At 37.6% G+C, this 72,089-nt stretch overlaps 1 protein-coding gene and 2 long non-coding RNA genes across 5 annotated transcripts; 2 read left to right on the top strand and 1 right to left on the bottom strand.

Annotated features, from left to right (window-relative positions):
- Nucleotides 1-33,072: 33,072 nt before the first annotated feature.
- LOC131225215 (uncharacterized) lies at nt 33,073-37,207 on the top strand. Of its 2 annotated transcripts, none has more exons than XR_009161252.1 (6): nt 33,073-33,314; nt 33,519-33,615; nt 33,726-33,793; nt 33,878-33,986; nt 34,511-34,777; nt 36,773-37,207. It is a non-coding gene; the product is annotated as an uncharacterized LOC131225215 (long non-coding RNA). The 2 variants fall into 2 exon arrangements; XR_009161253.1 differs by having other exon boundaries at nt 33,878-34,244; nt 34,507-34,777.
- A 598-nt stretch (nt 37,208-37,805) lies between these two features.
- Nucleotides 37,806-40,328, top strand: LOC131225284 (uncharacterized). Of its 2 annotated transcripts, XR_009161291.1 has the most exons (3): nt 37,806-39,097; nt 39,384-39,509; nt 39,948-40,328. It is a non-coding gene; the product is annotated as an uncharacterized LOC131225284 (long non-coding RNA). The 2 variants fall into 2 exon arrangements; XR_009161290.1 differs by having other exon boundaries at nt 37,806-39,509.
- An 8,851-nt stretch (nt 40,329-49,179) lies between these two features.
- Nucleotides 49,180-51,468, bottom strand: LOC131225877 (heat stress transcription factor B-3). Its single transcript, XM_058221475.1, has 2 exons — nt 50,942-51,468; nt 49,180-49,788 (listed from the first exon to the last, which is right to left on the bottom strand). The coding sequence occupies exons 1-2, from the start codon at nt 51,194-51,196 to the stop codon at nt 49,342-49,344; spliced, it is 702 nt and encodes a 233-aa protein (XP_058077458.1). The 5' UTR covers nt 51,197-51,468; the 3' UTR covers nt 49,180-49,341.
- Nucleotides 51,469-72,089: the final 20,621 nt, after the last annotated feature.

Here is a 72,089-nt window from a genome sequence, read left to right as displayed (position 1 = left end):
TGGTAAGAGTTTATGACCCAAATTTGACTAGGTTCTTGTGTAGGACCTTGGCTCTTGTGTAGGGCTTAAATAAAGTCATTGTATAGGCCATCAGACATAGGTGCATATGTGTTAGTCTCATTGAGACTTTCCGACAGGAGTAAATGTAAGTCTTTGGAATAAGACTGTGGTTGTTGATCAGCCTATAGAAACGAAGTAAAGTCTCTTATGGGAGCCTCCGACGGGAGTTTACGTCAGTAACATTTTGTGTAAGACCAAAGTTTGTGGTGAGCCTATGAAAAGTCACATAAAGTCTCTTGAGGAGCCCTTCCTTGTGTAGGATTGTAAAGGTTAGAGGTTAACTTGATTTAAAACTTTCGATAGTGAAATCACATATACTCATGGGTTAAGTACGTCTGTCCACTACCAAAAAAAGGGGCAAAGAATACAGACCACGTTAGTTTTCTGCTATGAATATAAACCTTAGCTATAGTTACTATGGTTTTAATCCGTAGTTAAAAAGTTGAGACACCATTAATAATTAATGGTGTTGTAAGGGGCTCAATGAGGCCTAAAAAAACTATATGTTATATCTATGCCGTCTATACATTTTTAAATATTACCTTAGAGGATAAAAAAAAATCAGGTAGATCGAAGGCTCAAGTGGACCACACGGTAGGAAACATGGATATTAAATTACAGTTGCTTCTTATGGTGTGGTCCACTTGGGCCTTCAATATACCTAAAATTTTGTGTCATAAACTAAAATTATTTATTGGAATGGATTAATCAAATACATCATGGTGGGCCCCACGGAGCCCCTGTCCAGATCGTCGCGTCCATCCAGCCCAAATTTGGGCGCGGGCTTAAAACAGAGCCACGCCTAAAAGAGGATATTTCACACACACACACACACACTCTCTCTCTCTCTCTCTCTCTCTCTCTCTCTCTCTCTCTCTACGTTCCCTAATCCCCTCTCCCTCCCGATCTCTGCTCCTTCTCTCTCAATCTCCCTGATTTCCCTCCCTCTCTATCGACGTCTCTCTCCTAGCTCATTCTCTTCGAAGCAGTCTTTTCATCGATCTCTCTCCAACATTTGAAGAGAATAGAAGAAATCAGATGAGGAAGTCGAAGGTACTTTCTCTTTCTCTCTCATTTCCTTTTTTGATGGCTAGAAATTGGGCAGTAGCCATGGCAGCGGTAGCCATATCCGCCATTATCCATGGTCGCCTACATGTTTGAAGAAATGCTTCAACAAAGAATCTGGATTGTGTTACTCTTGTAGAATGTGGATTAATTCCACAGTTGGAACCACTAGGTAGATCGTGGATGATACTCGTGGACGGATGAGGAGATCCCTTTGAATATAATATTCCCTTTTTTATGAAATTTATGTTGTTGAAATTTATACGCTTTCTATTTTTCCTGCAAGTGTTTTCATTTTCTTATTGGAATTGACTCTTACTGAATCAATGCCTGAGCGGTTAATGGGGATGGATTACAAATTCATTGGCAATATGTCTACATTGCCTCGAATCTAGCTAAGTGCCATTGTTGTGAAGAGAAAACTTTGATACTCAGGAAGAATGTGATGTTTCATACACATGCACACAGAAATTGTGATGTGGTCAAGAGGTAACCTGAACTGAACTGTGCAAATCAGGGCTCACTTTACATGGGTTGTGAACAAAAATTTGATGGAACTGATATGTTACCTGGCCAGTTGGTTACTTCTAAATAGAAGGTTGAAAGCCAAATAGTCAACTTTCCAAATTTGGCAAACAAATGTGTATCAATACAAGGATGTAGTTGTGTTCCTACAAAGTGTTAGGCAACTAGTCGTTGCCACTTTCAGAACCTGTTTTCTTTCAGCAAACCGGCATGCCCATAACCATGATGTGAATGTTCTTTTGTTCAGACTGTCGTTTTGTTTTGTTCCCTTGTGCAGTAGTATAGATGGTTGCAGATAGGGGTGGGCTGCTGTGGACTGGTGCGTTGCTCTGATCTGCTGATGTTCATGGGGATGGCTATGCTATGGTAATTGAATTATATATATATATATATATATATGTGTGTGTGTGTGTGTGTGTGTGTGTGTGTGTGTGTGTGTGTGTGCGCCTTTGCTGAATTTTATATATAGATCTATCAACCAATTCTCATCAAGAGAAGATACAATTTGACTTGATGGTGGCCGTAGTTTAAGTCGCCTATAACTTGATCAAGTACTCATGTAAGTTACTAAGGTTTAAAGGGCTTAGATTGTGTCAGTTTTCATGATTCTTGCAGATACCCAATCAATCTCTCTTTCCTTTTTTTTTTTCTTTTTTTTTTTTATTTGAGCCTAGACCAGATTATGGTTGTACTTCTTCAGGTGCTTGTATTTTTCAACCACCACTTCTCTAAATTCTCACCTTATGAAATTTATTTGTTTGACTCGGCAGGAAAGACAAGAACTGAAGATTCAATAAGTTCGATATATTCCTTTGTTTAGTTTTTTGTGGAATTTTGGAGAACTTGGTCTTTTTCTAATTCTTTGTTTCTGAGTTGTCTTGCTTGGGAAGATTTGCTAACCAAAATAACTTTTTAATAGATTGAGGATCTCTCCCCGACATTATGTAAAATGTATAGACCATCATCGTTATTCTCATGCATGTCATAAGAGCACTTCTCTTTCAACATTGTCCATGATAATGACATTGTGCTCTGTGTACAGGAACTTGGTGGCTAATCATATCAGATTCGATAGTTCTAACAATAAAAGAGTGTTAGATGAGATACAACATTGGTTCACATTCAATCGAATTCAAATGTTTTTTGTTAGATGAGAGATTGATGTGAAGACCATTACATCAATGGTTTCAACTACTAAATTATGAGCCTCACTTGTACAAACTGAAAAGTGGAATGTTAAGGTTCAACATTTTAGCCTAAGCACCATATGATTCCTCCTGCCCTTATGATTAAGCTTGTATGCATATGTTATTTAGTTGTTCATAATTTATTTTGTAAGTGCACAATGATAGTTTGATATGTGGATGCAGTTGGTCCTTTGCTTTAAGGTGCATTTGGATTGGTCGATGAGAGACATATTCATGATTTTTGGGATTTCTACCCTTGGTAGAATTTTCAACAATCATGTACTCGGGTGCTTTAAGGTGCATGTGTGTGATTGTGTGATGGTATTGAGCTCCTTTCCTTCTATGCAAACTGTCTTATATATGCTAATGGACTTTGTTCAAATGAATATATGTGATGTATTTTACAAGGAATTGTTGATGCTGTGATGTAGTACTTATTACAATTTAAGGAACACAATGTCATGGAGTTCCTGGTTCTTGCTGGAGATCATTTATATCGTATGGATTATGAGAGGTTCATTCAAGCACATAAAGAAACTGACACAAATATCACTGTGGTTACATTGCCAATGGATGAAAAACATGCAACTGCATTTGTTCTGATGAAAGAAATGTTAATTCAAATGGTGCAGGACTGGTTTTTCTTCTGAAGGGTCTACTTACATATATATTTTTTTATAGATTTGGGAGAACTACGTTGAAGGACAGGAAGTTGCAAATGGTTCATCTGTTGTTGAAAGTAAACAAAAGGAAGTACTTTAGGTGCTTTTTAACATTTGCTTTGTCTGTCATCTTTCTTGTTTGTTTTCTTAAATCATATAATTTATGTATCTTCCTGGCCTTTGCTTTTAGGTGGTGGTAGCTGAAGTACTTGGAGATGGCAAGTTCTACATCCAAACAGTCGGCAACCAGGAAGTGGCTGCTATTCAAAAGCAGCTAGCTTTGTTGAACTTTCAAGAAGCCCTTGTTGTGGGTGCTTTTAATCCTAAGTGAGCGTTTATCTGCTATCTGTCCCAGTAACTTGGCATTTTGAACATGTCACATATGTATGAGATCCAAACTGTTCATCCATTGTACCCTACTATGCATTTTCATTTTGTTTGAATCTAAGTTCTTCATGAATGATTTTCAAACTGATATGTACGGCGTCTGATAGAGCTTTGAATTAGGTTCGGATCAGAATCTGGTTTCTTTTTTTGTCTTTTTTTTTTTCCTTGCTTTTTACCCTTTGTTTCAGGTTAAGAAGTTTTTAGAGATTTTAGAGGATAATGCTTGTTGATGCTTCAACTGATGAGAGTTCACCTCAAAGAGGAACATGCTGTTTTTTTTTTTCACTTAAAAAATAAAATAAAATAATTAACCAACCAGCTTTTATAAGCAACAGATATGCTATATTTTCTACTTTGAACTACTATGACTAGGTAATCAACAGATAAGCTATACAATCTGCATTCATTTTTTTATCAATCCTTCCTAGATTTGTTTCTATTGTTGATGTTTCAATGAAGGTGTTTATTTTTAAGTGAAATCCTCCTTGCTTTGATCCTTAGTTATCCCAAAAACATTCTAATGGAAAATAAGTAAATTAGTTAACTAAATCAAGCATTAGAGAACTTATCTTTAGTTATTAGTTTTTTCCCCTTCACATTTTGTGGTTACCCACAAGTGAAAAAAGGCCTTGTTTGGAAGTGATGGAAAAAATTCCTCATTGAATGGGTTGCTTGTTTTCTGTCAAACCGGCATGAGATATAGATTCCGCTCAAATCAAGCTGCCATTTAGTTTTATGTGGTCTTTTTACGGCAATCAGTTCTACCCAACTGTTAGTTTAGAACTCCAAAATGTGGTCCAAAGTGGATTTTGTGAAACGACGTCTAGATTTTGTTCAACAACAAGGCTTGAAGAATGTGTGAGTGCTCTTCTTTTAAGCATGGTTAATCTGGATCTTTTTACTAGATGTAACATAGACTTCTCTATTACTTCTCTATGTTTCCTTTCTAGTCCGATACATTGTACTTTCATAAAAGATGCATGTTGAGACTGAACTCTAATCCAGCCTAATGATAAAAAAAGATTGCTAGATTGGTAAGCATTTTCTGGCATTGGGATTCTTAAAGCAATTGTTGATTTGCTTTGACTGAGGTGACCTTCTAGAAAATCTCTTTCTGAGCTTTGACTGAGGTGACCTTCTCTAACTCCACTCAAAATCCACCAACATCTTTAACATATACTTCTCGTTAGTGTATATACATGTTCATTTCTTTGATACCGATGCACGCAGGGGCTATCGATCTTCTATTCATCTAAAGACTAAATATCTCTAGTGGATTGGAATCCTTACCATAATAAATGACGCTAACATAATTGTAATTTCAGCATTAATTCTGTCATTTGTTATAAAAGAATCATTTGAACTCTAGTCAAAGCTCATATGTATTAAAAAAAATTGAGTAACATGGTATATTATCATTATTTAGTTTATTTGAGTAAATTAAGCTTAAAATAGGATCCTTGGGCAGTTTTGAAGTTATTTTAGCATGTTGTCCTTGTTGATAGATATCAACTTATGTGCGAGCCACATATCTGGTTGTAGGACCAAATTGATTGTTGGACAAGGGATCTCACAGTGGAAGAAAATCTCTACAGAAGAAAATCTTCCTCTTCTTCTTTCCTTTCTTTCTTTGTTGATTGTAACCTTGTCATTGTTCTACTGTGGAGTAGGGTGCTATTAATGCAGCTTTTGTGGAGGCCATCAGGCCCCATGTTCTAGCACTCAGGAGCATCTCTTATGGGAAGAAAGTCCTTTCAAGCAACAGCCTGAAGAAGTAATTTATGTTGTTTCAAGAAGTTCTGCAAGTGGGTAATCACTTTTCCATTTTTTTCCCAAATGATCGTTTAGGTGTTCACCATTTTCTTGGTAAGTGCAGATAAAAGATCCATAACATATTGAATTTTTACAGCCATCTGAAAAGTTCGATCCGAATTTTGACAACCCCTCTTATTTCTATGATAGTTTCCAATAACAAAAGGTGAATGATTTGTTTTACATGGTGATTTAAGTGATTTATTTCCAATGAATTGTATTTTAATTATGAAATATTGTACTTGGTTGCCATGGTGATTTAAGTGATTTGTTTGACATGATGATCAGGCTTCAAGGGAATCCTGTAATGCAAATGAATTCAACATAATCAAGTTCTGTGGGTCTCAGAATGGAAATGGAGTGACACCTGGAGGCTCAACAAACGCCACACCCATTTGTCCCACTCTAGCATGCCGTGCAGATTTCAATTTTGAATGTTTCAGAATCTTGTCTTTTTTTTTTTTAGTGAATTAAAAGTCTCTCATGGTGCTTGTGAAGAAGAACCTATAGGAAATCTATCAAATTTTCAGAAACCTTTTGGGCATGATCCAAGCCCTGCATGCTAAACTTTTAGAAGAAAGGCATTGTGCGACATTTAAATGACATGGGTGATTCAAAAACTCTCATCCATGAGCCATAGGTGTGCTTTTTCCTAACTTTTCAAACTGACAATTTGCTTGCCAAATTTTTCCATATTTGGGTTTTGTTGGTTTGAATTGCAATTTGGTTTGGACCCATGTGTGCAGGAGTCCTCTTTGTTGGTAGAAAATGATGAAAAGAACTTGGTTGGTAATTTCAAGAGCCCCATGGATGCTAACAAAAAGTGTGAAAGATGAAGTATTGCCAGATTGGCAAAGGTAACTTCTTTTGTTGATCTCAATTCAACTTCACCTCCCAGCAATAGTAGATTATGACTTTTAAGAAAGATTCTAGGGAACTTCTACTAGATTTCTATATGAGTTCAGGGGAAAAGAAGCCTGACCAGATAATCATTTTCCGGTATGTTCTTGTTATTATTTTTGGAAAAGTTTTTTTTTGGAGGCCCATTTCTGGATTATATTTCCATAGGTCTACATTTGGTTGGTGTTGTAGAATGATACCATCTGACACTCAGCATTTGGTAAACTATATGTGTGTGTGTGTGTGTGTGTATAATTGTTTGCTAGACCAATCATTGCTCTCTCTACATGCACTCTTAAATGCAGCTATAGGATATTTGAGTTGTGTCCTGGCTCGAATCCTCTTGTGTGTATTAGTTTTGATGTTGTTTGCATCCTGCTAAATGGAGGGTGAAAAAGGTTTTAAAAAAAAAAACATCAAAGTTGTGCATCAGTTTGGATCTACCGTGTAGATGACCTAGACCCTAGATTGGACTGTTAACAATCCGGTTCTTGATGCATTTATGGTAATAATTGCTATTTTAAACCACCTGCTCATTTTAATCAGGTGTGGTGTTATCAGGGATGGATTCACTTATTGCTTTGGACCTGATTATCTATATAATAAGTCCAACTTTATATATAGCTAAGATGTCCTAACGCAGGTCATGTAGATCACATGTGAAGCTCATGTTTGAATGTTGAGGCTGAATGGTTATATGCATGTCTAGCTACCCTACTCATCTGCATCAGAGCTCTTTTTAAGTTTAATGGCATCGAGGATTGGGTTTCTAGGTCTGTTGACTTTGAGTTTTAACAGATATTGCCTTAACCTTCAAAGGGGAAAATAGAGAATTTTTTAGTCTTAAGATCTTACCTTCTGTTTTGCTTTACCATTCTTCCTCATTTTAACTAAAAGAAACTATTTGAAGTATTGCTCTGATCGACATGTTTATACATTTGATCTCTGGTTTGGCTACATAGTTACATCTTATTCTATTATTTAGATTTTATTGGGGATAGGAGAACACATTTCAATCAGATATGGTTCATTTTTTGTTCTTTAATAGCAGCATGTCTCTTGTTTTATGAGAAACAAGATCTGCATAAATGGTCCCAAATGTCACTGACTTCACAAACCATAGTTTAAAAAAGGATCTTATCCAATGTGTATCTTTGCTATCTAGATATCTCTCATGTTACAAGAGCTGAGGCTGTGTGTGTCGATTTGTGTAGGGGCCAATACTACAAAGTATGCCTTTATGCTGGAATTAACATTAGTTGGATCAATGGTGAAGTTATGTCTAGCCAGGTAGTAATCACTTGCTTGTATTCTCTCTTTTAGTTTAGCTTAAATTTTGATGCAGTCCATGTGAGCCCCACTTATCTTGAGGACAAAGATTGGGAGGAAGTGCCAAGCATTGTCATCTCTATTCTGGTTTAGCTTAAAATCTTTATTTGTAAATCTGTGCCCATATGCATTGTCGGAGAAACTAAAAAACTTACTCATTCTCAGATTGCATTGTGGAATATGCGTCTATTATTCAAAGAAAGGGTGACATTCCAAGCACTCACACTTTCTCTCCTTGCTAGCTAAATTGGTGAGTCTTCTTTCCTTTATACTATATGATTCATTGATGAAATAGATCCGGATGTTCGTCGGATCTATCCGGATGTTGAGCGGGAGTCTCTGGAAGGTGAGAACCGCTGTTATGACCATGATGAAACTGTCCATTTCCCATGGATAGTAATATGGGTGGCATGGCCTTTTGAACAGGCCCATGTTTATATATTATCTTGAAATTGATGAAGCAGATTCAGATGTGAGTCGGAGCTATCCGGATGTTGAGCGGGGGTCCCTAGAAGGTGGGAACTGCTGTTATGACCATGATGAAGCTGTCCATTTCCTATGGACATCATTGGAGGGGCCTGGCCATTTGGACAGGCCGTGTTTATATATGTATTTGTAGGGACCACACCCTTAACCTAAACCACACCCTAAACCTATAACCTATAACCTAAACCTAAATCTTAACCTATAACCTAAACCTAAACCTTAACCTATAACCTAAACTTTAACCTATAACCTATAACCTATAACCTAAACCTAAACCTATAACATAACATAACCTAAACCTAAATCTAAACCTAAACCTATAACCTATAACCTATAACCTAAACATAAACCTATAACTTAAACCTGATCTTAAACCCGATCTCAAACCCGAACCCAGTTTCTTAAACCTATAACCTATTCTCAATTCCCTAAAGCTATAACCTATAACCTATAACCTATAACCTAAACCTAAACCCAACCTAAACCTAAAACCTAAACCTAGACCAAAACCAAAACCTATAACCTTAACCTAAACCAAAACCTATAACCTATAACCTATAACCTAAACTTATAACCTATAACCTAAACTTATAACCTATAACCTAACCTTAACCTAAACCTAAAACCTAAACCTAAACCTATAAACTAAAACCTAAACCTAAACCTAAAACCTAAATGTATTCTTAAATCCCTAAACCTAAACCTACACCTAATCCTAATCTCAACTCCCTAACCTAAACCTAAACCTAAACTTGAAAACCCAAACCTAAACCCGATCCCAAACCCGAACCCGATTTCCTAAACCTAAACCTTAACCTATTCTATATTCCTTAAAGCTATAACCTATAACCTATAATATATAACCTAAACCTAAACCTTAACCTAAACCTTAACCTAAACCTATAACCTAAACATAAACCTTAACCTAAACCTAAACCTATAACCTTAACCTAAACCAAAACCTATAAATTAAACCTTAACCCATAACCTATAACCTATAACCTAAACTTATAACCGATAACCTAACCTTAACCTAAACTTAACACCTAAATATATTCTCAAATCCCTAAACCTAAACCTACACCTAATCCTAATCTCAACTCTCTAACCTAAACCTAAACCTAAACTTGAAAACCCAAACCTAAACCCGATCCTGAACCCGAACCTGATTTCGTAAACCTAAACCTTAACCTATTCTCAATTCCCTAAAGCTATAACCTATAACCTACACCTAAACCTAACCTAAACCTATAACCTTAACCTAAACCTAAACCTAAAACCTAAATATATTCTCAAATCCTTAAACCTAAACCTACACCTAATCCGAATCTCAACTCCTTAACTTAAACCTAAACTTGAAAACCCAAACTAAACCCGATCTCAAACCCGAACCCGATTTCCTAAACCTAAACCTTAACCTATTCTCAATTCTCTAAAACTTTAACCTATAACCTATAACCTATAACCTTAACCTAAACTTATAACATAAACCTTAACCTAAACCTAAACATATAACCTTAAGCTAAACCAAAACTTGTAACCTAAACCTTGACCTATAACCTATAACCTATAACCTAACCTTAACATAAACCTAAAACCTAAACCTAAACCTAAAACCTAAAACCTAAACCTAAACCTAAAACCTAAATGTATTCTCAAATCCCTAAACCTAAACCTACACCTAATCCTAATCTCAACTCCCTAACCTAAACCTAAACCTACACCTAATCCTAATCTCAACTCCCTAACCTAAACCTAAACCTAAACTTGAAAACCCAAACCTAAACCCGATCCCGAACCCGAACCCAATTTCGTAAACCTAAACCTTAACCTATTCTCAATTCCCTAAAGCTATAACCTAAACCTAACCTAAACCTATAACCTTAACCTAAACCTAAAACCTAAACCTAAACCTAAACCTATAACCTTTACCTAAACCTAGGTTTTGAGTTTAAAAGTCCATCCTAGGTTTGAACACATTACTCATGTTGGATTTTGCCATAGTTTAGAAGATTTGTAGGTACATTTTTTATTTCTTCATATATAAGTATTTTTTTTTTATCTTTCTTCCTTTTGAGATGTGTGCAAAGGCATGCTTGTTTGATTGTGTCTACAAATGTTGTTTTATATAAGCTAACAAGCTAAAGAAGTCAGTGAAGTCAGTGGAGGATGAAATTTATTTTCTCAAGGGAAGGGTTTTAAAACTTGAACGTGATCTTGTATCGAAGTCCATAGAAGTTACATCTGCAGTTTCAAGGAAAGAAGAAGCTCTATCTTCTGCATTTGTTGAAATTGACCATTTGAAGGAAGAAAATTCTGTGAAAACGTGAGCATTATTGAATGCATATGGAGGGTGTTTACTGTGTTGGAGTGTATTTGTTTCTTGCACATGAGGGCACGCCTTAATTGTAATTCTTATGATAGGTTGAGCAAAGTGAAGTATTGTTTGTTTAGAAATGTGAATGTAGGATGCATTGTTTGATTTGATTGCTATTTGTAATAAATGCATCATTTTTTTCTGATTGCATTTTATGTACTATTTCTATCAGCATTAAGCTTAGATGAGTTATCAATCATAGTAGGTTCTTGCAATGTAAACAGGTTATATTATTACAATTTTTTAAAAAATAGCTACAAATATAATCCGTAACTATAGCTACGGATTTTGTCCGTAGCTATTCGTATCTATTGCTACGGATATTATTGGTGCTATTGGTATCTATTTCTATGGATAAAATCCATTTTGCTACGGATATGATCTGTAGTACGTCCGTCGCTATTGGTGGGGTAGCTAAAGGTAGTGCTACGGATATAATCCGTAGCTATTGGTATCTATTACTACAGATATAATCCGTAGCTATTAATATCTATTGCTGCGGATATAATCCGTAGCTATACCTTTAGCTACCCCACCAATAGCGACAGACGTGCTACGGATTATATCCATAGCAAAAAGGATTTTGCTATGGTTTTTGGCCGTAGCCTTTGCCCGTTTTTCTTGTAGTGGTCGAGAGTGGAGTAGGAAAACCAAACCACTATATATGCTTGTGTTTAGTATTGTAATTATGCACTTGTTTAATTATGCTTATGTAATTAAATGTTAATTATATGTACACATGATTAGATGAATGCTAGGAATCAATAGTTAGCTTATCCCACACATACAAATGCACTATCATATTTATATACTAGTTGCTTTGCTGGCATATCATTTGTAGTCTATGTGATTGAACCCTCCATTGACTTGCAAGCCTTAGAGTTGATTGTCTTGCTTATCTTAATTATATGTTAGCTTAAGTAGGCAATTATGGTTTTAAAAGAAAAAAAAATTAATTGGCCATAATCATTCCCCTCTCTAGGATATAACCTTCATTCCTTAGCTCCAATAAGCTTCCGCGCACACAACCATGGTGATCCCATTACACAATAGGTGAATTTTTAGAATGCTTACCATTTAAAGCTTCTTGGAGACCCACCACAACGTTTATTTGCCATATAACTTGTTTTTAAATACACATAACCCTAGATAAAGGGAAAACACAAATATTAACTTGATTTAAAACTTCTCGGCCTCCTTTGAAGTTTTCAATGGTAAGTGTTCAATCTCCATTGTTTCCTTTGGTGTGGTCCACTTAAGCTTTGGATTTACCTCATTTTAGGCTCAAGCACAAAATGAGTTTACAAAATGGATGGACGACATGGATAAAACACATACATCACGGTGGGGTCCATAAAGCTTTAACACTAGCTAGTTGACTGGTGTTAGGTTTACCAACCAAATTGTGTCACTATCAGAGGCATTGAGTTGACTAGACTAGGGCTAAGTAGGTCTTTTTAATCATTGAGTACCTCAAATTATAATTGGTGAACTTCCGGCTCAAGTAGTAAATTGTATGCTGTTTTCTTCTAATATTGTTGATGTTGACTGTTTTCTTTTAATATTATTGATGTTGACAGAAGACACACTTAATCTGTTTGTCAAGATCGATCTGTATAGTAGTAATGGTCTTTTAGAGATGGGTTATAGTAGCATTGATAGATTTGATGGGTACTTCTTAACTTTATCGAAAGGTTCCTAATGATTGTCGTTCCATTTATTTAATGAATCCTTTTAAAGCACTTTATAGATAAGCTTATAGACGGGCAAAATTTAGGCGATGAAGAGATTAATGTCTTAGACTCTGCCTAGGAAGCCACAAATTTCTTTCTTAGTCTTCAGAGATAGCATCTCGATGATTGTTTTAAGCCTTTGCCAGGCGTTCACCCCAATGTTTCTTACTTTTATTTACTATTTTCTTTAGCAACTTGACAAATGTTTGTCGAGGGCTTTGACTAACCTATTTGCTGTTGGATAATAAGGTGTTGGGAAACAATGTTGAATCTTAAACTTCTAACATACCTTATGCATGATGGTATTCTTGAAAGGTATACCATTATCCATGATAATCATTTGTAGTGTTCTGTGTTGATATATAATCTTGTGGCAAATGAAATTGGTTACATCTTCTTTTGTGACATGTTTCAGAGGGATAACTTATGTCCATTTGAAGAAGTAAGACATGTTAGTGCCTCAGTTTGTCAATAATGTGAGTTTGGAAGTCTTAAGTCAGTTGAGCCCCCATTGGAAGATATTGGAAGATCAAAGATTCGAAGACTTGAAGAATCAAGTCCTGAAGACAATAGGTAAATTGAGGTGCTTTGGTAATCCTAGCCCTAGACCTCTTAAGTTCCAAAACAACCTACCTTTAAATGATATACTCAAAATAGGAAAACCTTTTATCTACCTTCCTAAGCCTCAGCCTTAAAATGATAAGCTAGGCTCATAGAGGTTCAAAGCTGCTGAAAAACAGAAATCCAAACAATAGCTTTCTGCGAACTATTAATCGATTCTTGATCGAATCGATAGGTCATCGATCGATTGAAGGTTCGATTGGTCGATTGATAAAAAATGTCCAAAACTGTCCAATAAGCTTTACTGGTAAATCATAAATTAGTTTGATCGATCAATTGGACTAGCCGTTATAGGTTCATTGGAGCTTTTTCTTTATATAATTTACAACTGGATCTTTGTGTAAATGATGAATTTTGGTGAATTAGAAGCCTTAATGTATTGCACTCTTTCCTAACACTCTTAGGCTCTATCTCAAAGAGTTTCATGTCTCTCTTTTTTTTATTAATCATTCTAATGAGCATTCCAAAATCCATTATGAAGATATGCATGAACTCCTTCATTTTCTAGAGATTAGACACCAACCTAATAGGTAAATCCATATTTACAATCTTTAGAATATCCATATAGGTAAATCCTTTTATTGAAACAAATTATTCATTAGTTGTAGGAGATTTCACCATCCTTCCATTACCTTGGTAGCCTCATAGGTACATCATATGCAAGCTAGCTGATCATAAGAGTTGAAGCAGCCACATTAAAAATCGGGAGAGCCAAGAGAAGCGAATTCAAGAAGAGAAGACACATCTCAAGAAGTTGCATCAACGAGGCTCAATTCAATAAATAGGTTGTTATTTTAGATCCCACATACTCTTTTCTTGTGCAAGATTGAGTATAGAGTTTGTAACCCAAACTCGCGTAGGTCCTTATGTAATACCATTCGCCACCAGATAATTAATGCGGGTATAAACCTATAGGTCCTTATGTAGGACTGTCTTTGGCAGGGGTGTATGTAGGCTCTTCAATTAGGACCAAGGTTACACTACGCCAAAACAGCGAAAAAAGGATGGTCCAAAACTGTCTCAAATGACCAAAAAGGACGGTCATGGACCGTCGCATGGGCCGTCAAAATTTGAGGCATCGTATTACTTAAAGGACGGTTGAAAACCGTCATGTTTATTGACGAAAAAAGGACGGTTGTGGACCATCCTTAAAAAGGACAATCATGGACCGTCCGTAAAAAGGACTGTCATGGACCGTCTCTTATGAGCCTTCAAAGGATGGCCATGCGTCCTTAAAAAGGACTGTCATGGACCGTCTCTTATGAGCCCTCAAAGGACGGTCCACGGTCATGGACCATCTCTTATGACATATTCTTCCTGATATACACCTGTTATACAATGTATTTCATCATATTCTTGATATACACCTGTTACAATATATTTCATTGTATTCTTCCTGATATACACCTGTTATACAATATATTTCATCATATTCTTATTCACATCCATCTAAACCCAAACTACGTAAATCCATCCAAACATAAACTACATCCATCGAAACACAAACAATCTTATCCACATTACATTCATCCACGCATAATACATATATTTCATCGTATTCTTCCTGATATACACCTGTTATACAATATATTTCATCATATTCACATTCACATCCATCTAAACCGAAACTACGTAAATCCATCCAAACATAAACTACATTCAGCCAAACATAAACTACATCCATCCAAACACAAACAATCTTATCCACATTACATTCATCCACACATAATACATATAAGTTTAACATCATAAATAAAAAAAGGAAAAAAATCAGCAACAATTTTCTTTTTGCGTCTTTCATCTAATAAAAAAATATTCAACCAACAAAACATTATAATTCAGAATCATGAAGAATTGCAGAAACTTCTTCCAAAAAAGTGGGCACTTTTTTAAAATAAAACTGATCATTAAAATAAAACTAATATAAGCAAATAATGCAAAAGTGTTTCAATTAATAGAAACAACAATAAAAATTAAAGCTTTGTAAAAAGGGGCATGTGTTAAAAGGGATACATTCTTGTTTGTTGCCAGGTGATTGGGCTACATTATTACAGCAATCGGGTTCGGGTTCAGGTTCCGGATCGGGTCTAGGTTTGGGTTTTCAAGTTTAGGTTTAGGTTTAGGTTAGGAAGTTAAGATTAGGATTAGGTGTAGGCCTAAGTTTAGAGATTTAAGAATACATTTAGGTTTTAGGTTTAGGTTTAGGTTTTAGGTTTAGGTTTAGGTTTAGGTTAGGTAATAGGTTATAAGTTTAGGTTATAGGTTATAGGTTAAGGTTTAGGTTATAAGTTTTGGTTTAGGTTCAGGTTAAGGTTTAGGTTTAGGTTATAGGTTATAGGTTATAGTATATAGGTTTAGGTTATAGGTTATAGTATATAGGTTATAACTTTAGAGAATTGAGAATAGGTTAAGATTAAGGTTTAGGTTTAGGAAATCGGGTTCGGGTTCAGGATCAGGTTTAGGTTTAAGTTTAGGTTAGGGAGTTGAGATTATGATTAGGTTTAGGTTTAAGGATTTGAGAATACATTTCGATTTTAGGTTTAAGTTTTAGGCTTAGGTTTAGGTTATAAGTGCAGGTTATAGGTTTAGGTTTAGGTTAGGTTATATGTTAAGGTTTAGGGAATTGAGAAAAGGTTAAGGTTTAGGTTTAGGAAATCGGGTTCGGGTTCGGGATCGGGTTTAGGTTTGGGTTTTCAAGTTTAGATTTAGGTTTAGGTTAGAGAGTTGAGATTAGGATTAGATGTAGGTTTTGGTTTAGGGATTTGAGAATACGTTAAGGTTTAGGTTTAGGAAATCGGGTTCGGGTTTGAGATCGAGTTTACGTTTGGGTTTTAGGTTTAGGTTTAGGTTATAGGTTATAAGTGTTGGTTTAGGTTTAGGTTTTAGGTTTAGGTTATAAGTTTAGGTTTAAGTTTAGGTTATAGGTTTTGGGATTTGAGAATAGGTTTAGGTTATAAGAATAGGTTTAGGTTTAGGTTTTATGTTTAGGTTTAGGTTATAGGTTTAGGTTTAGGTTTAGGTTAGGTTATAGGTTAAGGTTTAGAGAATTGAGTTTAGGTTAAGGTTTAGGTTAGAGGTTAAGGTTTAAGTATAGGTTTAGGTTTAGGTTATAGGTTTTGGGATTTGAGAATAGGTTTAGGTTAGGTTATAAGTTTAGGTTTAGGTTGTAGGTTTAGGTTAAGGTTTAGGGATTTGAGTTTAGGTTTAAGTTATAGGTTTAGGTTTAGCTTTAGGTTTTAGGTTTGGGTATAGGCTTAGGTTATAGGTTATAGGTTATATGTTTAGGTTAAGGTTTAAGAATTCAGGTTCAGGTTCGGGTTTGGATTCGAGTTTAGGTTATAGGTTTTGGGATTTGAGAATAGTTTTAGGTTATAAGTATAAGTTTAGGTTGGGTTATAGGTTAAGGTTTACGGATTTGAGTTAAGGTTTAGGGATTTGAGTTTAGGTTATAGGTTATATGTTTAGGTCAAGGTTTAAGAATTCGGGTTCGGATTCGGGTTTGGATTCGGGTTTAGGTTATAGGTTTTAGGATTTGAGAATAGTTTTACGTTATAAGTATAGGTTTAGGTTGGGTTATAGGTTAAGGTTTACGGATTTGAGTTAAGGTTATATGTTTAGGTTTACGTTTAGGGAATTGAGTTTAGGTTAAAGGTTTAGGGAAAGGTTAGGTTTAGGTTATAGGTTTTGGCATTTGGGAATAGTTTTAGGTTATAAGTATAGGTTTAGGTTAGGTTATAGGTTAAGGTTTAAGGATTTGAGAATAGTTTTAGGTTATAAGTAAGGTTTTAGGTTTAGGTATAGGCTTAAGTTATAGGTTATAGGTTATATGTTTAGGTTAAGGTTTAGGAATTCGGGTTTGGGTTTGGGTTTGGGTTCGGGTTTAGGTTATAGGTTTTGGTTTTGGTTTAGGTTATAGGTTATAGGTTATAGGTTAAGGTTTAGGTTTAGGTTTTAGGTTTCGGGATTTGAGAATGGGTTCGGGTTTAGGTTATAGGTTTTGGTTTTGGTTTAGGTTATAGGTTATAGGTTATAGGTTTAGGTTAAGGTTTAGGTTTAGGTTATAGGTTTTGGGATTTGAGAATAAGTTTAGGTTTAGGTTGGGTTTAGGTAATAGATTTAGGTTTAGGATATAAGTGTAGGTTATAGGTTTAGGGAAAGGTTAGGTTTAGGTTATAGATTTTGGGATTTGAGAAAAGTTTTAGGTAATAAGTATAAGTTTGGGTTAGGTTATAGGTTAAGGTTTTAGGTCATAGGTTTTAGTTTAGGTTAAGGTTATAGGTTTAGTTTTAGGTTTAGGTTTAGGTTTAGGTTTAGGTTAAGGTTTAGGTTTAGATTATAAGCTATAGGTTTAGGTTTAGGAAATCGGGTTTGGGTTCGGGATCGGGTTTAGGTTTGGGTTTTCAAGTTTAGGTTTAGGTTTAAGTTAGAGAGTTGAGATTAGGATTAGGTGTAGGTTTAGGTTTAGGGATTTGAGAATACATTTAGGTTTTAGGTTTTAAGTTATAGGTTAAGGTTTTAGGTTTTAGGTTTAGGTTAAGGTTAGGTTATAGGTTATAGGTTAACGTTTAGGTCATAGGTTTTGGTTTAGGTTAAGGTTATAGGTTTAGGTTTAGGCTAAGGTTATAAGCTATAGGTTTAGGGAATTGAGAATAGGTTAAGGTTTAGGTTTAAGAAATCGGGTTCGGGTTTGGGATCGGGTTTAGGTTCAGGTTTTCAAGTTTAGGTTTAGGTTTAGGGATTTGAGAATACATTTAGGTTTTAGGTTTAGGTTTAGGTTATATGTTATAGGTTTAGGTTCAGGTTTAGGTTTAGGTTTAGGTTAGGTTTAGGTTATAAGTATAGCTTTTGGGATTTGAGAATAGGTTTAGGTTATAGGTTTAGGTTTAGGTTATAGGTTATAAGTTTAGGTAATTGAGAATAGGTTTAGGTTATGGGTTTAGGGTGTGGTTTAGGTTAAGGGTGTAGTTCCTGCAAATACAAATATAAACATGGCCTGTCCAAATGGCTAGGCCCTTCCAATGCTGTCCATAGGAAATGGACAACTTCATCATGGTCATCACAGCGGTTCCCACCTTCCAGGGACCCCCGCTCATCCGGATAGCTCCGACGCACATCCGGGTCTGCTCCATTAATTTCGCGCAAATACATAAACACGGCCTGTTCAAATGGTCAGGTTCCTCCAATGTTGTCCATAGGAAATGGACAACTTCATCATGATCATAACAGCAGTTCCCGCCTTCTAGAGACCCCCGCTCAACATCCGGATAGCTCCGACGCACATCCAGATACATAAATGGGTATAGTTTCAAAGAACATTATTAGCAATGTTTCAAATGCATACCTCTCTTAAAAAGTCCTTCAGCTGATCCTCATGAAAGTCCTGATCTGTAAGAACCTTAACAGCAACATCCTGCATTCCATGATTGAATAAATAAGAAGATGCATCACCTTTACTTTCAAGTCAAACAAAAATGGGACAAAGAACCATGCAAGAAACACGAAGAAAACTATGGATTTCTTTGAATATGATAGAGAGATTGGTCCAGGAACTGAACCACAAATTACTCTCATCAGGTTAGTTATCAGAATAACATTTCTAGACAAGTTCCTTACGTTAAACACTTGCTTATGTAATTCAATTGTCTTCAGTAAAATCAAATTACTGTCTTAAAGAAATGCACGCCATGCATGCGAAACGTCATTTTCAAACCAAACTACACGCTCTATTTTCAAATCTCACGCGGCCACTTCATTCCCCCACTATCTCCCTCGATTTCCCCACTCTGACCTCTCCGTCTCTCTCTTGAGCAAAAAAGAAGAAGAAGAAAAATAAATCTCTTTTATGTTTTTTCAATCCATCTTCCATTTTCTTCTTAACAAGAAAATCCATATTTACTAATATTCTCATTTTTCTATTTTTCAAAAGAATGAGTTTGGACTCCGAAAGCGTCGGCTCCAACACTCGTACTTTCAACCCAAACCCTAACCAAGGACTCCAAAATTACCAAGTACTCATAAACATTCATTGCAAGCATTTTCTGTCCATGACGACCATATTGTGAAGATCAATCCTCTTATTTGTGCTCCCCTAGGTGTGGATTTTAATAAGAATTGTGTTCATATGCTACTTCATGGATCATATTCCGAGATAAAAGGTGTCAATTATATAAAAAATTATAATTCAAAAATCGACAATAAAGAGCACAAATTTTTATTATAAAGGTGATATTTAGAGTTAAGCTTACCATCGTTGTCATGTTGAAACCATTCCTTGAATATGGGGACGTCCCTTATTGATCTAAAACAGTCAAAGAAGAATTATAATTAAAAGAAAGAAATGATATTGTGTTGCCTAGTAATCATATGAGGAAGCAGCTCTCAAATTACCATTGCATTTCATTTCTAGTCCATGGTGTTGTGAATTCTGTATAATGGCAAAGAGATGAGAAAATTCATAGCAGTGTTTGACTTTTACCTCAAGTAATGGCCGCACCCATTCCTTGGTTTTGTTAGAGCTATGCAGAAATACAATTGCTGGCTTGTTTTTCTGTTTGCTTTCCTATCATTAAACATAACATCCAGAACAGAACGTAGATAATTCCTATCATCAGACCATCTCTTTGTGTAGGCTCCAATTAGTGAGATTGGTGATCTTGTGTCCTGACATTAGCTAAACAAAATCATTCGTAAATAGGGGAAAAAAAAGATATTCAGATGATAATCGATCAAATCTATTCGGGATTGCAATTGATTTGGTATGTATCAACTGTTTCCCATGCTATTCAACCCCTGTTTACCAAAAAAAAAAAAGCCTTAATGTTTGTATTTAATGTAAAATATGATTTACAAAGACAACCCCAAAAAGCTAGGAAAAGGCTATGATGGTGACAACAACTTATTACATAGAATAAACTTATTTAGCGACTATGTTTCTGAGGATTTAGATGCTTAATGACATCTAGATTCCATAAATCTACTGAAGTTAAATGTAGAATTGGTAGAATCATGATAGTAATGCTTGGTGGCAGGAGCATCTAAATCCCCACTCTATTTTAACTTTATATAAAAGTAAAACCCCACATCATCCATAATGGAAATGGCTTTAGCTCTCATGAAAAGGGTAGCCTTTCCATGTGTAAACAGAATGATGTTACCTAGGGAACTAAATGTCTCAAGGAAAAATGTGAATGTGTCATCGAGAGTCTAGATAGTAACAAGATTGGAATAACAAGATCACCAGACAAAGTTCAAATAACAAATGGTAAATAAAAGTCAGCATCAAATGCTAACTAAATGAGATGGGATCATGAAATACACAATCAAGACTACTGCATGCAATTTGGATCTTACCATTTTCATTAAACCCATCTGTTTAATAGCCACCAATCTGAGGGTAAGGCTCATCTGCTCAAAGTATTTCAGGCCAATTTCCACATCCAGCATGATTTGGATGATCAAGATAGGCAGGTGTTTATGCCACAGTAAGCAAGGACGAGTTGTTCTAATAATTAGAACACAAGGAAAGGGAACAAACTTTAAAGTTCTGTTACACTTAGTCACACATCACTCCTTAGGATCTCAAACATTCCAATGAATCAAGTATTCATTCTAATGATCGCGACTAAATAGTATCAGAAGGAGGAGGAGGAGGAGGAACTTTAAAGTTCTGTTACACTTAGTCACACATCACTCCTTAGGATCTCAAACATTGCAATGAATCAAGTATTCATTCTAATGATCGTGACTAAATAGTATCAGGAGGAGGAGGAGGAGTCAGTGGAGACATTGTACACATTAACAAACTTCTTCCCACAAGAAAGACAAGGATTTTACTCCTCGCAAAAGATTGGATTAGAAAGAAATTTAGTAGACAAAGATCATCAAGTAAGATTTCAGCTAGTTCTTAAGCTGTTACTGGGGCCAACTAAATAAGAGTCAGTTAAATTGTACATCAGTGGAGACATTCTACACGTTAACAAACTCAAGAAAGTACAAGTAAATATAAGGGCACACAAGATGATGAGGGAACATATATAACATTATTATATATGGGTTGCATGTGCAATTCCCACTAGTAAAAGAAATAAAAACAAAATCCAGCACACAACCATAAAACCACCAGCATTCAACTTCAAAACAGTCTTAATTACCCGAAAACAATAATTTTGCTCAAATTTTTGTTTAAAACCGCAATGACTATAAAAATAGCATACATCAACAACTTGATCTTAGAAACAGCACAAAACATCTCAATTTGTATGCTTTAAACTTCAAAAACAATCCCATTAACTAAATATGCAAGAGTCCGCTTTGATTTGCATTCGAAAAATGTAATTCCTAAGAAAATCAAAGATGGGGAACTTAATATTGGCAATATGATCTTAGGAACTGCAGAAAATACCAAAAATAACAAGCATTCAACTTCAAAAACAGTCCCAAATGCATGAAAAATGCACTCTTCTGCTATGATTTGCATTTGATAAATGTAATTTCTATGGAAAGCAAAGATCACAAGATTAAAGCAGCATTCTAAACTCAAAAACCGCACAAAAATACTGAAATCGCATGCATTAACTTGGAACAAGTCTAGACTACCTAAAAACTGTAATTTTCTATTCTAATTAACATCCCAAGCTGTAATTTCTAAGATGTTCCAGAATCACCATCTTAATAACTACTAAGTTCCAGAATCACCATCTTCATAAGCAGAATATGGTCTTGCAAAATCACAAAAACCTTGAAATGGCATGCATTCAACTTTGAAAGTAATCGCAATTACCTGCAAAACTGCAATTTGTGCTCTAATTTGCATCCAAACCCACAATTTCTACGAAAGGCAAAATCTGGAGTCCAAAATCACCAAGTCTGAACTATAATAAAAATAAAAATAAAAAATAAAAAACTTTGAAAAATCCAAAAATTGCATGATTTCAACTTTGAAAGAAATCTCGATTGCCTGTAAAGTTGCAATTTGTGTTCTAATTTGCATCTAAAACCACAATATCTATGGAAAGCCATAATCTGGAGTCCAAAATCAACAATCTGTACTTTTAAAAAAAAAAAAAAAAAAAAAAACACAATTTGTACTCTGATTTGTGTTTTTTTTTTTTAAAAAAAAAAAGTGCAAGAATAAGACATCAGGAGCTCAAAAATACCAATCTGAACTCAAGAACTATGGGAAAACCCTGAAATTGCATTCATTTGACTCCAGAAAAAAGTATAAGTTACATGAAAACCAAAATATCTGCTCTAATATGTCATATACCAACCTGAACTCAGAAAATGAAAAATAAAAGCCAAAAATCGAGTGCATTTGATTTTACAAAAACAGTCAATTACAGACCCATAATTACAAGTCCTTTCAAAGCGTCTCTTGATTTGGTTTTAACTTTCCATCACATTATTCACTAAAAGACTAACTAGTAGCTAAAAGGCACGATGAGACACAACTAGGAGTCAATAGAAGACACAACCAAGAGACAAAATAATTCTTTTATTTTGAAAATTCACAACACCCATATTTAGGTTTAACTCAAAATACCTTATCACATCCAACTGGCCCAGTGGTACAACCCTTTCTTCGATTTTGATATAATGCAAGGCCCTGCATCGTAGCTACTATGTAGGCCTCAATCCCACCATCAGTTTAGATGAGCATTGCCAGTTTACAGTTCTAATAGGCACAGTTTCTGTTTGACACAGATAGATAGTAAATACAAATGATAGAACAAGAAAAGAAACCGACTGTTCCCAAATAGCCCATGTAAAAGGAAGCATACCAGGGAAACCAGCATAAAATGCAGCCATCCTGCATTCACTTGCTCAGATGAGGGTAGCTTTCTTATTCCCATAAACATCATTAGTCCAACCCCCTAAGGCAGCTCCAAAAATTGCACCTAGCAATGCCATGCTAACAATTATTCCCTAAGCATTAATCAACATAATGGAAACATGCCTAATGTGGCTTTTGTTTTCCATGCTGCCAAAGTCAAAGTTATCAACAAATGAATGGCATGATATAAAAGAAAATAAAATTAAAGGCTTGCTCAACGCTAAGATGCATATCAGACGTGACTCCAATGTACCCTGAGAAGTGATAATGGTCATCTTGTGGCTTTAATGTTTTGTTTGGCTGTTCCTTCTATTGGGTAGATGGGTGGTACTAGGCCTAAATTGGTGTTGTGATAAGATCAGCTTCTTACCTCACATGTGATTTGGTGCAGAAAACACAGGAACAGAAGCCTGCCTAATCGTATTTACTATTTTCCATGCTGAACTAAACACAATGGTTCCACAAAAAAACCAAACCACTCCTTTTTTAGTTGTACATTCAACAGGCATCAAGTTTCAGTCTGAAATTGAGCTTTAGCTTGCGTGCTAATATTTCACATTTTTTTCTGCCCCATCTTTAGTTCATAAGATTGTTGTTTCTAATATTCTTGTTTTTTTTTTTGTTTTTTTTTTTCTGACTTCGGCACAGTTGTCTAGCTAATTTGTTAGAACAATGGCATTGTGAAATTAGATGTTTGGTAGCCTCCTCGCGCCTTTACAGAGAGACGCGTGTCAACCTGGCATGTAATGTATGTGAGACATCCAAGCCATGCATCAGGTGTGATACACCATATAGATTCTCTGGACGAGCTTTTTTGGCAATTCAACCATCAGATAGGCTAGACATAGAAAGCTATGTATTATCTAAAAGCACTTTTTACACAGTGCTTTGGTTCTGTATTCGCGTAAACTACTTGATAGTTGATCAACTGCATTCTTTGGCTGGATGATCATGGTGGGTCCTATCTGATACAGGACTCAGATGTCCTACACGTGTACAAGTTCTTATGGGCCTATCAAACTTTGTAAAATAGACGTTCTATTGTTTATTGAAGCTGTGTTGAATTAAAACATTTTAGATCTTATTCTTATCATGTTGTAGGAATCCGTTCAATCAGATAGGGATGACCCTAGTCTACCGTTAGTCACTGCTCCATTTGGACATGCCTCACAAGTACAGAGATCATTTACATTCATGAGTTGATCTATTTCTGGTGGCCTTCTACAGGTGGGAAGGCCTAATAGACGTGGATTTCGGGTCTTGTGGCAGAGATGAGATCGATGGTGAAAGTGCGGGTTTGGACAGATGAGATGCTGGAATTAACAGAGATGACTGTGGATGGTGATGACAGTAGGGGATGTGTTATCTTCTCCCATGATTTAATAAAGAAAAATATGATTACATTCCATGACTCACCTTAGCATGAAATCTGTATACGAGCTTCCAGATGAATGGTCTGAATCATCACGCCATGGCAAGGCAGAAGGGCAATGGAAGGGCGATCGACTGATGATGAAAATGGCGCTTGAAAGAGGGAAAGGAGAGGAAGAAAAGGGCGGTTGAGAGAGGGAAAATGAAAATTCCTCTTCTGAAATGGGATAAGGGTACAAATCCGTAAATTGTGAGTTTTTGATATTTTATATAATAAACTGTATTCACAGCCATACATTTAAGTGTCCATTTGGTGGATGGTTAAGATACTATTACATAATATAATTATAAATATAAACCATCTACAACAAGACCCATTATTTGGATGGTCTGGATAGCCATATAACAAACCCACATTTTCTATGAACGAGTCACCACTATTTAACATCAAATGCAAATCTAACATGCTTTCACCGTACAAATGAAAACGGTGGCTTGATCTTTGGATCTGGTAGGGCTCTATAGGCCCCATCATGATGTTTGTGTTTAATCCACACCGTACATCCATTTATAAACAATTTTTAAAGATTTGTACCAAAAAATCAGCACGAAATAAATCTCTTGTGAACAACACCACAGGAAAACAGTAGCGATTGGGAGGGGCTTAGTATTTAGGAAACAGATTGGCTATTGGCTGGTGGTCAGTCTCTGTGGGCCCACTATGATGTATGTGTTTCATCCATTCCATCCATTTATTTTTATAGATCATTTTATAATATGAAGGAAAAAATGAGTTATATCTCAATCTCAAGTGGAGCACATTACAGGAAACAGTATTTAATGAACGTTGACCATTAAAAACGTTTTGGGGGCCATAGAAGTTTTAGATCAAGCTGATATTTATTTTTTCCCTTCATCTAGGTATTTATGACCTAATCAACATATTGGATGTCAAATAAACAGTACATTAGGCCTTAGGAGGATTTTAATAGTAGATATCCAATCATTATTTTTTTCCTGTGGTGTGGTCCACCTAAGATTTATATCCCTATAATTTTTTCTTATAAATTACTAAACTGATCTGTAAAAATGGATGAATGGAATGGATGAAACACATACATCATGGCGGGCCCCACGGAGCATCGACCACCAGCCACGGGTTGGTGTTAGGGGAGTAGTCAATCTGTCTCCTAGTTTTTAAGTCTTTTAGGATCCACCGTGATGTATGTTATTTATCCACTCCGTCCATTCATTTTAACAGATTATTTTAACAGTTGATCCAAAAAAGGAGTCAGATTTGTGTGCCCGACAATGGTGTATGTATTATATCAACACTGTCCATTCATTTGGAGAGATCATTTTATGATGTATGTGTTTCATCCTTGCCGTACATCTATTTTTCCATTTCATTTTATGGTATGAGACAAAAAATGAGGTATATCCCAATCTCAACTGGACCACATTATAGGAAACAGTGTTGAATGAGCATTGGCCATTAAAAACCTTTTGGGGGCCATATAAAGTTTTGGATCAATCTGATATTTTTTTTCCCTTCATCTGGGCCTGTATGACCTAATCAACATATTGGATGTCAAATTAAAAGTACAGCGGACCTTAGGAAGGTTTTAATGGTGGATATCCAATCACTATTGTTTTCATGTGGTGTGGTCCACCTGAGATTTATATTCCTCTCATTTTTGGCATCAAGCCCTAATATGATTTGTAAGAATGGATGGACGGCATGGATGAAACACATACATCATGGTGGGACCCATAGAGCACCGACCAACATCCACCAAGTTTTGTGGGCCCCACTATGATGTATTTGTTATATCTACACCGTCCTTCCATTTTGAGATATTATTTTACGTCATGAGCTAAAGAATGAGGCAGATAAAAATCTGTAATGGACCCCACCACAGAAATCTTAGGTGCACCACACCACGTGAAATCAATAGTAATTGGATATCCATCATTAAAATCATCTTAAGGCTTACTGTACTTTTTATTTGACATCCAATATGTTGATTAGGAGCCAGATGAAGGGAAAAAACAAAAATCAGCTTGATCCAAAACTTTTATGGCCCCAAAATGGTATGACATCCAATATTGTACTGCTTATATTTTTTTAGATGTCTTCACATAGTTTTAGATGGTAATCAACACTTGAGTTTCGTGTACGGATGATTTTTGAGATATCTCATGAGCTAAAGGGGAGACATCAATTGCACGGTGTTGATGTTTGACACACATCATGATGGGCCCATTTTCCATGTCTAGTCTATTCACTCTATTTTATTCATCATTACCCTCAATTTAACTAGTTACTCGCCTCGATCATACTATATATGAGAAAGATATTGGGCAAACAAGATTGATCAACAATTTGAGTGAATTTTGATTTAAACATCTGAAGTTATTTACTCTTCATGTCCGGAATGATTAGATTATCCAAAAACAGTTAAAGGTTGTTCATAATATCAAAAATATATAAATGAATAGAAAACACAAACATCAGCTTGATCCAAAACTTCTATGGCCTCCAAGAAATTTTAAATGGTAGAGGTTCGATCACACTATTTCCTATGGTGTGGTCCACTTGAGCTTTGGATATGTTTCATTTTTGTTCTTTAGACCTCAAATTATCTGTAATATGGACAAATGGAGTGGATAAAATAGATAAATAACGGTGAACCCCACAGAGTTTACTTTGGTAAAGGTAACGAGTAACTCACTTAAATGTAGTGGAGAAAGGTTTCCTTAAAACATTCATAATCATATATTGGGTCTGCGTAAATGTGATTCACATATCCAACCCACTCATTATGTGTGTCTCACTTGGATGAGGGGTCAGACCAAGTTTTAACCGCATCCAAAACTCATGTGGGCCCCACCAAGTGCTTTTATATTTTTTAGGATGTCTTCACATAGTTTTAAATGGTATGGCCCACTTGAGTTTCGTTTATCGATGATTTTTGAGATATCTCATAACCTAAAGGGGACACATCAAATCCACGGTATTGATGTTCGACACACATCATGATGGGGCCCACAAAACTTACTAACATTAATTCTTAGGTTCTTATGAGGTAAGTTAGTTGGGTCACAATTTTAACCAAAATATTTGGCCCATTTTACATGCCTAGTCCATTCACTCTATTTTACTATCAATACTCTCAATTTGACTAGTTACTCGCCTCAATCAGGCTACATATGAGAAAGATATTGGGCATACAAGATTGATCAACAATTTCAGTGAAATTTGATTTAAACATCTGAATTTATTTACTCTTCAATTTGAACTGATTAAATTGTCCAAAAATGATTAAAGGTTCAATTAGTGGATGTGCCTAATAATTTAGTAATTTTATTTTTCACAAATAAATTTAACATTTTTTTTTCAAAATGTATATTTTTTTCTCTTTTAACTAAATATCATTTTTATTATAAATAAATTTTACTTTTTTTTACAAAATTTAGCTTTCTTTTTTAAAATATATATTTTTTTACAATTTGTCAATTTTTTCACAATTTTGTCTAATTTTATAAATTTTCTTTTTCAACATATCATTGTTTTATCGAATTTTTTTTTTTCAAAATTATCAACATTATTCAAAGTTCTTAATTTTTTTTTTTCAAAATCTAGATTTTTATAAAATTATAGTTTTTTTTTTCAAAATTTAAATTTTTCTTAAACATTGTTAATTATTTTTCTAAGCTTCTCAACTAATTTTTTTTCGAAATTCATAATTTTTTTGAGCTTTTTAATTTTTGACCTGACCATTAGAGACGGTTTAGGACCGTCTCTAATAGAGACGGTCTTGGACAACCTCTAATAGAGACGGTTTTTGCCAGGGATATAAGACAGTTTAGGACCATCTCTATTAGAGACTGTCCTTGACCGTCTCTAATAAAGACGGTCCTTGCCAGTCTCTGATAGAGACGGTCATTGCCAGGGCTATAAGACGGCTAAGGACCGTCTCTAATAGAGGCGGTCTTTGACAGTCTCAAATTATAAGTAAAAGACGGCCAATGACTGTCTCAGATGACCGCATATAAAACGGTCAAGGACCGTCTCTAATGCGGACGACCAATAACCGTCTCAAATGACCGCATATAAAATGGTCAGCGACTGTCCTAAATAATTTGTGGATGTTCAGATTTTTAAGACAATATTAAGGATAGTCAGGGGCCGTCTAAAATGTTAGCAACGGTTTATGGTCATCTCTAAAGTGTCTTTAAACCAAGCAATTTTAGAGACGGTCTAGAACCGTCTCGAAATCCGTCATTTTTTTCCAATTTTCACGTGTGTTATTGGTTGTCCATAGAAAACTAATGAAGTCTCTATGGGATCCATCGACATGGGTTGAAACATGTTCCACTAACACAGGTGAGTATGTGTAGGTCTTTGTGTAGGATTGTCACCAACACGTGTGTACATGTTCCACTAATATGGGTGTGTACGTGTTGGTTTGTGGTAAACTTGTAAAACCATTGTAAATGTTAGAAGTGAACCTATTAAAAACCTTCGAGATAGTGAAATTTAGTATACTCGAGGAGAATACGTCTGCCAGGAGTGGAGTAGGCAATTAGTCGAACCACTATATATACTTGTGTTTGTGATTGTCATTTGTACATCTATTTCTATTTATTCTTGTGGGTTTTGGTTGATGTATATGAATGCATATTTAGATTATATGCATCAACATGTATCAAGTCATGTTGATCTAAAAGTCAAGTGAGCCACACCACCATGAATAAATGAGATGGGGACACTTATCATTAAAAACCTTCCAGATTGTTTGTGGGGCCCACTGTGTTTTTCATAGGGTGTCTAATATATTCAGAAGATACATTCAATCGGGATGATGAACATAAAAAATAAAAAAAAACCTCCCATTTTAAAGCTTAGCTATATAGCCTTTTCTCTCCTTTCGTTCATAAAGAGACAAAATTCAAGTTTATAAAATCAATAAATTATCAAATTATAATGGAATAAGGATATTTATCTTAAATCCTAACTCTAATTAATCTAGACCCTTCATTCAACATCCAAGCATCCAAGCATCTAATCCTAACAATTTATTTCAACAAAACATTGAAAATAATTAAAAAAATATCTCTTATTCTCGTTAAAACTATATACATCCTAAAAAAATTGACCATAACTTGCTCATACGGTATTGGAATTTCATGATCTTAAATTTGTTGAAAAGCTGACTCAATAGTCTTTGAAACTGGATTTTACACAGTTTTGACTTCTTTGATACCCAAAAGTAGATTGTGATAGAAATTGTAAGTTTAACTCTATCTAAATAACTAAATAGAAGGAAATAAGGCCCGAAAATAACTAAAATGAATTGGAAGTTATTCAACTAGGGTTCTATTTATGTAGGGCCTATGATAGTAGCCCACTCTTCACCTAATCGTCGCCACGGTCCTCCAAGGTAAAAAAAATTACCATTGACACATGATTTCTTGAAAATTTGGGTCATTAAATAGTTTGATCGTGGGTTGTAAGAAATTTAACGATGAGCATTGACTTCTCCTGAATGTTGCTTGCATCTAATTCTAGAGAAATCTACTCCACCAAAGTGACAGGTGAGGTGATATCATTTCCATTATTTCTTTTTTCTTCAATGGTAGTTTTTCCCGCATTCCATTTTAAGTAGTCCAAGGTAATTTGAACTCAATAACATGGTGAGGATTTGTTTGAGATAGTGCAATATGTTGAAAATCGAATGTTTAAATCTATATTGAAATAGGGGATATCAATTGATTGACAGTTTAGTTGATAGGTTAAAAGATATAAAAAATATTCAGTTTTTTGGCTAAACTCTTTGGTCCAGCTTATCTTTCTTAACTGACGGTAAGTGAGAGTAAGCATCGTAATCAAATACCCATCGCCCCGAGTAGTCTACTTGCTGACCACTCCATACTTCCTAAGGAATTTTATAATCAATAGTCATAGAAGGAGACTGATTCACTAAGTAACAAGCCGTCTTAATGGCCTCAGTTCACATTTTCTTGGCCTACCCAACATTACTCATCATGCATTAACCCATCTCCAAAATATCTGATTCATCTACTCAGCCACACCATTATGCTCTGATGTGTGTGTATTGTGTTGTGCCTCATGATTTATTCATATTTATAAAACTAAATGAATTTCTCAGAATTGAATTCCCTACCGTTATTCGTCCTTAACACTTTCACTTTTCACCTTGATTGTTTTTTTAGTATCGTCTTTCACTGTTTGAAGGTGGTGAAAACCTTAGATTTATTTTTTAGAAAATAAACCTACACCTTTCTAAAATAGTCATCAATGAATGTAATAAACTATAATGACCCTCCACCAGAAACTGTGGACGACGATCCCCATACATCAAAATGTATATAATTTAGAACCCCCCCTACAAACATGTTTCTCAGACTTAAAAGATAACATTGACTGTTTATCATATATACAATGCTCACATATTTTAAAATCAATGCTTTTAAAAATTGAGATTAAACAACGATCAAAAAGTACTTTCATGCCCTACTCGCTCATGTGGCTTAAGCGCGCATGCCACATACATGCAGATGAGAAATCTGCTATAGACTTTGCAGCTCCACCCGATGAAGTGTTCTTGATCAACCTGTAAAGGTTATCATTCATCTATGCTTTCATGACTACGAGTGACCCTTTCGAAACCTTAAGGCTACGATCGAACTTGGTGAATTTTCACCCTAGTACTTTGAGTGTACTTAGAGATATCAGACTCTTCATCGATTTAGGAACATGTCTCACATCCGTCAAGATATGCTACATGCCATTAAACATCTTGATCCACACCGAGCCAACACCAAGCACACTATAAACATTGTCATTGCCCATAAACACCTAGCCACTATAGAACTCATTATAACTAGTGAACCAACACCTATGACAGGTCATGTGATACAAGATAAGATTAGTAGTGAAGGGATATGCTCAGAGAGAAGGTGTCGACTTTAATGAGATCTTCGTATCTATGATGAAATAAGTATCTATCAGATTCATATTGGTGTTAGTTGCCTAATACAATCTCCAGTTGGAAGAAATGAATGTAAAAACTACTTTCCTGCATGGAGAATTGGAAGAAAAGATTTACATGAAGCAACCGCAAGGATTTGAAATACAAGGGGCATAGAACAAAGTTTGTAGGTTAAAGAGGTCATTGTACGGTTTGAAAAAGTCACTTAGGCAATAGTATAAGAAATTTAATTCTTTCATGATGAGTCATAGTTTACTAGGAGTGAGTATGATCATTGTGTCTATTATAAGATATTGAGTGATGGGAAGTTCATTATCTTGATATTGTATGTTGATGACGTGTTTATCGTTAGTCATAGCATGTCTGAGATTGACATACTAAAGGCTCAACTATCAAGGACATTTGAGATGAAAGATTCGGGGGCTACAAATAAAGTTCTCGGCATTGACATATATAGAGACAGGAAGAAGAGTAGGCTATGGTTATCTCAAATGTAGATTCGAAGACGTGACATAGGCTTGTAGCAGAAGAACTTCTTTCTTTAACGTAGATGACGCAGTGTTCAATTAGATAGAAAGATTCTAAGGTCCTATAGGTTTTATAAATGGAAAACCCAAATGCTACTTGATTCAATTCTCTTATATCTCGAAGAAGAGTATAGATTACTCTATTAGAATAAGACTTAAACGATCTTGAGAAAAAGGGAATTAAGTTATAAATTAAAATTTATAAATACCAATAGATAGCTTGCTGAGGACTTGGGCTTCTCTTTCTTACAAAAGGATTACAGTAATTTTTCGTTGTTGTTTAGAATGAGAGAAAGCCTCAATTTATAGGCAAAGAGGTTGGAACTTTGGCTAGCCTACGATTGGCTTCGGCAGGCCCGAGTTCACCGGATTTGTTCCAACAGCTCTTGGATCACACAAGATAAGATTTATCTAAAATTTGGTTAGCCTGAGGCTAAATTCGGCTGGCCAAATTTTCCACTCGGCTGGAATTTCACCCGAACTTTCTCGGGCTAGTCAAATTTTAAGCTTAGGCTAGCCGAACCAAAACTTACTCTAACTGAATTTTCAACAGAATTTGTTATTTTACTCAAGTTTGAAGTTAGGCTGGCCGAATTCCAAGAAAAAAAACACTTATTAAAACCCAAGTTAATAAAATTTTGAAAGATCCTAACCTAAGTTTTTTACTACCAAAAAAAGGGACAAAGGATACAGACCACGCTAGTTTTTTGCTACGGATTTAAACTGTAGCTATAGTTACTACGGTTTTAATCCATAGCTAAAAGTATGCCACACTATTAATAATTAACGGTGGTGTAATGGGCTCTATAGGGTCTAAAAAAAAAATATGCATTCTATCTAAGCCATCCATATATTTTGAGATATTATTATAGGGCATGAAACCAAAAATTAGTTAGATTGAAGGCTAAAGTGGACCACACGGTAGGAAACATAGAGATTAAATCACATGTGAATCCTATGGTGTGGTCCACTTGGGCCTCCTATCTACTTTATTTTTGGAATCATTTGCTAAAATTATTTACTAAAATTAATGGATGGAATAGATAATGAAAATACATCATGGTGGGCCCCATGGAGCCCCTTCCAGGAGCGTCCATGGGTCCCAACACCCAAAAATGGGCGCGCACTCAAAACGTAGCCGCGCTCAAAACTCCCCCCATTTCTCTCTCTCCCCCCTAACCCCTTCTCTTCCTCCCTCTCTCTCTCCCTTCCCTAATCCTCTCACTCTCTCTTCCCCAATCCTCTCTCTCTCTCTCTCTCTCTCTCTCTCTCTCTCTCTCTCTCCGTGGCCATATCTCCAAATTTGTTTAAAGCGGCGGCAGGGAAGACGAACGGTAGTTCTTCTGTCCTGTCTCCCGCCTGTCGGATCCCTCACTCTCCTCTCCGATTCTTGGGATTTCCACACCAATCGAATCCTCCCTGTAAGCTTCCTTCCGCCAAACCCTATAACCCCCAAAAACTCTAAAAAATAAAACCCCTAAATCTCCTATTTCTCTCTTCCATTTCAATTTTGTAGTTCCTGTCCATCTTGATTTCTGTTTGTAGCTACCATTCACATTTGCCGTCACTTGTACTCTTCATAGTGATATTGGTTTCCATCTTGATTTCTATTTGTATTTATCTAGATATGGTAAGCGCTCAGCTTCAGCTACACCGTTATGCAACCGGCCGTGAATCAAGGGTCATTACTGCTCTTACCTTTTTGAAATCTCATCTTTTTACGTAAACATATCTTTTTCTAGACCTCAAAAATGTTATATTTGTGATATTGGAGCTTTTTGTACACTTCATGATACGTTAGATGAGGCTGACAATGTTTAACTCTTGGCCAGTTACCAAGGTTATGTTAGTGCTGCTTTGGTGCTTGGCGGTGTTAATTTTACTGGACCGCATTTGCACTGTAAGTTTCATTTTGCATATAGGCATATGAAGGATGCAACATTTTTTGCATAAATTTTTGTGATTGAACAATTATCTTATTTAGATATACCCTCACGGTTCAACTGACACACTGCCATTTGCAACCATAGGTTCTGGTTCTCTTGCTACGATGGCCATCTTTGAGTCAAAATATAGAGAGGGCCTGACTATAAGTTTGCTTGCTAGATTTGCATTTTTCTCCTCAGTCAATGTTTTGCATCATCATTGTTATGTTGTCATTGAGAAAGAACATAGAAGGCTGTGCCAAAGAGGTAGGGCTTGCATGGATGCTTTTCCAGAATAGAGCAGCTTGTAGCTGCTGAGATCCTTTTAAGAAAGAGTGACACATCCTCATGAACCAAGCTAGCCTTTCGAGAAGGATAGCAAACAGGAGTCTCAGACTAAATTAGACCATTTAACATGATTTCATGGTAAAAGCTGTTCTGGTCTTTATTTTATTTGATTTCTTGGAAACCATTCCATACATCTCTTACCATAGAAGATTTGACATGACAGTGGAACTGTAGAAGTAGTTTTTTTTTTGGATGTGTTTCTCTTTGCCATCTTTTAGTTAGAATTGCACAATTATGAGTTCTCATGCCTTCACTGATGAAGATAGAAACGTGTGTCCTTAATACTAGATCTCTGGATACTGTTAACATGAAATATAAGGTGATGGGATTTCTTTTGTAGAGAGACGAAGGAATAAAGCTTGTGTCTGAGGCGATTTGCTCTGGAATTTTCAATGACTTGGGAAGTGGTAGCAATGTTGACGTCTGCGTAATAACCAAGGTCTGTACTTGATGAAACATTATATTGTTATTGGTGTTTCCATGGACCTTTAGTTATTCTTGTCAAATCTTGATGTACAAGGCCGCACTGAGTACTTGAGGTAACCACCAGTTGCCAAATCCTTGAAACTATGTCAGTTCAAGGGGCTATTCCTTTACTAAGGGACAGACTGGTTAGTAACCTCATTTACATCTGAATTACATATTATCAATGTGAACATCTCTGAATTACATTTTGCCAATGCAAACATGATAAATGTTATGATGAATTTGTTTTTCCTTTGTCTTTGCTATTATTTATATATCGATGTATAGTCTAATGCAAATTCCATCTTGTAGTTTTTGTGTCTGCTGGTCCCTAGAACCTAGCCCAATTAAGGTGGACGGTTGATGTTAGGTGGTAGCAATGTTGTCAAAATCCTATGATTTACGATTTGAGTACAATCTTGAAAATTGGAAAGAAAATTGTAGTTTGAGATTGACTTGAAGCTTTTAGCATTTCTGAATCCTTGTGTTGGCAAGACCATTCTAACATCATGAAACCACCACAGCCAATAATCATGTGAAACCACCCAGGGGTTTGCTTAAGTCACTTGATTGGATGACTCCCATCCCTATAAAAGCCTGTGATAACCTATAATGCCAATGGACTATTAGAGCCATACAATAATTATGGCAGGCATATGGAACACCTATAAATAAGCTGTAACAAAAACTTGATCATGGTTTTAAGTCATTGCATGGAGTTCATGCAGTAGAATGTGCTAAATGTTACCCCCGCAAAAATCATGGGTAGATTATCTGAAACTAGGTTTATCTATGGCTGATGAGAAGCCTGAAACATCTCTTCTTTTGGTCCCTATTTCGTGTGTATGATGCAACATTTAAACGCTTGTTTGTTTTTTCTAAGATAGCTCTGTGTGATAGTTTTTCTTTTCTTTTCAAGTCATATCCAGTTAAGTTAGCTGATCAAGCATGTATCTGACCAAGAAGCCTTCCTTTGTGCCGGTCTATTTCTTCTACTAAAACATGCATCCTTTACCTGCATTTGTCCCCTTCTCTGTGATCTAGGCTAGCTGCTCTATTGGGCTACTTCGCAGGCCAGTTCCTTACTAATTTAGAATGATGAATTACTAATACATCAGTATGGTTGAGTACAGCTGATGTGCTATTATATCTTGATTGTAGCGTTTCGGCGTGGAGTGCCGATTGGAGGAGTACCCCCCCCCCCCCCTTACTTTGAATTTGTTGCACCTTTGAAACTGATTTCTAGCTAACATTTAAAGATTTGTGCTATACATTCCCTTAGGCTGCTTCTCATTGGCTGCATATCATCCCTTAGGTGTTTTGGCTGACATGCCTTTTTCAGGAGTAGGTTTAATTTAGATTTGTTGCTTGGGAGATCTGTTGATCACCCTTTTATTTTGACAAAACGTTCTTTTTTTTTTTTTAAATGATAATACAATTTATTTTCAAAAAAAATTGTACAAAATGTGGATTAGCAGTCAAGAACATTTCAGGGTCAGCTTGGCTCTATCAGTTTTTTTTTTTTTTTTTTTTTTTTTTAATAAAGAAAGCGAACTTGACTTGGCTAGGGAAACTGTGGTTGAATTGGGGACTTGAAAGTGTCAACCAAGTACATGGAACAAAAAAAAAAAAACCCTGGTCAAGTGTTGAAGTTGTAATTTCATTTCTTAAAATTCAGGTGAGCACCTGAAAGTGTCAACCAAGTACATGGAACAAAAAAAAATAAAATAAACATTTCATTTCCTTTTCCACTAATTTCTGTGTGAATGCATTTCAATGAAATGTTGGTATCTAGGGAACTTCTACTAGATTTCTATATGAGTTCGGGGAAAAAGAAGCCTGACCAGATAATCATTTTCCGGTATGTTCTTATTATTATTTTTGGAAAAGCTTTTTTTTTTAGGCCCATTTCTGGATTATATTTCCATAAGTCTGGATATGGTTGGTCTTGTAGAATGATACCATCTGATACTCAGCATTTGGTAAACTCTGTGTGTGTGTGTACATATATAATTGTTTGCTAGATTAACCATTGCTCTCTACGTGCACTCTTAAATGCAGCTATAGGATATTTGAGCTGTTCCTGGCTCGAATCCTCCTGTATGTATTGCTTTTAGTGAGATCAAATTTTTTGCCTACAGGTTAAAGTTATGAAGGAGAGTGCAGCACCTAGAGCAGTGTATGTACCCACTGCCACTCTCCGAATGGCACCTGCAAGCATAGAGCAGCAATCGCTTGCGCCAGCAGCCCCACATTCAGCACTTGAGACCCCAACTCCTAGTGACAGAAATGCCCCTGAAAGCAGCAATATTCACAAGGAAGGTGACTTTGTTTTTCATTTTGTTACTGACCAATCAGCCCACGAGCAATGCTGAATTCAGCTTAGGTACGATCATATATGTGTGTGTCATGTGGTTTACTTAATATCTACTTCACTCACTTGTCACTATACTAGTCACCTCGCCTCTTCTTCTCCTTCTTTCTAAACTGAACATGGGCAAATTCAGTTTGCAGCAATGGTGAAAGCAATTAGGATTTGAAGCTTGGATTAGTTCATGAAAATCCTCTTCATCAAAATATTTGTCGATATGCAATCAGAACATGTTCCTATATGAATTCATCTAAAATCAGATCAATCTTTGGGCCGATTATTGATATCTAATTGACCCGCTTCTAATTTTTCTTTTCATTTATTGCATTGTTTTGGAATTACCCATATCAATTTTTTCAGCAAAATTGTGGAGATATAGGGTAAAACCCAGTTCTTGGATGATTTATCGAAAACCATTTTCATTGTTTAATGCAGCTGCGTAAAATAGGTGTTGTAGACAATTCTGGTCCTTTATGGACTGGTTTGATTCTTTCATTGTTTGGGTTTCTTGTTATGTTTATTTCTTTATAGGTAGGAATCTGCGATTGAGACCAAATGGGTTATCGATTCAACACCTTTAGTTAGTGAAGTATCTAGGTTATCGTCAATGACTTAGGGTGTTGCTTCCCTTAGTCAGTGAAGTTATCTGGGTTGAATTGGTTTAAGTTACATTCTTGTTTTTAAATGTAAAGATGTCATGTGCAATACTCAAGATCCAAGCACACCTAACATGTTTACCATGTCATAGATGCCCTGCTCCAATAATCAGGCCACACCAGTCATCATGTGGGCCAGAGCACACAAATGGTTATCACTGTCAAAGAAACCTTGTTTTTTAGGCATGCCCCAATGAGGAGCAGACTGTCATGACTTGTGGGCAAGGGAATGTACATAGCAGGGTCCACTTACTGATGGCTTGGACACTCACCGCACATGCCTGCATGTAGATGGGCCGGGTAATGCACAGGTGGGATTAGAAAACCTCAGTCTGCAGTAATCGATCAAATTTTTTTTCGGCAAATGACATAGAGTTGAGCATCAAATACATAAATATATAACACATTAGAATTACAAAGATACAAGCTTTCAGCTAGCTGTTAGTGTGAGGGACACTTCAAGTAGATTATTTATTTATTTATTTCATGAATCACTAAAATATATTTCAAAAAAGAAGAAAGGATAATACATCATCATCTTCTCATTTTTGAATGCACACAGACACTCCACAAACAACTTTTGCTGAAATTTCTTTCCATCCATCATGGATTGCATGGACTCATTTTAATTTTCTTATTCTTTTGGCAAACCAGGTGATGATTGTGGAAATCAGTCCTCTACTTGTCAATGATTTGTATTTTCTGGAAGAATTATATACATGATTGTTGTGGTCACAACATTTCTTCGGTGGTATTTTACTTAAACTTTAATCAGAATTGCAACATGGGTTTGCAAGGAAGCAACCGGCTCCGACAATGCCAAAGACCCAACATTCCTTTTATTGTTTTGTTGTCATAAAAAAAAATTAAATTCAGTTAGTCCAGTTATCTATTTTTATGAATTATTATTGTATTATTTTCTTTCCAAAAATCAGGTCTCCGCCAAAACTTGTGGATGTGACAATGGTTGCAACTGGCATCATTCTGGGTCCATATGCTTTCACTTGCAGAAATTGCTACTAAATGGAAGTGTACTTTAAGCTGAACATCGTTAAATACCTGTTGGAAGGTATATCTTCAAATTATCAGTTCATCTCTTGTAATTGACAAGAATTTTGTTCTTTTAATTGGTTGGTTATTTGTTCCAATGCAAACTAGTAAATATGCAGAATTCCACTTGTCAAATTTTTTTTTTTTTTGTAGAGGCCAAAGTGCTTCATTGTTGTATGAACAAAATAGGAAGTCAAACAAGTGAAGTTCATTGGGATATCTAAAACAGTTTAAATTCATTTTTAAAGAAATGGGTTTGATTGAATTGTTCCATTTCAATCGGCAAATGTCACATTGCCATGCATATCCATCATGTCTTGCAGGTATGCAAGGATGAGTTCTACATTATGAAAGGTTGGCCGACCTATTTTGTACTCTATATGTGAATGGTAAGTGCATGTTCAACTAAAAGTTACACGCTTCGGCAATAAGCCAATAATAGCTCATTCATTGGTTGTATCTCTTTTATGCTTCCTATTTCAATGTATGGAGCACACGTATGTGCTTTTTGTGCTTTCTCAGATTTTGGGGTGAGCGTCCCTATCTTTAGTTAGTCTTCTTTATAAGATTTCTGTTTTTGGGCTATATGGATATTCTCAGTTTTCCATTTTGGTGCCTTAGAAATAGTTGATGATTACTCACAGGTAATATATCAATGTTCTAATCCTTCGGTAGGTACCTCTATTGCTCATACTTTGATGAAGTCCACAGTGGCTGCGTCTAGTAAACAGAGAATTAGATGGACTAGGGAACTGCACGGGCAATTTGTTAAAGCTGTCAACCATCTTGAAGGTGTGGCGAGTTAGTAACACGCTCACAATCATCTTTTTCAAACTCTTTAGTGTTGTACGTTGTATTCTGAAATTTGTTTATTTAGAAATGTGAATGTAGGATGCATTGTATGATTTGATTGCTATTTGTAATATGAATCCATCATTTTCTTTCCCGATTGCATTTTATGTACTATTCCTAGCAACATTAATTGTATTAGCTTAGATGAGTTGATCAATCACAGCAGTTTTCTTTCTCACTGTATTTTGATTTCTTCCTATATAATGTTACACAAACCAATAGTCCATGAAACCACATTACTCATGTTGGATTTTGCCATAGTTTAGAAGATTAGCAGGTACATTTTTGATTTCTTCCTATATAAGTGTTTTATTTGTCTTTCTTTCTTTTGAGATGTGTACTTAGGTATACTTGTTTGATTGTATCTACAAATGTTATTTTATACAGGCAGGCTGACAAGCTAAAGGAGTCATTGGAGGATGAAATTCATTTTCTCAAGGGAAGGGTTTCAGAACTTGAAAGTAATCTTGTGTTAAAGTCCACAGAAATTACATCTGCAGTTTCAGGGAAAGAAGAAACTCTATCTTCTGTATTTGCTAAAATTTACCATTTGAAGGAAGAAAATTCTGTAAAAATGTGAGCATTATTGCATTATATGGAGGGTGTTTACTGTGTTGGAGTGTATTTGTTTCTTGCACATGAGGGCATGCCTTAGTTGTAATTCTTATGATAGGTTGAGCAAAGTGAAGTATTGTTTATTTAGAAATGTGAATGTGGGATGCATTGTATGATTTGATTGCTATTTGTAATAAATGCATCATTTTTTTTTTCCTGATTGTATTTTATATGCTATTCCTATTAGCATTAAGCAGATGAGTTATCAATCACAACAGGTTCTTGTAATGGAAACCAGCACCATTATTACAATTTTAAAAAATAGTTATGAATTTTGGCCGTAGCTATATATTTGAAAACCATAGCTAATGCTGGCTACATTTCGCTACAGAAATTTTAGCTACAACTTTTATTTGTAGCTACTGATATATTGCTACGTATTATATCCGTAGCAATAGGTTTTTTGGCTTTTAGCTACCCCACCAATAGCGACAGACGTGCTACGACCTATATCTGTAGCAAATTTTATTTCGCTACGGTTTTTGGCCATAGCCTTTGCCCTTTTTGGCTGTAGCCTTTGCACATCCGCCGCTACAAAAATTTTAGCTACGGCTTTTGTTTGTAGTTACTGATATCTATTGCTATGGATATAATCCGTAGCAATAGGTTTTTTGGCCTTTAGCTACCCTATCAATAGCGACGGACGTGCTACGGACTATATCCGCAGCAAAAGGCCTTTAACTGCGGTTTTTGGCCTAACCTTTGCCCATTTTTCTTGTAGTGCTTTTTAGGGTTATACCGCCTGTGTTTTAGCAAATATATGAGTCACCTTATCTTGAACTTTGACTTGACTTTGTCTTGAATTAGGGCGCCGACTTCTTGAGAAGATTTTCTGATCTTGAGTTGATCATAAGCCGATCTTGAGATGATCTTTAGGCATGTAGAGTAGTTGTGATTTCATACTTGTAATTTGACCTTGAAGTACTTTTGTCTTATAAAATTTCATAATCTATGTGTTCTTAACTAATAACACTTACAAATAGCTACTTTGATATATTCAAGGTAGGCATGACTATGTTTCGAAAAATCAAGGGATAAGTTTATAAGATATGTGGATTCAGATTACATGGCAGTGTGGAGAATAGAAGGTCAACTTTTAGTTACTTGATTGTGTTAACTGGTGGAGCGATCAATTGGATGTCGAAGCTTCAGTCTGCAGTGGATCTTTCCACAAATGAAGTTAAGTACATGACAGTAGCAAAAGCATTCAAGGAAGTGATTTGGTTGAGAAGAATGATGAATTCGTTAGGGCTTTAGCAGGAGGTTTTGCTGGTTAATTGTGATAGCGACAGTACAATCAATTTGGCAAAGAACACGGTGTACCATTTTAGAACTAAACATATTGATGTGTCATCACTTTATCAGAAATGTGTTAGAAGAAGGCTGTGTGACTCTCGAAAAGATACACACAAGCATGAATTTGACAGATATGCTTATCAATGTGGTTCCTACAGAGAAGTTCAAGTTCTGTGCGACTTCTCTAGGCCTAACAAAGATTGAGTGAAGGAGTGTGCTAGAAGCGATGATTGTAGAGTTGTGATGGAGAAAAAGTAGACATGGATGATTGAACATGGTGTGTTGTAGTATGAAGATTAAAGTCATGGTAAAGATTGTTGAAAATTGGATGCCTCAAATGTATGTTGAAGCAGGGGCCATTGACCGATTAACAGTTTGGTCGATAGGTCGAAGGATATAAAAAATATTCAATTTTTTTAGCAAAAGTCTCTGGATAGTTTTTGGAGTTTTTGACAGGTTGAAAACTATAGCCAACAAGTTGACCTGACCAATTGAAGCGTCTTGACTGGTCGACTCAATAGGTTGACAAATTGTATGGTTTTGTGCGTTTTTACGCGATTTATTTTTATTTCCGTTTTACCTTAAATATATGAGTGTGATTAAGATTATGGTTGATGCTAGATGTGCTTAAGGGTCTGAGAGCGTTTTAGAGAGAGAAAAAGCTAGGGATTTTGTTTTGGGGCTTTGAATCAGTAAAGATTCATCTCTTATAACTTTGTTATTGGTAGTGCATTATCTCTTTGTGCCGTGGTTTTTTCTTTAAGGGTTTTTCCACGTAAATTTAGAGTGTTCTCTATTGGATTTATTTGTGTTATTGTGATTACTTTGTTTGATTTCTCTTTATGTTCTTCTGTGAGTCTCAACACAGCAATACAAATACTTCATTCCAGCCATGCTTTATGATTCTTAACATCTTTTCTCTCTTAAAAACTTTAGACAGTAGCTAAACTAACCATCCATGGGCATCTACCCATTGGTAGGCCCATTGCATCGAGGGGTTTAGTGTTTCCACAAGTAACAACTTATGCTAATCTAACACAAGGATGAACGTGATGAGGTTGATCACTGTCTTCCTCAAGGATAACTACTCCAAATCCACGAAGCTTCTCTAGACTCCTCACAGAGACTTCTCGAATCCACGAGGAAAGAAAGCAAGAAAATAGAAATAAATTCTAATAAATTCAAAATTGATTAATGAATCACATAAATGAGTTCACAACCCTTTAAATAGAGATACCAAGCAATAAGAGAGAAATCAGAAGCAAAGTATAACTAAAACTCTTAGAAATTCGTAACTTACTATAAATAGTAAATTTACTTTTTATAGTAAGTTTCCTATGTGGCTTAACCATGTTATTCTCTTAATTATTCTAAGCACTTTTCATGTTGGACACAACTCCTAAAGCCCAACGGATGAAGAGTTATCATCAAACTAAAACTTACAATTTATAGTAAAAACAAAATTAAATATGTAATTCGACCATCGATATGATGGAATTTCGCAAATTCTGCGTGTGCGCAGCCCAGATTTTACCATGTTGGTTGGCTACAGTAGCTTGTCCTACCCCAAAATAATATATTTTATGCCTGATAACTCATTATGGATTGTGAGATATGCTCGATCTAAGGTCAGACGGTCTATATCACTTTTGTCGTCGATCGGGCCTTTTCTGATCCATCTTGGCCATAAAACTGTCCACAACCCTCTCTACATCAGATAATGCCACCAATGTCACGGCGCCTGAACAACTACGTACTACTCAAGCTCATATGTCGACCACTTCTTTCGGGTTTTGTTGAGCTTCTCGATGTATAAGGCTACCGGTCTGCCTTCCTATGATAATACTCATCAAATTCTGACATATGAAGCGTCACACTCAACCTCAAACAACTTGTCAAAATAAAAAAGCACTAAGACTGGTGTTGTAGACAAACGATCATTGATCTCATAAAAGCTCTTATCAGTTTCATCAGTCCATTGAAACAATCTTTTTTTCATGCAATCTGTAATAGGTACGACTATTATGCTAAAGTTTCACACGAATCAATGATAGAAGGTCACTAACTCGTGAAAACTCCTCACCTCATGAATGTTTGTTGGGATCAGCCATTCCCTAATGGCTCGCACCTTTTCATCATCCACACGGATGCCCGTGGATGTTATAACAAATCCTATAAAGAATAGGTTGTTTGTTTTGACAAGAAAACAAATGCGTTTGATTTGGAGGAATTATTCAATAATAACAAAGAATTCAATTAGAGAACAATGATCACAAGATATCTATTCATTTTGAGTTCATTTACATCCTCACATTCCCTTGATTCTGAAAATAAAGTACAATTAATGCAACACAATGAATGAAAGATAAGACTATCTAATGGTGAATTTGGCAGCACTTCGACGCTTTTGATGTTCATTGCCAAGGCGGAAAGGTTGTGCGGATTTGAAATCCTTGATCTGGCCGTGCAATAGGTTTTGATCATCCTTCTAGTCATCCTTTCAGTCGTACGGACAACTCTTCTTTCTTCTGGAATTCTCTTTCTGTACATCACATTTCCTTCATTTTTCTCTGAAGGTGGAGCGCATAACCCTTGAATTGTAGAGCGCACAACCCTTAAAATGTGGAGCGAACATCCCTTGAAATGTGGAGCGCACTTCTTTAAAATATGGAGCACACGATCCCTTGAAATGTGGAGCGCACTTCCTTAAAATATGGAGTGCACAATCCCTTGAAATGTGGAGCGCACTTCCTTAAAATGTGGAGCACACATAAAACATTTGTTAGGACATAAAAAGGCCGGCATTAAGATAAGGGGAGAGAGAGGTGGCACAAGGAGTATCCGTTAAGACAATAAAAGCCTGTCCTTAAGATAAACTCCTCTTGGAGTGGCGCATGGGCTATCCGTTAAGACAACAAAAGCCTTGTCTTAGGACATGGGGAGAGAGAAGTGGTGCATGAGGCTTTCTCTTAGACATGCCTCCACACAAAGTGGCGTAGAGGTTTTTTTACATAAATGGTTGCGCGGCCTCCCACAATAGATTTCTTCACAAAAGTGATTGTGCAATCCACGTAATGGATTTTCCTTGCAAAAGTAGTTACGTGGCTCGCCCAATGGATTTTTCTTGTAAATGTAGTTGCACGGATGGCGCAATGGATTTTTCTTGCAAATGTAGTTGCGTGGATGGCGCAATGGGTACTTCTTGCAAATATAGTTACGCGGATGGCGCAATGGGTACTTCTTGCAAATGTAGTTACGCAGATGGCGCAATGGATACTGCTCCAAAAGGGAGTTATGCGGCTCACGTAATGATACTTCTCCAAAAAGGAGTTGCGCGGCTCGCACAATGGATACTTCTCCAAAAAGGAGTTGCATGGCTCGCGCAATGGATTTTCCCTCTTTCTTTCTCTTGTCTCCCTTCCTTCTTGTCTTCCAACCAACAACCACCTTGTAATGAGGAGAGGAAGGGGTATTTATAGGCATTCCTCCCTTACATAGTGGTGTTCACCACCACTTCTTTCCTTATACAACTTCCATCTCTTTCCTTACATAGTGGTATTCACCAACCTCTCCCTTAAATGGTAGTGTACATCCCTTCTCCATTAAAATGACACCCGTGCAACCTTTTTTTACCAAGATACCCTCTTCACCTCTTTTTACCAAAATACCCCATTCACTCATTTTTACCAAAATACCCTTTTTCACTCATTTTTACCAAAATACCCCATTCACTCATTTTTACCAAAATACCCCATTCACTCATTTTTACCAAAATACCCTCTTTCACCCATTTTTACCAAAATATCCTCTTTCACTCATTTTTACCAAAATACCCTCTTTCACTCATTTTTACCACCCTTCACTCATTTTTACCAAAATCCCTCTTTCACTCATTTTTACCAAAATACCCTTCTTCATTCATTTTTACAAAAATAAGGAGTGAACAACCCTGGAAAGGATTCGCACCATGGAATTCTCTAACCAATGCAATGGCCATGCAATGAATATTTTTGTGCCTCAACACTGTTCGTTAAAAAACTACACTTCTTCAAGTTGAGATATAACTTATTAATTTGTAGGACCTCCAACACCTTCTTGAGATGTTTCCTATGCTCCGTCTCATCCTGGCTATATTACCACAAATTGGCTAGTGAACAGTTCTAGAACTTGATTCATCAAATGCGTAAAAGTACTTGGTGCATTTGATATGCTGAAAGGACATGATCGATCACTAATACAACCCTTCCTTTGTCTTGAATGCCGTTTTTCACTCATCACCGAGTCGGATACGAATCTGATAGTACCTGCTCCTTAAGTCTAGTTTAGAGAATACCTTGGTCCCTTTAGCATATCGAGCGTGTCGTCCAACCGTGGTTTTGAAAACTGATATTTTATGTTAATTTTGTTAATTACCCAGTTGTTAACACATATGCGCCAACTTCTATCTTCTTTTTTTGGCATTAATAATGTTGGTACGGCACGTGGGCTCATGCTCTCTCTCAAGAGACCCTTACGGATCAATTCCTCCACTTGCCCTTGAAGTATCTCACACTCCTTCAGATTCATCCGATAATGAGGGTGGTTGGGCAAGCTAACTCCAGGGACGAGATTTATGTAATGTTGGATGTCCCTCATGGGGGGCAATCCATTAGGTAAATCTTCAGGGTAGACTTCTTTAAATTCATTTAGTAATAGTCTTAAACTTGGAAGAATGTTTGAGGGTTCCGATTCCTCGTCCTTTACCACTACGGCATATACCTCGCCGATTTTCTTGGATTCCTCAATGAAATCCTGAATCGTCAAGAGGGATCTCCCCTCCAATTTAGAGGCTTCAGGGTAGTTCTCTGGTGCCATAGGGGCAAGGATTATTTTTCAACTATCCTTAATAAATATGTACACATTGTCTCGTCCTCGATGGGTCGCATCACGGTCCGACTGCCAGGGTTGACCGAGTAACATATGGCATGTTTCCATGTCGATCATGTCATAAAGTATTTTATCCTTATAATTTTTACCAATTGAAAATGAGATAGTGCATTGTTCAGTTACCTCGGTCTCGTTTACCTTTTTTATGCAGCCAATTGAGTACGGGGATGACTGTTTTGTCGCTGATAGCTGTAACTTATCCACTATCACTCTTGAGACGATGTTCTCACTACTACCACTGTTTATGATTACATCACAGACCTTTCCGTTGACAGTGCACTGCGTGCAGAATATATTGTGTCGCTGTGGATGTAATTCCTTCTATGGGGCATATAGTAATCACCTCACAACTAGAGATTCGCCATGATTCTCGCCTATCAATTCATCTCTATCTACTATTTCCTCAATGGCTTGTTCATGTTCATCAAAGCTAGGGTCTTCTTCTGCGACCTCACATTTAATGCCCCCTTCGTTTATGGTTAAGTGTATTGTGGGACATTGAAGATAAGTGTTTGATAAGTGGCTCGGTTGGCCACAGCGGTAATAATTGTTTGATCTTGGCCAAACGTAAGGATTTGTAATTTTACTCGGACCCGCTGTTATGGGTGCTACACATTGAGACCTAGATGAGCCACTCCCCACATCATGGTTTACGGTTATAGGAGGTTAAGGACGTTCTCCTACTGGTTCTTTTTCTCGTGCTAGCACTGGATCCTACGTAGGACCCATTATGGGGAGTCGAGTTGAAGGAAGATAAGGCCGATTTAAAACTCTCACAAGCTGTGTTTCTGCCCTACTTACCAATTGAACCGCTTCATCTATGGTTCCAACTGGGAGCATCTGAATTTGATCCTGAATTATCGATCACAACCCTCCTATAAATCATGCCACTTTCTGTGACTTAGATCCTGACATATCGTTTCGTGTTGCTAACTGCTGGAATTCTTCAGTGTAATCTGTGATGGTTTGATTTCCTTATCGGCAATTCTTGTATTGCTGGAATAATATCTGCTCATAATCACCGGGGAGAAATCGTGATTGAAGAAGACATCTTATCAGTGGACATGATGAGATGGATGCCTTGTTTTGGTGGGCACGTGAGAGTTGTAATTGCTCCTACCATGCAGAAGCACTAAATTTTAATTTAAATGCTACCAATTTTACCTTTTGATGATCTGACACGTTCATGTAATAAAAATATCTCTCTACATCGACTAGTCAATCGAGAAAATCTTGTATGCACAATAAACCATTAAAACTAGGAAGTTTAACCTTACCTCGATAGTCTATTTTAGCACGATCTAGATGATCGCCTCTATGGATTGGTCATCGGGCAAAACCTTCATTAAGGTCCTTGTCGCTAGACTTAAATTATTTGGTGTAGCCCTACAGTTTTCCACTGGTAGTGCTCTACAGAAATCTGGGTTGTGCCATACAGGAAACACGGGTAGTGGAGAAACCATAAGCAGTGGAGTATCGCCTAGGGCTCGGGGCGGAAGTAATACATCCATAAGATGGTCAAGGGTTGTCTGCAGCTATTACATGGTCAACTGATTCTCCCTGTGGAAAGCTTCTATTCTTCCCGTAAGATAACGAATCCCTGAATCACCGTCCACAGGATTTTGGCTCATACCTTCGTTGTTTGCCATCGACCCGAGGGGAATCCTCGCTCTGATACTAATTGACGCAAGGATAAACGTGATGAGGTCGATCACCATCTTCCTGAAGGATAACTACTCCGAATCCACGGAGCTTTTCTAGACTCCTCACAGAGACTTCTCGAATCCACGAGGAAATAAAGTGAGAAAATAGAAATAAATTCTAATAAATTCGACATTTATTAATGAATCAAATAAATGAGTTCACAACCCTTTAAATAGGGATACCAAGTAATAAGAGAGAAATCAGAAGCAAACTATAACTAAAACTCCTATAAATTTGTAACTTACTATAAATAGTAAATTTACTTTTTATAGTAAGTTTCCTATTTAGCTTAACCATGTTATTCTCCTAATTATTCTAAGCACTTTTCATGTTGGGCACAACTCCTAAAGCCCAATGGATGAAGAGTTATAATTAAACTAAAACTTGCTATTTATAGTAAAAACGAAATTAAATTATGGAATTCGACCGTTGATATGATGGAATTTCGCATATTCTGTGTGTGGGCAACCCGGCTTTTGCCATGTTGGTTGACTAAATTAGCTCGTCCTACCCCAAAATAATATATTTTACGCTTGATAACTCATTCCGGATTGTAAGATACGCCCGATCTAAGGTCCGATGGTCCGGATCACTTCTATCGTCGACCAGGCCTTTTCTGATCTATCTTGGCCATGAAACTGTCCGTGACCCACTCTACATCATGATCCAAAACTCAAGTGAGCCAAAGCACAGTGAACAGTTGAGATGGGGACACCTATCACTAGAAACCTTCCAGATTATATGTGGGGCCCACTGAATTTTCATAGGCCATCTAAAACATTCAGAAGATGCACCCAACTAGGATGATGGACACCCAAAAAAATCGTCCCATTCTAAAACTCAGGTGGACCATAACATGTGATTTTGCAGAGGTTAGTAATGATTTTACATTGTATGGCTCACTTGAGTTTTGAAATCCAAGGAGAATAGGAGAAGTGCACATGATGGACGGTTGGATGTCATTGGAACATCACGATGGGATTCACACATCGATTTCTACGTTAAGCTTATTCCAGAGACGTTTATATTGGATCCGGCCTCAAAATTGAACGGAAGAAACGAGAAAGCAAACAAGATATTGGAGAAAGTTTGTTTTGTTCTTTTGGTAAAGGAATCGTGAAACGATTTATGTCTACCCTTCGGTATTCTTAGACTATTTCACGAGAAATTTGTGTGCCACCTGATTGTAAGTGGCCCACTCATTCAAGGTTTTTCTTTTTATTTATTTTTTATACATGTATTACTTGCATGACTGGGATAACAAAGCACGGATATTCTCACTAATCTCTGCTCTCTTTCTCTTCTTCTCTCCTTGAACCTCTAACCTCACTCCAAATAGCTTAGGCCTTTCATCTTCCACTACATCCTCTGATTTTGCATAAGCCATCACCAGATCAAGAAGCTCTTTGCACTTATTCTTCATACTCACCAGCTCCAAGCATAGCACACCATTCTCTCTCTTCAACCGCTGGTTCTCGTCGTAGAGACTTCCCTGTCCCATGGACGATGATGTTGATGATGACCCATGATCATCATCAGACTCCTGTCGGAGCGTTTTAGTTGGAGCGGCGGTATGTTTATTAGCCCATGCTTTCCTTCGATGGATCTCACATAGTAACTCTCTCCCACCCCGTCGGAACATTTCATTGTGGAATTCCCAACGGCCTGATGCAGCTTTCCTGAATCCCTGAAAATCAGAACCTTATGATTATAAATATATACATATCAATGTTCAAAATATAGAATATGATGCCGATGTATCATTTTAAGAATTTATCATTTGGATGTCGACGGAAGTTTCTCGAAATCCATTTTCCATTAATTTACCAATATTTTATTAGCATTTAAACCATAAAATGCTTAAATTTTGTTATATTGAGGAAAATTTGTTTTAATATAAATTAAATTAGGTAGTCAAGCCAGACATGCTTTTTTTTTTTTGTTCCACACTTGAAATGCTTACATGTTAGATATATCAAGAATCTCTCTCTCTCTCTCTCTCTCTCTCTCTCTCTCACAGATCAGCTAGATTTTTGGACCTTGGCTGCAAGGATGGATGGCATAACTGATGGTCCGAGTGGATTATGCATAATCATCACAGTAGGCCCTGTAAACTCTCAGGGGTGGGTGCCCCCCTCCAAACTGTTTCCCTTCATGTGGTCCAACTGAATCACGACTCTGCCTGTTTTTCTGAGACATAGCTAGGCTTAAAATGCAATCATGCACCCGATGGACAGAATGGAATTTTGAAGGACATTACTGTTGGGCCCACATGAGCCATGCACCCCTTTGCTTGCAGGTAAGCCTATTTAAATTCTGGTTCCTACGAGAAAATTTATGTGTGTGTGGCATATTCCAGATCTGGATCTGTTGGGTTCTACCATGGGTAGACCATGCAACCAAAATCACAGGTGCCCGATTGTTCTAGCCACTGTTTGGAATTATTTTTTTTAAATTTTTCTGCAAATATTAACTGTTTTTTATTAGGACTTTCTCTTGTAATGGCTAGAATAATCTGGCGAGTTTGATTTATAAATGTATGGCCAATCAATTATCTGGTCTACCAGATCAATGGACCCGATCTTCTAAAGAAATGCCACATATTTGATAGAGAGCTTGATAACTTGGATATACTTGACAAATCATGATACTTTTCATTAAATTAGTCTAATTATCATTTTTTTCCAATTTGTTCATATCTTGTTGGATTTTTTATTAAAAAAAATCAAGATTGACTAATCAAACATCAAATGCATCTTTACAATTAATCGAAGACGTCAAGGCACCGATGAAAAAATAAAAATAAAAATAAAAAGTTGCTGAGCCGATAGTCTACATACGTAGGTATTGAGCTGGCGAACGAAGCTGGAAAAATTGCTGTGCTTGAAAAGTGTAGGAAGGAGATCTCGTGCGAACTCGGCCGGTTGCCAGACGACGAATCCAGTCCCATGTTCATTCCATGAGATTATATCGTCAGTCGCTGGATCTTCAACAAGCATGTGTGTTTTCAAAAGGAAAGGTGGTGGGGAGATTCTTTTCGCATGTTCTAAAAGACCCTTTTCATTCTCTCCCTCCATACAAATCCCTTGTGACATATTCCCTTACCACAAAGGCCACACCAGAACCAGAAGAACAAGAAGAAGAAGAAGAAAGAAAGTCAGAGGAAAGAGATTTCTTAGGTTGAGAAGAGAAGAAGGGCAGTTAAGAACTCCCAACTCCAGCAATAGAAGCCCAACACGATTCCACAGTTCATGAGAAATGCAAGAGGGAGAACTTAGTGGTTTTTCGTACTCTTCTTTCTTTCTTTCTTTCTTTCTTCTTTTATACTTTCCACAGGCATTTGGGTTGAATAGAAACGTATGGAAAGCTCTCTTTATCAGTCGGCTTGCATTGCTTTCTTATGGTGGGTTTCTTTGTCTAACGTGCCACGCAACTTTCCTTGTCTTGTTTTGAGTTTTCCTTCATTTCTTCTATCCGCATTTCTTTTTTTCTTTTTTTTCTTCTAGAGATTGTGACTTTTTGACTTTGTGTTTCCATTGCGCTTTGCCTGCCGACTCTAGTCCGTTGTGAGTTGGACCAATCCTGGTTAGTTGCTAGCAACTTGTGCCCTTGGTTTTTGGTTTTACTGTTTCTTAATCTGGACTGTCCATTTCGCGGCTTGTTTTGGATGGCTTATGGTGGATAATCTCTATCCTACATTAAATTCTGATTTCTATTGGGTCATCCAAACGGACAATGAAAAACTAAGGCGGCAATAGTGATAGATATCGTTCTCGACATTTTGACATTTTCTCGTGATATTATTGTAAAATCTCCTTTGAAATAAATATTAAATAATATTTATTATAAATTAATAAATAATTTTAAAACTTTAAAATATGGATAAAATGAATTAATTTAAATTTTTAAGTATTTATTTCATTAAGTTGCCATGAATCAGTGATAAAATCACAAAAATTATGAACTGCCCAGATTTTAAAACCTCACTTTAAGATCTTTTGAAGAATTTTCTGCCATAATATCACCGAATTTTCAAAATCTCTGTGATATTTGTCAAAAGGTGACCAGTTTGCAACTGGTGTATTGTGGAAGCGGATTGCGTACTGAGATGTATGTCTTATCGATACTGGCAGCATGTTTTATCATCTCATTTCAAGGCATGATTCCAAAATTGAACCATATTTAAAATCAAGAAACAGTGAGAATTGAAAGCCGTCAAAACTTATCGGGGAGAAAAAAGCTTTATATCCTCTGATATTTCTATTTTCCATTAATCCATGTTTGAACCACGAGCTGATATTTGTGTTTTCCATTCATCCATATATGAGTAAACTTACAGATTCTTTTTTGATCAAGTAAATATTTATTATTATTATTCCTTTTTTTTTTTTTTTTTCATCAATATTTGAGTTACCTTATAAATAGATTAGATGAAAAGAAAATAACATTACCACGGGCCTTAAAAAGGTTTCTGGACGTCAATTATCCCCACTGTTTTCTATAGTGTATTCTACTTTAGCTTTGGATATACTTTAATTTTGGGCTCATGTTTTAAAATGAGCTGGAAATTTTGATAAATAGCATGGATAATACACATACATCCATTGTCATGCACTAAACTCAGAAACCGGGTTCGCAAAATTTTCAATTGTTGAATCCGGTGCTGACAGCCTCCATAGCACTCCATTCTCGGCTCCTAGCGCCTATATGCCAGTTTCCAGTCTTGGGATCCTATAAGGAGGATTTTCAATATGAATTTTTCTCGTAAAAAGCATAACCACAAGTATACCCAAATCATAAGAACAACATCATCACCACATATCTACTAATATAATCATTTGAGTACAATACTGAAAAGGAAAAATACATGTATATAATAAAATCTTCACGAGGCTCGGCTGCACGCTCCTGCTCCTGCTCAGCTATGACTATGTCCTAGTGTCACCTGCACACATCTATCGTGGATAAGCTTATAGAAAGTTTAGAGGGTGGTGTTAGTGTGTGAGCAGTATAGGCGTGCTCAGAATGTAATATTTGAGTAAACAGAAATATTGGTGAGTTCATAAATCATACAACATCAGAGTAAGCGGAAATACTAGAAAGTCCATAAAATATCATCAATCTCATTTAGTATATGCGATGAAAAGACATAGCAAGACAATGTCATTTACTGAAAAGGTAATGTAGGTTGACTATGCAATGTGGAGACATAATGAGCCAAATATCAGATACCGATGATGCAATACAACATGCAATTCGGAAGATCTATAAATACCGTCAGCCTCCTGTAGGTCATATAGATGCAGAAACATAACAACTTAAAATATTATATGCCGCGAATGTAATGTAATATGTGGTATGAATGAAATGATCAAGCTTGAGCGTGAAGTCGGGATGATAGTACGTAGTATCGCAGGCTATAGGGTCCATAACAAGAGACTTCTATCCAAACCAGTTTCATACCTAAATTTGGATAGTTAGACTTAATGTGGTAGACTCCTGATCTCAGGTTAGTTGCGTGCCCCAACCGAAATCCTGGCCATTGCGAGGGTACACATAACAATTAGTTGCACACCACCAGCCTGAGTGGATAGTGAATGAATGGATGAATGAATATAATATTGAGTATGCAACTCTTGCTCCATAAATCAGTACTGTACATATCTAGGATTATCACTGGGGTTTACTATACTCTACGCTAGCTTGTCGCCCCATCAAGTGCAAAATACAACTGGGTAAGTGGAAGAGACCTCACTACCTGCCTACCAATATCGACCCTGCTCATCGATAGTAGACCCATTTAGGAGCTGGTCAAACTCAGGCTAGCTATGCCTACTCCCTCAGGCGGGTAAGGCCACACCCCCTTCCAACCGACCACGACACAGTGGGAGACGCGGCCTACTGGTATACGGCCCTTATGCACTCGCATACATTCACTCGGTTTCGAAGTTGGGGCGTCCTCTGGTATCAAGAGGGTTTAGGAATTTTTACTCAGGACCATCTATTGCAGCCCGATGCTAATAACATATTTCGGTGTCCTATCTGGCCATCCACGATATGCTTGTGGAGGTTACGGCCCTGATGTCGTTAGGGCGTATAGTAATCACAACATACAATGCAAGACGCATGAGTCATACAATCTACTCATACATCAATCCTGCGCATACCGTGCGCTCATTTGAGATAATCTCCGCCTATCATGGAGTCTCATAATAACCTACCCAGTGAGATATGCAATGGTCAACCACATCTCCTAACAAACATGCAGATGATGCGTATGGGCATGTATCATGATGTTATGCTGTCATATACTCATAATCGGTATCAATAACTGACACTGATGATCGACATCGATAATTGGCCTCGATAATGTAGACATTTAACCAACATTGCCCCCAAGGAATGGCCCACATAGAGCCTAACATATATTGGACCCATGGCCTCGCACAAGGGCCTAATATACAACACCATGGGCCTTACTCAAGAGCTCAATATACATCATGATAGACCTCTCATATGGGCCTAATATACATCACTATGGGCTCCATCGCCTGGCCCTCAAATGCACCACAATGGGCCTCATCACATAGGCCTAATATACATCACATTGGGCCTTAAAATGCAGGTTGAATATACATCACAATAGGCCTCAAATACGGACAGCATGTACATTACATTAGGCCTCGACAATCGGAATCGACCTCGATAATCAACCTATACAATCGGCCTTAACAATTAGAATCGGCCTCAATAATCGAAATTGACCTCGACAATCGGAATTGGCAATCAGAATCGGCCTTAACAATTGGCCTCGATAATCGAAATCAGCCTCGACAGTCGTCCTAAGGGAAGGTCACAATGTGGACATTTAACCATCATTGCCCATTAATGTGGACATTCAACCAACATTGCTCCCAAGGAGTGGCCCATATAGAGCTAAACATAATATATAGTGGGCCCATGGCCTCACGCAATGGTCGAAAATACATCACAATGGGCCTCATATAGAACACATCGGGCCTTACACATGGCCGTATAAATGTCACATTGGGCCTCACCACATGGGCCATGAATACATCACTTTGAGCCTCCTCAATGGGCCGCAAATATACCACAATGGGCCTCATCATATGGGCCACAAATACATCACTGCGGGCTACACAAATGGACGACATGGATATACAATGCATACAACACGACGGGCTGCATATATGGGCCTAATATACATCACCAAGGGCCACGACCCATGGGCCTCAAATGCATCACAAATGGTTATGACCCATGGGCCTCAATATATAACATAAATCACAATGGGCTATGACCCATGGGCCTCAACATACATCAAGTGGGCCACATCAATGGGCCATAAATATGCAACAGGTGAGCCCTACACATGGACCTCATATACATCAAATGGGCCATATCATATGAGCTGCACCAATGAGCCGAATCAAATGGGCCGAATCAAATGGTCCGAATCAAATGAGCCGATCAAATGGGCCGAATCAAATGCACTATTCATCCATTATTAGAGATCATTATAGAGCATAAAAAAATGCATCATATCCAAAGGATCATCTAGACCATACCACAAATGGCAGTGGTGATAATGATTTCTACCATTAAATTCCAATGGGCCCACCATGATAGTTATTTTCCATCTAGTCAGTGCATAAGGTCACAAAGACCTGGATATAAAGGAAAATAAATATTATATTGATCCAGAACCCTGTAATCTTAAAAAGGCTTTCAATGGTGGGCGTTCATCCCACTGTTCTCTGCAGTGTGGTCCACTTGATATTGGATCTGTCTTTTTTTTTTTTTAGTCTCAAGCCTAGAGATGAAGTCGCCAAATGGATGGACGTTAAGGATACAACACATGCATCATGGTGGGGCCAGTCGCTAAATGGATGGGTGGTAGGGAAACATCATGGTGAGCTCCACCCATAAAAATGGATGGACGTCATGGCTTACATCACGGTGGGCTCCACCCGTAAAATGGACGTCATGGTTGCCATGCTTACTGCACCATCCAGCAACTGGATGGTGCAGATATAACCATATATCATGGTGCGGCCCACGTAGTGGCCCACCAATATAATCTTATATTATAATATAATATATTATAATCTTACAGTGGTAGGAGGCTTCCCATACTCTAGCGTCTCTAGACGGTGCATAAAACATGATAAAGGTGGGTCCCACGTAGCAGTGGCCCACCACAACATCCCTCTCTCATAATATATATATATATATATATATATATATATATATATATAATATACATATATATAATATAATATGATATAATATAATATAATATGATAATATATATTATAAAATATTATGATCATAATTAAATGCCCACCGTCTAGACCTCTGGACGGTGGGATACAGGATACTTTCATCAAGGTGGGTCCCACGTAGGGCCCCCCATATAACATTATATGTGTGTGTGTGTGTATATATATATATATATATATATATATATATATATATATATGTATATATATATATATATATATATATATATATATATATATATAATACATGCATCAACACTCCAGTGTCCAGGCCTTACAGAGTTTACTGACGTCAAGAGCTGACTGACGTGCAGTATAGCAGCTATGTAGCTGCACGGCACACTAGCCATTCTACATCCGTGGGGCCCACCATAACGTTTATTTTCCATCTCATCTGTTCATAAGCTCACATAGACCTAAATAAAGAGGAAACACAAATTTCATTTCGATCCAAAACTTCTGTGATTCAGAAAGGTTTCAATGGTAGACGTTCAATTCACTACTATTTGTGGTGGTATGGACTACCTGAGTCCCATGTATGGCTGATTTTTTTGGAGAATCCCAGTTCCCAAACGGGACCCATCAAATGCATGGTGTAGATGTGTAACATACATCGTAGTGGGGCCTGTGATCGGGCCTACCGTCCCACCCATAAAGAAGCAGCAAGGACGCTGCTTGCTGCAGCGTCTAGAGGACACTGACAGCAACAATGTCCCACATACATATGTTTTTATTTTATTTATTTTATTTTATTTTGTTTTTGTGAAGTTTTTCATAGGTGGGGCCCATATCAAGGGGATCCATGCCGATTATTGGTCTCCCCGGCTCGTAACAGATTTAATGAGCCCAATATACAATATTTTTTGGTATATAGGAACATCACAGCGGGCCTTAATAGTTTAAATCACCCAAAATCATTATTTTCTGCATTATGGCCCATCAGAGATTCGGATTGACTTTATTTTTTTGGCTCAACGCTTAAAATGAGCTGGAAAAACTAAAATGAACGGTGTGGATCAGATACATACACCAAAGTGGGGTCCATGTGTGTGGAAGGTGTGAATATAAATAAAATATATACATCACGTTGGGCTCCCTGTGGGTGCACAGTGTGCAGTTAACACACAACATGGTGGGTTTCCACCATCCAGCTATCTAGACGGTGGATGGCATAGACGAAACGCATTCATCTGGTGGGTCCACACATGTGGATCTAATGGGCCCCGCCTATCACACACACACACACACACACACACACAGAGAGAGAGAGAGAGAGAGAGAGAGAGAGAGAGAGAGAGAGAGAGAGTGAGGAGGGGAGGGACCCCACAACTATGGGCCCTCCTTATATAATTCATACATCAAGATGGGTCCTACATATGTGGGCCCTTTAATCACAAAATCAAATACTAAAAATCACCCAACTTTCCTTCTTCTTCCTCCCTAGTGCTCCAAGGCTCCTAAGAAGCTCCTTCAATGGTGCAGATGATGATCTAAGGGTTGGATGGTGAGGATTGAGGGGGTAGGAAGTGGGCCACACCTAGCTCTCTCTTGGAAGGCTTGGTCGTTGGATCTCTCCTTGGGTTGCTTGGAATGAGAGAGAAATGAGAGAGAGGGGTGATGGATTAATAAGGGATGGGTGAGAGGTGATGGGGTGATGAGGAGTGATGGGTGTGTAAGAGATGGGATGGAAAGGTATGAGTATTATTGACTTTGGGAAAGAGAGAGGTGTGGGTTGATGGGAAGTGTACTTGAATTGATTGTGCACTTGATTGATTGGATTGATGGGATTAATGTGATTGATGTGATGTTTTCTTGGGTTTGCAATTGCGCGGCATTTTTTCTCGAACTGAACGTGGGCCCACATCTCCTGCGTGGGTATCGCCTCGGCGTGCGAGACGCGACATCGAAATTGCGGCGACGGCACGGTCTCATTAGTATAAGTCTCGGGTCAAGCCGACTTTGATATACATGACACGACTCAGAATTGCGCGCAAACGCTGATAACAGATTGTGGGTTGCCGGAATTAGACCGAGAGGACTGCGGAGGCCTACGGATTAGTACGGGATATGATACGGGTCTTATAACCATGGTGGGCTCCATGGAGCTCAGTAAACTATAGCATACTGAGTTACTTAGCAAACAATCTCTTTCCATGTGATTTTGCACCATGAGGAGCCCACCAGATTTATGGTATGGATTCAGCCGCCACGTAACTACATGGACGCTGGACTCATATGGATAGTGTGGCACACAACAGGGAGGTCGGTACTGATCGGTGTTGGAAAAGCTCAGCTAGCTGTTTTACCATCCCAAAAATAAAGCAGATTCAAATCTCAAGTGGACTACACCATAGAAAACAATAATGAGGATTAAATGTCCACCATTAGAAACTTCTTAGGGGGTAGAGTAATGTTTATTTTCCATTCAACCTATTAATTAAGTCACAAATATCAGCTTGATCCAAAACTTTTGTTGCCCACAATCAGTGGAGGGCGTTCAATCACCACTATTTCATATGGTTTGGTCCACTTGATATTTGGGTATGCCTCATTTTTTTGGATCATTCTCTAAAATGAGCTGCCGAAATGGATGGATTCCGTGATAAAAGATACATCATGGTGGGGGCCACCGTGCTTTTTCAGCACCGTGTGTTACTACACTACCCAGTTCGACTCCTTAGACAGTGAGTAGAAATGTACCAAGACCGGTTCATTGCGCGGTAAACTTAACGCTCCTTTTCGATTTGCACGTGCTTTAAGGATTTGTATCATACTCTAAAGGATGATAGTGGATCATACACATGCACACAGTCACCGTGCATATTTCATGTATCTACTACAATCCGAACCATCTGTTCTGTACGGCCAATATGGGAGGGGATAGAAAAAAAAAGTTCATACTCGTTAGATGACTTTGACCATCTGATCAATGTCCAGGAAATAGACATTTTAATTAGTCTCAATCTTTTATGATACTCAAAAGGAGCATGCTGGATCATATACATGCAGGCATTCACGTGAATATTTCGTGTATATACTGCAATCCAAACCATCTGATCTGTGTGGTCAACAACGGAGGAACGTGGCTAAAAATTTCAAACTCAATAGATGATTCTAACCAACTGATCAATAAGAATAGACATTTAAAGTAGTCCAAATCTTGAAATGCACATGACCAAAAAATCACAGTAATAGTCTTGATGGGTCAGGTTAAGAGAAGAGGTCAGCTGTACAAATTCAATAGACAAAAATCCAACGACTACCAAAATCTCATTAATCTAACTGGGAGATATGGGCGGTCAGGATGAGACCCATGATTGAAAAACAGACCACTTAAGGGACACATTTATAGTGAATATGTGTGGGCGAGTAGGATCATGTAGTATATATGCCAGAGTATCATATGGTTTGAAACAGAGGTCTTGGTATCGATACCTAGTGGGGGTGGGTAACAGTGAAGTGTGATTTGATAGTGGGGTGTACTAACAAGCTAACAAATAAAAAATGCTGGCGCACGGATTAAAAGATGGTGATTTTTTTGGTCATTCCGTGAGAAAATGGGAAGAGATGGAGGGAGGGACTTATACAGGGAATTTGGACGTTTTGGAAGGTTCCTAATTGGTGGGTCGGCTTTTCATAATAGCCGAGCTTCTTGACTCGGTCACCCTTTATTTATTATTTATTATTTATATTATTATTTTATTTTTTATTTCCACCAACCGACCCTTTTTGCATTTCGGCTGAGAATGATATTAATCCCGTGATCTAAGGGGCCCTGTGAAAGTGGGCCCCACCATTATGCTGGGATGAGAGTATTAAGACTTAGAAGTTAGAAAGAGACGTTCCATCTTAAAGTGAAAAAAAAAAGAGGCCCCCACATGTGACAATATGGCACGTGTGTTGGATCTAGGAACGTTCGTAGGGTAGTTCGTATGGGGTTCTGATGTCTACTTTGGATGTTCATGTGGTGCTCAGCTCGAGAGTGGGCTGGCAAGATTTTTAGAACAAGAGACGTGCCTGGGCATCTTCTATCAGTTATCATTATTATTATTATTATTGTTATTATTATTATTATTATTATTTTTAACTTTGAAAAAAAAATAAAAAAAATACCACTAAGTGTGTCATCTCATATTCCGGCCACAGGCCAGAAAGTCTGCTACATCTGCAAGTTAGGTGGACCACGTCACTTGAAAGAGTGGACGGGCAATGCCTCCCTTACGAACTGTTTACATTGGAGTGTCTGACGTGATTCATGATCGGTATGTTTTCTCGCGGAATAGGCCTAAATTTTTACGTGTAATCTAATAGTTGGAGTGTATTTTATATAATTATTGTTGTGGGCTCTATAAAAATCATGGATTATGTCTCTCTTCCTCAACTGATTCATTTGATGTGGCCCACAGGAATCATAGGTCAGCCTTATATGTATTTTTTTTCTCTGTGCCTAACATGGGAATAGAAATCTAATGGCTGGAGTGGATCTTTCATAAACATCAAGTGCCCCACCAAAATCAAGAGGTGTATCTCATATGTTCTTTTTCTTTCTAAATAATCACTCTTCTCTACAATTGCGGATGCAGGGATTTGATTTTGGTGGGGCTCATACGTGTCTGCAAAATCTACTCTGTTCACGAATTAAATTATTAATTTTTATAAAGTCCGTTGTCATCATCATATAAAATCCAATCTAACAATAAGATAAAATACCAAAATTTAGCTTGGAGGGCAATTGTTGCCATGTACGCAATTTCCATTCATGTGGTCCACCTGAATCACAAATGAGATGATTTTTCAGCTCTTGGCTTAATATCGTGTAATGCACCTGGTGGGAAGGGTGGAATTTACTTAAACATCATGATGGGCATGCAAGCAGTCGACCTAATTGATCGAACGCACACCCAATCAGCAATAAAGAAATGTGATTGAAGGCAGTCAAATGATAACTATATTTATTAATGAGGCTGTTTTTTAAGTGGAAAAGGTACAGAAATGTAAATTCCATGTAAATTGGTAATTGTTTATGAAATTTTCTTTTTCACTAGCAAAATTGAAAAGGGTAATCATGGCCGATGCGACTTTAATTTCTATGTTGATGGGTCTATTCAGTCCCAACTTATGCAAGTCTCCGCCTGACAGAGGACCCTAACGGTTAGTACTCCGAGCCACCAAGTCTTTTAATCATGGTAATGATAGCTCTAGAAACGCACGTATGTATGTTGTGCAGCAAGCATCCCATGCCATCCAAATAGCTTAGCAATTTGGCATGCATGCGCACTGGGTGCATGGTTGAAGGTGGGAGGAAGAGATAATTGTTATTTTTCTAATTTTTTTAGAGACTTTAATAATAGCTGTTAGGGTTGAAAATAGACTACCCGAAATGTGAGCTCTGTTCGGACGGCTCTGTGCGTAGAGGACAAGCGATTGGGTTGGGTGGTCATCTGAGCTCAGGCAGAAATCCTGTTTTAGCTCTTCGAGGACTGTCCATACTAGAAATTATACGCAGAACTGATGGAGTTTTCCTCCTCAGGTCAGAGGAGATGTGGTGCGGTTCGGATGCCACAAACAGTGGAATCACCGCACTGCTCGACCAGTCGAGAGCACTGCTTGACCAGTGCTCAACCAGTCGAGGGTCACTCGACTTAAAGTCTAGCGCTCAGTGAACAGTGGTCGACCAGTCGAGGGCCGGTTTGACCAGTCGAGTGAACAATGGTTGACCAGTTGAGTGAACAGTGGTCGACCAGTCGAGGGCTGGCTCAACCAGTTGAGTGAACAGTGGTCAACCAATCGAGGACTCTACTCGACCAATCGAGCTTACGCAGATTTGAGTCTGGATCTTGTGCGGACTAAGAAAATTGAAGGCGATTTCGCAAGAGGTGCGAAAGAGAGTTTCCAAATCTATAAATATGGGTACCTAGGGCCTTTCTAGGCAATGTAAGAGGGTTTTCTAAAGCTTTGCAAGGGTTTGCCAAAGGGTTTAGGGCTATTACAGGTGTGTGAGACAGAGAAAGAGAGAGAGAGGAAGCTTGTGGAAGGGAGGTTATGCTCGTAGAGGTGATCTATTATATCTCAGCGCTTCCACGTCCTCGTAATCGATGAGATCTCTCCGTTTTCTTTTATTCTCTTATTGTTTATCCACTCCTGTGTGAGTGAAGAAGGTTGTAATATTTTACTTCATAGTGAATTGTTGATCTGGACGAGGTCCCGTGGTTTTACCTCTTTGAGGGTTTTCCACAAAAATCTCTTGTGTTGTGTGGTTTATGCTTTGATTTATGTCATTGCTTTATTATCCCATAATTCTGGTTTGTTTTGGGAGGCTAGATCCTAAGGTTTTGTGCAAGGCCCCCAACAAAGTGGTATCAGAGCTAAGTTCAATGAACAGGTAGGATCGGTTTTAAATTATGAAAGGTAGCTCATCAAGGATGATCAGCCTTAATGGTTCGAACTGGACCATACGGAAGGCTAATATGGAAGACTTGCTTTATTGCAAGGACTTATATTCTCCAATTTTAGGTATATTGTTCACTCCCCGAGTATAGGGTTCTGATGTAGTAATAAACTCGGTGAGACCGAGGTCGAATCCCAAAGGATAGAAACCTGTACGTAATCTGAAACTAAGTAGAACTAGAACTAGGATAAGATGAAAGCTAAATCAGGTAAAAGGAAGAAAATAATTGTGAATAAATTAATTAAAAACTAATAAAAATAAATGTGGGAACTAGGGTGCCAAGGATCCACTTGTAGTAATTGGGAAGCTACCTTGCAATGATTCAAGAACACAACTGGAATTAGAGTCCTATCCTATCCAATTGGTAAGAAGAGATTTGTCAGATCTCTGAACTTCTCATGGATCCAATCATCAATAGATAAGAGTGGTGAAGATTTGGAAGTGATCCCGTCACCTAACCATGCCTAGGAGACGATGACAAACAATAGTAATTTACCAATCTCATAGTCAACCCTAAGAGAATTGTGAAGGTTAGAAAGGATTCCATCACCCTAACATGCCCATGAGACGATGGTGAACAATAGATCTTACTAATTTCACAATCTCAATTCAGAAAAAGAAGACATATCAATATATCGCAGATCTATTGTAATTTGAGTCACAACAAACCATTAAAAACCAAGAATATATCTTCATAAATAACTAGAATCCATAAAAGTTGAACAAAACATGAATTAAAACAAAGCAACCATCCCAATTACGCTACAAGCTTCACCTCTTAGCCCTAGCTAAGAGGTTAGCTAACCACAGACATGATCAACTAATTCTAAAAAGAAAAGAAAAGAAAAACAAAAAAACAAAAAAAAACTCTCTCTTGCATTCACGTCCACAATCGGGTGGCCCCCTCTCTCTCTAAACTTCTCTTTTATAGCAGCCTTGAGGTCGGCTAGAGGTGGAAGAACCGACCCTGTTTGCTGGAGTGCGAAAGCAAAGGCGGTGGAGAAGGCTTGCGCAGCACCCTCCTTTCGCAGCCAAAATCGGATCCTCCAAACTCCCCTGTTCCTGTGTTTCTTTCCAAAAGAATACTGTCCCTTGGGACGTTTTTGAGTGGCCTACACGATGGACGGTCTAGATTACCCATCCGATCATCACCATGTTCATGCAAACGTCCGCAAAACGGACAACGTCCGGACGCAAAACAGGGCCTGCGTATTTGTTACGTAGTGACGCTGGTGGGGCCCATAATCAGTATCAGTTTGGAAATTCGTACCGTCCATTGCTCTTTCCTCGAAAAACTGGTCGGATATGAATGGTTTTGAGTTGCCGTTGATGCGACCCATCTATGGTAGCTGTAAGTCGTCCCATCGCAGCCCATCTGATTAGGTTCAAAACAGGGTGCACGTGATGGCTTGGAAGCTCCTGAAGAGACCTAAGGTACGGTCAAATCCAACCCCTGATCATGATGGACGGATCAGATTGATCATGTGGGCCATGATGATGGCCCACCGGCTTTCGCGAAAAGTCCCACGTGAAACGACTTGGCAACAGAGAAACAACATTTTCCGTTTTTGAATGGGATACGAGTCTAAGACGGTTTGACCGTCTTGGAGTTGCCGTACACGTCTGGTATACATGTGCAACATGCACACCCAACTCGGGTGGGGTCCATGGTGATGGTCTTGAGAAATCTGCTCCGTCTATCCATTTTTTTCAGCTCATTTAACAAGGTGGGGCCACAATTGAAACACATCCAGATATCCGGTGGTCCTCAGATCGACAGATCATCTTCATGGGATGATCTGTCTGTTGGGCCACTTTCATGAGGATCCATTAGCTGAAATTTGACATGTATGGTTAATTTATGGTCCTCAGGCCATATATGCAGTCTCGAGCCGAACGAATGGTGGGAACCCTGTGATCTTGCGTTCTGGACGACTTTCAGGCCTCTTTAACATGAATGGCTTGATTTCCTCGGATCCCTCATATGTAAATCCATCGATCTTGGTCCCCTGGAGTCCCGTCTAATGCCTTGGTGATGCCAGAGTGTTAAATCCATGCTTTTAGCATCCTTTCCAGTCCACGCTCCTAGATTCACCTTGCATCACAAACATGATTAAAATAACCCATTAAGCAGTGTCATGTTCGTAAATCCAGATAGTAACTGGGGTCTAATATGCAATATTTGACCCTCAACACAACCCCCAACCAACATCTTGCTAGTCCCGAGCAAAGTATGTGAAAAATAAGTTGAGAATTACAATACAGTTTCTATAAACTTGAGTGATTTTTGAAAACAATCCAGATATTAGAAGTCTAAGATTCATGAATGTTGGGCATTACTTTCTCCTAGACTCAAGCACACGATAAATTTTATAATCAAGTTCAAATCCATCAATTAGGGAAAAAAAATTCTAAACATTGAGTTTCATGAGTGTATAGTGTAATCTCAGCTTATCGTCATTAAAATTCATTTTGTTATTTCATGATACCATTGGTAAGCAATAAGAGTATTCGGGACACCCAAAAACTAAACGTGCCTCACAGATCATTCTTTCATTCTTCCAGCTTTTGACTTTTAAGTAATGCTGAGGAGAATCAGATCTTCACCTATAGGGAGCAAACCCATGGTGAAGACCAGTTACCCAACCCTTTCCGAATGTCAATATGAGTAATCGAACCTTCACCTATAGGGAGCAAACCTATGGTGAAGTCCATTCACCCAACTTTTTTAAAGGCGGGCTGGTTCCTTTCAGACTTAGTGATTACCAAGTTAACCCTTCAATATCGACTAAAACCTTAATGTGTAAGCTGGATCTGACATGTGAAATCATGACTCAATCAATGTTTACAACTTCTAATCCTGGATCAACAATTCAAACTGAACTGTGAAATCTAATAGATAACTGAATCCAAGAGTCATAAATCCAACATTACATATTTTATACTTCTCAAATCACGACTATCTTTCAAAATCACTTCGAATGCACCAAAACGTCCAAAAAAATTTGAAATTTTTTCACAAATTTCACTCAAGACCAAGCAAACACTGATTAGGTAACCTAATCTCCTACCTCCAACCGAAAATCTACATTGTCCTCAATGTAAAAGATATGAGCATGCAATGCACATGAGACAATAAAAGTAAATGAGAAGTGATGGGAAGATAGTACCTGGACGAAGGAAACAAGAAACTTTTACCAAAGAGATCACAACGTGAGAGCGGGTTAGCACAAGAGTAAAGCAAACTATCCTAAAACAAAAGGAAAGCAAACTAACCTAATGGCATAAAACCTTTTATTCTAAAACAACATAAAGCAAACTGCCCTAGTCCTATGAAAGCAGGGGAAAAACTGCTTAGTCATGCCACAAGGTTCTTCTTCTAGCCAATATCTTAATAAATTTCTCAGTAGGTTTCTCAACAGAATCATCTAAAAGCCCTTGTTACAATAGGCTTGGATGCCCTGGAGCATGAATTTCCAGAGAAATTTATGGACCTCAATATAAGATTTCCTTTTAATTTCCTGAGGTGTCCAAAGTATAAATGATTCACCTGTAACAAAAGAAGTGTCAACGTTAGTATCCCATGGTGAATTAGAGACTATAAGTAAATAAAGTTCAGAAAACTTTGCAAGAAGTGATGTAGTCTTAACACATTCCGAAGTATCAAACTTCGGTTCCATTGTCAGCTCCTCCTCCTTTAATGGTAGGCATTTAGGATTAGGGGAAGAAGAGACTTCAGAATAACGGTTCTCTCGATCGGTGATGACTACTGAGATGTTGTCTTGTAAGGCATTTACTTTGTCTTTTGACATGGGATCGTTTGAATCTGCAAAGTGTGTCAAGCAATCATCCAAAGAGTTGAGAAGTTCAGCTGAGTGTGACTTATTTTTCACATTGGAGCTCGTGATGATCTGCCCAAGGAATCCATCATCCTTAAAAGTGGACGAAGGTACGTTCTCTTGCTCTTGCGCTGCACAGACAGATTTGAAATTAATAGGGGAAGCATTGATGAGAACACTCTATTCATTGAAGTTATTCAGTAGAGGCATTGAATCGTCAAAAGTGTATAGCTCAGATGGTGGCCTCAATTGGGTGGTTTCAAATTTGAGAGTAATATCGAGCAACTCGTCCCTCTCCCTAATGATATTATCATTCAGTTTGAGAGAGTGGTCTAAACATGTTACACAAGAGTTAGAAGGGCCGGTTAAAAGGGACTCATCCTCCACATTTAAATCAGACATGTCAGGTGAGTGGAGTAGCTCATTTTGACCGATCACTTCATGTACTTTTTGATCATTGACCTAGACCAAACTTACGATTGATTCTAAGGGAATTTGGGCTGCATGTTCATAATAGTCATCCCAATACGCATCATTGTCTAATTCCGTCCATTAGTGCACACTTGGGGTGGGATAACTTTCCTCACATTCCATTCCTGAATTGGGTTGAGGTTCGAATAAATTAACCTTACCTCATCATTGAAATCATGTGTGTCATGTGAGGGAGGTGTGCCATCATCATTATATTTGAAAGACACCCATGTATCTTCACCATTCTTTTGAATAGTCATCGAGATCGACTCATTAGGAAATTGAACCATATGCTCATTAATGGAATTTAACTCCTCATTCCAAATTTCAGATTTCTTTAAAAGTAAGTGAGGATCACTTTCCTCGCATTGTATTTCTGGATTGGGTTGTGATTGGGATGAGCGAGTTTCCTCTATCTTATCGAGGCGCGAATTGAGTGCTTCCATTACTTTTCTAATTTTCACAAGACAGGCCATGTTATGCTGAAATGAATCCTCTTGGATCGTTTCTGGTTAGATCTCAAAGGTAGAGGATCCAAGAGAATAATCATTATAATATGTTGTTAGTTCGTTTTCCCAATTTTGATATTTCCACTGATTATAGTCATACGGATCATAGATGGAAAAATTTGACGGTTGGTAATACATATTATCACTCATAATATAATCACGCATTGTTTTCTTTGTATCGGATGAGTGATAATAATTCTCACTCCCATAGTTATGATAACCCCAATACTCACATACTGTTTTGTTAATCTGTGGGGTGTAATTGTTCTGTTGCATATGATCACGTAAGGACTTCTTAACCAGTGGATCTTTATATTCTGATCGGTTCTCGATGATAGTTTCAGAAAGGTTTTGAGACATAGGTGGATTTCTATCATAATCATTATCCCAATATATGTTATTCTTCTCAGGATATTGACGTTCCCACTCGTACATATACATGGTGAAACCCTAACTCTGAATCCAATTCTAAAGGAAAAATCCTACAGCAATAAGAAATCTAGAAATAGGAAGAGAGATAATTAGAAAGAAGTTACCAATTTGGAGGTCTATGTTAGAATCTTGCAAAAGAAAATAAAACAAGTTACTTTCTAAAAACAGAAAATCTAAAATTAGAAATTTTCTAAAGAACAAAGAAGGGTTAGTTTTTAAAAAGAAAGGAAATCCTAAAATTAGAAAGTTACTAAAAATAAATATAGAAAGTTAATTTCTAAAAAAAAGGTTTCTAATCTTAGAAATAAAAAGCTAAGTTAGTTTCTAAAAGGGAAAAATTTCTAAAACTAGAAATAGAAAGTTACTTAAAAGAAGAATCTAAATCTAAAATTAGAAAATGGAAAATTTCTAAAAAATAAACCCTAACTCTAAAAATAGAAATTAGAAAAAGTAGAGAATTTAGAAAGGGATTACCAAATTAGAAGTTTATGTTAGGATCCTACAAAACAGGAAACAGGTTAGTTCTAAAAATAAAATAAAAAAACTTTAACCTAAAGTTAGTAAAATCCTAATCTTAACCTAATTTTAAAACTAATTAATCTCAGAAAACGTAACCGTCAATCCCCGGCAACGATGCCAAAAACTTATTCACTCCTCAAGTATAGGGTTGTGATGTAGTAATAAATTCGGTGAGACCGAGGTCGAATCCCAAAGGACTGAAACCTGTACGTAATCTGAAACTAAGTAGAACTAGAACTAGGATAAGATGAAATCTAAATCAGGTAAAAGGAAGGGAATAATTTTGAATAAATTAATTAAAAACTAAAAATAAATAAAGGTGGGAACTAGGGTGCCAAGGATCCACTTGTAGCAATTGGGAAGTTACCTTGCAATGATTCAAGAACACAACTGGAATTAGAGTCCTATCCTATCCAATTGGTAAGAAGAGATTTGTTAGATCTCTGAACTTCTTATGGATCTAATCATCAATAGATAAAAGTGGTGAAGATTTGGAAGTGATCCCGTCACCTAACCATGCCTAGGAGACGATGGCAAACAACAGCAATTTACCAATCTCACAGCCAACCCTAAGAGAATTGTGAAGGTTAGAAAGGATTCCGTCACCCTACCATGCCCATGGGACGATGGTAAACAACAGATCTTACTAATTTCACAATCTCAATTCAGAAAAAGAAGACATATCAAGCTATCGCAGATCTATTATAATTTGAGTCACAACAAACCATTAAAAACTAAGAATATATCTTCATAAATAACTAGAATCATAAGAGTTGAACAAAACATGAATTAAAACAAAGCAACCATCCCAATCACGCTACAAGCTTCACCTCTTAGCCCTAGCTAAGAGGTTAGCTAACCACAGACATGATCAACTAATTCTAAAAAGAAAAGAAAAGAAAAATAAAAAAACAAAAAAAAACTCTCTCTTGCATTCACGTTCACAATCAGGTGGCCCCCTCTCTCTATCTAAACTTCTCTTTTATAGCAGCCTTGATGTCAGCTAGAGGTGGAAGAACCGACCCTGTTTGCTGGAGTGCGAAAGCAAAGGCGGTGGAGAAGGCTTGCGCAGCACCCTCCTTTCGCAGCCAAAATCAGATCCTCCAAACTCCCCTGTTCTTGTGATTCTTTCCAAAAGAATACTGTCCCTTGGGACATTTTTGAGTGGCCTACACGATGGATGGTCTCGATTACCCATTCGATCATCACCATGTTCATGCAAACGTCCGCAAAATGGACAACATCCGGACGCAAAACAGGGCCTGCGTATTTGTTACGCAGTGACGCTGGTGGGGCCCATAATCAGTATCGGTTTGGAAATCCATACCATCCATTGCTCTTTCCTCGAAAAACTGGTCGGATATGAATGGTTTTGAATTGTCGTAGATGCAACCCATCTATGGTAGCTGTAAGTCGTCTCACTGCAGCCCATCTGATTGGGTTCAAAACAGGGCGCACGTGATGGCTTGGAAGCTCCTGAAGAGACTTAGGGTACTGTCGAATCCAACCCCTGATCATGATGGATGGATCAGATTGATCATGTGGGCCATGATGATGGCCCACCGGCTTTCGCAAAAAGTCCCACGCGAAACGGCTTGGCAACAGAGAAACAACAGTTGCCATTTTTGAATGGGATACAAGTCTAAGACAGTTTGACCATCTTAGAGTTGCCATACATGTCTGGTGTAGGTGTGCAACATGCACACCCAACTCGGGTGGGGTCAACGGTGATGGTCTTGAGAAATCTGCTCCGTCTATCCATTTTTTCAGCTCATTTAACAAGGTGGGGCCACAATTGAAACACATCCAGATATCCGGTGGGCCTCAGATCGATAGTTCATGGGATGATCTGTCTGTTGGGCCACTTTCATGAGGATCCACTGGCTGAAATTTGACATGTACGGTTAATTTATGGTCCTCAGGCCTTATATGCAGTCTCGAGCCGAACGGATGGTGGGAACCCTGTGATCTTGAGTTCTGGACGACTTTCAGGCCTCTTTAACATGAACGACTTGATTTCCTCGGATCCCTGGCATATAAATCCATCGATCTTGGTCCCTTGGAGTCCCGTCCAATGCCTTGGTGATGCCAGAGCATTAAATCCATGCTTTTAGCATCCTTTCCAGTCCACGCTCCTAGATTCACCTTGCATCACAAACATGATTAAAATAACCCATTAAGCAGTGTCATGTTCGTAAATCCAGGTAGTAACTGGGGTCTAATATGCAATATTTGACCCTCAACACATATCTGCAAAATTTAAGGATATGTCTGATGATGATTGGAAGAAGATGGACCGAAAGGCGGTGGGGTTTATTAGACAATGGTTGGACAATTCTGTATTCCACCACCATGTGTCTATAGAGACCTCAGCCGCTAGCCTATGACTGAAATTACAAGGGCTGTATGAGAGGAAGACAGCCGATAATAAGATTTTTTTGATAAGGTGACTTGTGAATCTCAAGTTCAAAGATGGGGGTTCTGTGGCCGACTACATGAATGTGGTCAACAATATAGTGAACTAGCTCTCCGCTATGAAGATGGTCCAGGATGATGAATTGCAGGCTTTGCTATTACTTAGTTCGTTGCCTAACGGTTGTGAGACATTGGTGGTGTCTCTAAGTAACTCCGCGCCAGACGGAAAGATATCCATGGAATAGGTATCTAACTGTCTCTTCAATGAGGAGACAAGGAAGAAGTCTCAGGGGTATACTCAACAAGAAGCCCTTGTGACATAGGAATGGGGGAGAGAAAAGAACAGGAAGGGCGGAAAGGCCCGAGATAAATCAAGAGGCAAGTCGAGTACCAGGAAGGATGTTGAATGCTAGAATTATAGCAAGAATGGTCACTATAAGCATGAATGTCGTAAGACTAAGAACGACAAGAAAGGAAAAGGAAAGGAGAAGAAAAATGAACTAGACTCCACTGCGGTCGCTTCAGATGGCGACGTTGTAATTATTCTTTCAACAGATCACGATGTATGTCTCACGGCTACGAGTCAGGACACCGACTGGGTGATTGACTTGGGAGCTTCTTTTCATGAAACTCCACGTAGGGACTTCTTCACAAGCTACAAGTCTGGTGACTATAGAATCGTGAAGATGGAAAATTCGGGCGTATCAAAGATCGTAGGGGTCGGTGATATTTGTGTGAAGACTGATGTGGGCTACACATTGGTTCTCACGGATGTGAGGTATATCCCAGACCTTCACCTCAACTTGATGTCGACTGGAAGGTTGGATGATGATGGCTGTGAAAGGCGGTTTGCTAGTGGGCGCTGGAAGCTCATCAAGGGTTCGTTGATCGCAGCCAGAGGAAAGAAGTATTGTACTATTTACAAGGCAAGTGTTAGTGTGTGCAATGGTGTGTTGAACGCAGTGAAAGATTCAGTTATTGACATGTGGTACAGGCGTCTAGGCCACATGAGTGAAAAAGGGCTTTAACTACTAGCGAGGAAGCGGCTCCTT

The sequence above is a fragment of the Magnolia sinica genome, chromosome 14 (genome assembly GCF_029962835.1).
Source record: "Magnolia sinica isolate HGM2019 chromosome 14, MsV1, whole genome shotgun sequence".
NCBI lineage: Eukaryota > Viridiplantae > Streptophyta > Magnoliopsida > Magnoliales > Magnoliaceae > Magnolia > Magnolia sinica.
This window is presented reverse-complemented; position numbering and strand designations above follow the sequence as displayed.

What these genes read in the sequence shown, in the direction of transcription:
- LOC131225877 (XM_058221475.1), bottom strand. Translation starts at nt 51,196, where the DNA reads ATGTCACAAGGGATTTGTATGGAGGGAGAGAATGAAAAGGGTCTTTTA. An exon ending in TTCGCCAGCTCAATACCTAC is followed by an intron (nt 49,789 to 50,941) that starts GTATGTAGACTA and finishes TCTGATTTTCAG; the next exon opens with GGATTCAGGAAAGCTGCATC.